This window comes from Malania oleifera, chromosome 5 (genome assembly GCF_029873635.1).
Source record: "Malania oleifera isolate guangnan ecotype guangnan chromosome 5, ASM2987363v1, whole genome shotgun sequence".
Taxonomy (NCBI): domain Eukaryota; kingdom Viridiplantae; phylum Streptophyta; class Magnoliopsida; order Santalales; family Ximeniaceae; genus Malania; species Malania oleifera.
In genome coordinates, this window is record NC_080421.1 from 32,104,926 (window position 1) to 32,177,014 (window position 72,089).

Here is a 72,089-nt window from a genome sequence, read left to right on the forward strand (position 1 = left end):
TTGTGACCATTGTGAAACTTTGGGGTTTTCCCCAAGTTATTATTTGTGACCAAGATTTAATGTTCACTGACAACTTCTTAACAGAGTTTTTCAGGATATTCAGGTCACACCTTGACATCTCTTCGAGTTATCATCGACAGACAGACGAACAGATGAAGAGATTCAGAGAGCTGCTAGATGAGTACTTGTGCCATTTTGTCAACGACAACCAGAAGAATGGCGTGCAACTACTTGATGTGGCTCCATTCTGTGGCAACGCCCAAAGGTGCTCAACAACCAAAAAGAGCCCTTTTGAGCTTGTTATAGACCAGCTGCCGCTGTTACCTCACACAGTGGGCGAGCCGTACAGACGAAAGAGTCCTAAGGCGTACATCTTCACCAGTGAAGGGAGAAAGAATGCAGAGTTTGCCCAAACCTATCTGGAGAAAGCTTTTGAGCAGATGAAGAAGTGGGCAGATCAAGAGAGAAGACCGCAGTCTCATGTCAACTGCCTCAAGCCATTCAATGCCAATACTAACGATCTGAGCAGAAGTCAGTCAAACAGCGCAAAGTTGAAGACAGTGCAACCTGACAGACATGATGTTGAAGAGATCCTTGCAGACAGAAAGTTCATATCCTCAAGGAAGAAGCGGCAGAAGTTCCTAGTGGAGTGGAAATGCCTTAATGACAACGAAATCAGCTGGATTTCTGCGGAAGATATTCAACTGTTCGTGGACAAATTTGAAGTGTACCTATCGCCAAAAGTCTACGAGGACGTCGACCGCATAAGTGGGGGAGAATGTCACGGGCTAAGCTTGTTCAGGGCATTATGCTTGCCTATGACCGCTTATTTCGTGTGTTTGGGATGGGTTTCCATCATGTAAATACTAGTGTAGGGTTATTTTCTAGTATTTCTTTCATTGTAAGCCAAATAAGGCAGTATGACTCCTCGGTCACTTTGATGTTTCCTAGTGCTAGAGTGAGAATGGCCTAGAAAGCTCTTTAGGGGAGGGTGAGTGTTCATCAATCATTGTAAAACTCACTAGCAATTGTCAACGTGCTTAGCCTACTTGCCTCCCTCGCTAAGTACAACATGTCAACGGAGGATTTATTAATGAATTACGTTTGCTTCAATATTTACTGCTTGGTTGCCACGGCTTTCATGAATTGATTATAATTTCCGCTGCTATCTGATTGAATGTTAATGAAAGTGCTTCGTGGATGAATGTTGGTAAACAAAAGGCTGGCTAGTTAAGCAAGAGTGCTTTAGCTAGCGCCGCACGGCCCTTCACAACGGTGTGAAAAAGGCGGACAATGTCACGGTCCGCCTTTTTCACACCGTTGTGAAGGGCCGTGCGGCGCTAGCTAAAGCACTCTTGCTTAACTAGCCAGCCTTTTGTTTACCAACATTCATCCATGAAGCACTTTCATTAACATTCAATCAGATAGCAGCGGAAATTATAATCAATTCATGAAAGCCGTGGCAACCAAGCAGTAAATATTGAAGCAAACGTAATTCATTAACAAATCCTCCGTTGACATGTTGTACTTAGCGAGGGAGGCAAGTAGGCTAAGCACGTTGACAATTGCTAGTGAGTTTTACAATGATTGATGAACACTCACCCTCCCCTAAAGAGCTTTCTGGGCCATTCTCACTCTGGCACTAGGAAACATCAATGTGACCGAGGAGTCATACTGCCTTATTTGGCTTACAATGAAGTAAATACTGGAAAATAACCCTACACTAGTATTTACATGATGGAAACCCATCCCAAACACACGAGATAAGCGGTCACAGGCAAGCATAATGCCCTGAACAAGCTTAGCTCGTGACATTCTCCCCCACTTATGCAGTCGACGTCCCCGTAGACTTTGACGCTAGGTACACTTCAACTTCATCTACGAACGGTTGCATGTCTTCCGCCGAAACCCAGCTAATTTCTTCGTCACCAAGGCCTTTCCACTTTACTAAGAATTCCTGCCGCTTCTTCCTTGAGGATTTGAACTCTCTGTCTGCAAGGATTTCTTCAACTTCACGTCTGTCAGGTTGCCCTGTACTGATTTCTGCTCTGGCTGACTGATTTCTGCTTAGATCGTCAATGTCGGCGTTGTACGGCTTGAGGCAGCTGACGTGAAACACAGGATGCACTTTCATCCAAGTCGGAGGGTTGATTTTGTAGGAGACCTTCCCGACTTTGGCCAAGATGGGGACTGGTCCTTCATATTTGCGAAGTAGTCTCCTATCTCGTCCTCGTAGTGACCTGACTTGTTCAGGATTGAGCTTAACAAGCACCAAGTCACCTACGTTGAAGTGTTGGGGTCTTCTCCCCTGATCTGCCCACTTCTTCATCCGCTTAGTAGCTTTCTCGAGGTAGGCTCGGGCAATCTCAGCATTTCGTTTCCATTCTTTGGTAAAGACGTACGCCCTGGGACTCTTTCCTCTGTACGGCTCATCCACTGTGTGAGGTAACAGTGGCTGCTGGCCTGTAACAAGCTCAAAAGGACTCTTGTTGGTTGTGGAGCACTTTTGGGCATTGAAACAGAACTGAGCCACATCGAGTAGCTGCACCCAATTCTTCTGGTTGGCGTTGACAAAGTGGCGCAAGTACTCTTCAAGTAGCCCATTGAATCTCTTCGGCTGGTTCCCTATGCCTGATGGGAGATCACCCGTGCATGGTGCAAGCTATTGCAACGAAAGGAGATGATGGGAAGTTCCTTTCAGCCATGCAACTCAAGAAAGGTCTGAGGAAGGGAGAGCAGACATATCTAGCCACGATGGTGGTAGATAACGAAGTAGGCAAAGAGCTGGTGCCTACTACTAGGCCACTTCAAATGCTACGCTTAGACTTATTTGGACCAAACCCAATTCAGAGTTTAGGAGGAAAATCATACGCTTTTGTCATAGTTGATGATTTTTCAAGATACACATGGGTACTCTTCTTAGGTCACAAAGATGAAGCATGTGAAAAATTTATAAACCTATGCAAGAAAGTCCAAAATGAAAAGGGAAACACAATTACTAAAAATCGAAGTGATAGGGGTAGAAAATTTAAAAATCAAGGCATGGAAGACTATTGTAATTCATTAGGAATTGCCCATAATTTTTTAGCTCCTAGAACACCACAACAGAATGGTGTAGTTGAAAGGAAGAATAGGTCTATACAAGAAATGGCCAGAACCATGCTTAATGAACATAAATTACCTAAATGCTTTTGGGCTGAGGCAGTGAATACCGCTTGCTATGTGCTAAATAGAGTTCGGATTAGACCATCACTTAATAAGACTCCTTACGAATTATGGAATGGCCATAGACCAAATATATCATATTTTCATGTCTTTGGCTGTAAGTGTTTTGTACTTAGAGACAATGAGCATCTAGGAAAGTTTAATGTGAAATCAGATGAAGGTATCTTCCTAAGGTATGCTTTAGATAGTAAAGCCTATAGAGTATATAACAAACGAACATTGACGGTCATAGAATCTATTCATGTAGTATTCGATGAGTGAAATCCCTTCTCCGAAAGAACTGATGAAGATGAAATTGAATCAAACAAGGAAGTAGAAGAACTATCAATTGAGAATGATTCAAAAAAGAAAAATGAACTTAAAGAACCATCAATTGAAATTGATCAAACTACAAATGAGGTTAATGAACAACCTAGAGAATGGAAATACATAAAGAATCATCCCATAGATCAAATAATAGGTGAACCATTACGTGGAGTAGCCACTCGCTCCTCTCTTAGGAACATGGTTAGTCATTTTGTATTTCTATCTCAAGAAGAACCTAAGAATGTGAGTGAAGTTATAGATGATGAATCTTGGGTGCTGTCCATGCAAGAAGAATTAAATCAATTTGAAAGAAACAAAGTATGGATTTTAGTTCCCAGACCTGAGGATAAGTCAATCATAGGGACCAACTGGATATATAAGAATAAGAAAGATGAACACGGAGTAATTGTGAGAAATAAGGCTAGATTAGTAGCTCAGGGATATAATCAAGAAGAAGGTATAGATTTTGAAGAAACATTCACCGCCATAGATAGGATGGAAGCCATACGAATGCTTTTAGCATATGCAACTTTTAAGGATTTCAAGCTATATCAAATGGACATCAAAAGCGTATTTTTAAATGGCTACATAAATGAAGAAGTGTATGTAGAACAACCCCCAGGCTTTGAAAACCATAAGAATCCAGATCATGTGTATAGACTGATGAAAGCCTTGTATGGTTTAAAGCAAGCTCCTAGAGCTTGGTATGAAAGGCTAAGCGGTTTTCTATTAGAAAATGGATTTATAAGAGGAAAAACAGTTACAACCCTGTTCATAAAGTCTAAGAAAGATGATATTCTCCTAGTGCAAGAATATGTAAATGACATCATATTTGGCGCTACAGATAAAGAATTGTGTAATGAATTTGCCAATACCATGCAAAATGAATTTGAGATGAGCATGATGGGTGAACTAAATTTCTTCCTAGGACTTCAGATCAAACAAGCAAATCATGGAATATTCATAAATCAATCAAAGTATGTTAGAGACTTACTCAAAAATTTTAGTATGGAAGACAGAAAAATACTAGGTACACCTATGAGCGCTTCATTGAAATTAGACAAAAATGAACAAGGTATACCAGTAGACGTCAAGCTATATCGTGGAATGATAGGTAGCTTGCTATACCTGACTTCCAGTAGACCGGATATAATGTTTAGCGTATGTTTGTATGCAAGATTTCAGTCTGCACCAAAAGAGTCTCATTTGCTAGCTGTTAAACGGATACTTAGATATCTGATAGGAACCGTGGACATTGGGTTATGGTATCCTGAGTATACATCCTTTGAGATTCTTAGTTATTCAGATGCTGATTTTGCAGGTAGCAAAGTGGATAGGAAGAGCACTAATGGTACTTATCATTTCTTAGGACACTCCTTGGTCTCTTGGTTTTCCAAGAAAAAAAATTCAGTTGCTCTTTCCACAACTGAGGTTGAAAACATAGCGGTAGGTAGTTGTTGTGCTCAAACGCTTTATATGAAGCAACAACTGAAGGATTTTGGATTAAGTTATGAAACAATCCTTATAATATGCGATAATACGAGTGCAATAAATATCTCAAAGAATCCCATATTACATTCACAAACTAAGCACATAGAAATACGACATCACTTTCTTCGTGACCATGTACAAAAAGGGGATGTAACACTAGAGTTTGTATGCACGGATGAACAATGGGTAGATATATTCACGAAACCATTTGCGGAAGATATGTTTATTCAAATTAGGCGTGAATTAGGTATCATGCATAGTCGAGAGGTTTCAGGGGGAGCAACATCACTTACGATATAATCATTTGGTATTGCGTTGATCAACAATTGGACACATTCAAAACCTTAATGTTGACCTTATAGGTCACACCCTGGTTTTGATAATGACAAACTCAATTGTATTTAATAAATATCCAGTTCATGTGCAGGTTTATACTAACATACATTCAAGGGCACGTGAAAGCTTGAAGACAATTTCATATTCCCAATTGTAATATCTCTAAGTGAATTTTGTCTGTAATAGTAATTAGGCTGTCTGTAATAGTAATTAGGGTACTGGTTTGTAATAAGCTCACACACATCACATGAATGATTTACTTTGTAAGCTCAAACCGAACCATAGAAAGACCTTAGAGTGTAAATTGGACCCCAAGTGGCCTTAGGACACACACATATGCACATATGTTTATTAGGCACTTAAAATTGATTGAGTTGGGTCAATTCGGGACCGAAATGCACACTTGGTGCACTTTCGGTCGACCGAGCCAAACAGTTCAAATTGGCCCGGTCGATCGAAACCGGTCCGGGTCAACTATTTGACCCGGTCACGGTCGACCGACCCTTTACAGGTCATTTGACCTCGGTCGACCGAACCACCTGGGAGTCAACTATTTGACCCCCCGGTCGACCGACCACTTTTGTACTCCAACAACTCGGTCGACCGAAGCGCCTCGGGAGAATTCCCAACAACTCGGTCGACCGAGCCGTGCAGTTCAAAAAGGCCTCGGTCGACCGAAACTCGGAGATTTCAAAAATCGCCCTTACCCGGTCGACCGACCCCTTAGTTCAAAATGCCCTCGGTCGACCGAGCTACTTGAGTCCCGGTCGACCGAGCTACTTTTGGTCGACCGGACCTCTCGGGTTGCCCTGATTTTTTTACCGCGATTAAATTTTTTAAACAGGGTTAAATTTTCTTAAGTGTCATTAATCTTTTCTGAAAATTCCTAATAAGTCCCCAACGGTCAAAATTCTTGGTATGTCTATATATACTCCTTCATTTGGTGGATTAAGCACGGATTAGCAAATAAATTAAGAAAAATTTTCTCTCAAGCCAAATACTCATATTTGCCTCCTACTACTTACATTACTTTGAAAATCTACTCAAGTTTACACTCTTCATCTATCCAAATCATTTGTAAGTGTATTGAGTCTTTTATTTTTGGTTAGCTCTTCATATTGCTGTGTATTTGAATCGATTTTTGAGAGCATAACCTAAGTTTTCTTAGGAGGCTTTGCCAATAAGCCTGCCCTAAGAAAGACTCTTTGTGACATCCCAAGTATTGCACTCTAGTTGCAATATCTTAGGAAGTTCATTTTTGTTTGGAGATTGCAAGAATACTTTCAAACATATTTGAATATCTTGTGGTGTTCATATTGATATATTTGGGAAAGGATATTCGTGTGTGTGTGATATATAAATCTTTGTGGTATTGTTTGTACAAGTTTTATAAATATATATCATTTACCGAAAACAAAGATTATCTACTTTGCAATGCAAGCACATACGCATTCTATTGATTGATAATATTGAGGCTTGCTTGGTATTCTGTGTGAACACTCTTGACTGAATATTTTGAAGTGCACAGATTATTATTGACACTCTCACGTACGTGTTACACTGATAGAAAACATAGTTGAGAGATTGACATATTTAGACCACACAGAGCTTACATTTTAAATCACTTGTGGTGTTTGTGTTTGTGCGCATTTGTGGTACATATCTGCTTTACTTGAAAGCACAATTGTATTGTACCTTTGATTGTATATCTGAGAGATTCCAGGCGTGGCCTGAGGGGGCGGTAATCCAGCCCGGTAAGGATTGGTGTAAAGGTTGAGGTCAGCCCCGCTAATTGACCTGGTTAAGGTTGAGGTCAGCCCTGTGGTAATTTGACCTGGTTTGTATAGGTGACGCTCCACCCGTTTAAGTGAGTAAGGTATTGTGATAATCCTTGTGCTGGTTAGCCAAGGCGGGGACGTAGGCGGTTGGCCGAACCTCGATAACATATCCGCGTGTCATCTTCTCTTTACTGCTTTCTGATACTTGTGTGATTGTTTAAACTGCTTCATCTGATCTCTGGCACATTTATATCATTTGCACTAGATTGACCCTAGGCTTGTGAACATACTGCTGCTAGGAGGAATACTTAGAAGGTAAAATTTAAAAATACCAATTCACCCCCCCTCTTGGGATCACGGTAAAGCTAACAATTGGTATCAGAGCGCCAGGTTGCATAGACTGATTGTTATTTTGCACAAAGTTCACATATGGCTCATAGCTCCGTGACCCCTTTCCCTGAGGGACCATCTTCCACACGACCTCCTGTTTTTAGCGGTGTTAATTACACCTTCTGGAAACAGAGGATGCGCATCTACCTTCAGAATACTGATTGGAAGGTGTGGAGGATTGTCTCTAAGGGAAACTATGTCCCTATGAGAATTGAGGGTGCAGCTAGGGTTCCTAAGACTGAGGATGAATATGATGATGATGATATGAAAGCCGTTAGTCTTAATGCCACTGCTATGAATATTTTATATTGTAGTCTTGATGTGAATGAATTTAACAGGATTATGGCATGTTCAACTGCAAAAGAAATATGGGATAAATTAGAGGTCACATATGAGGGTACTAGAGATGTGAAAGACAGTAGGATAGATATGTTGACCAGTGAGTATGAGGCCTTTAGGATGAATGTAGGTGAGTCCATTCAGAGCATGTACACTAGATTCACACACATCATAAACTCACTGCATGCATTAGGAAAGACATATCCCACATATGAAATGATCAGGAAGATCCTTAGAGGCTTGCCTCCTGCTTGGGAAGCTAAGGCTACGGCCATTGCTGAGGGTAGAGACCTTAAGGCCATAAGCTTAGACGAATTGATAGGTTCCTTAATCACTTATGAACTGTCCATAAATGAAAGACTCAATGAGCATAACAGGGCTAAGAAGGTGACTGCACTAAAAGCATCTAACGACACTTTTAGTGAGTATAGTGAGTCTGACACTGATGAGGAAATGGCTATGCTAACTAAAAAGTTTAGTAGATTCTTCAGGAAGAACAGGAAGCCATTTAAAAAATATAGAGACTCCACTAATGAGAAGGGAGAGTCCAGCAAAAGAAAGGAAAAATCAAATGCTCCTACATGCTACAACTGCAACAAAGTGGGGCACATCAAACCCGACTGCCCACTTCTGAAAAAGGAGGCTAAGAAAAATAAAAGAGCCATGAAGGCTGGGACTTCATGGGATCAATTCAGCAGCAGCAACTCAGACTCGGATCATAGTGACACGGAGGTCGCTAACTGGTGCTTAATGGCACACGGGGATGAGGTATCGTCTTCTAGTTCTTCATCTTCTTATTGTTCATCTGATGATTGTGATTCTGACAGCATGCCTACATTTAGACAATTGCAATTTGAATATATCCGTGTTTCAAAATTATTGGGCAAAATGACCAAAGAGAATGAAAATTTGAAAAGAAATGTGACAATTGATCTAAATTGTTTAATATGGCAAAAACCTCTCATGCATCTATTTTAAAAGAAAAGGATACTACTATTGTTGAGCTTGAGAGGAAAGTGGATGATAGCTCCACAATCATTTTTAAATTCACAAAGGGCAAAGAAAATTTTGAAAAACTACTTGGTGCCCAAAGAAATTCTTTAAGTAAAGAGGGTCTTGGTTTTAATGGCATTGAAAATATTAGACGACCTAATCTTTACTTAGGACATTTTACACGAGAATCAAAATCTCATATCCCTCCTAAAGAACCTAAGTGTAGACTGAAATGTTTTAAATGCAAACAGATTGGTCACATTCAATTTGATTGTCCACTTAGGAATAAGCATGCTAAAATCAGAAAGGTATGGGTAGTTAAAGGAGACCCTGCTACTAACCCCCATGGACCCAATAAAATTTGGGGACCAGCATCAGTCACTTAGCTTATTTTGCAGGTATGTCTAAAATCATCCCCATCCAAGGACCGGTGGTACTTAGACAGTGGGTGCTCACGACACATGACCGGTGACAAGGGAAAATTCACTTCAATTGTTCCCAAGGATGGAGGCTACGTGACATTTGGTGACAATGCCAAAGGACGCATCGTCGGGGTAGGTAAGGTTGGTAAGGATTCCTCTCCTACTATCGATAATGTTCTGTTGGTTGATGGATTGAAACATAATCTACTTAGCATAAGTCAATTGTGTGATATAGGATATAAAGTATCATTTGAGAATGACAAATGCATAGTAGAAAATAAAACAGACCACAAAGTACTCTTTACTGCTGAGAGACATGAAAATGTTTACACTACATCTCTTGATAATTTAGCTTCGCAACAAGTAACATGTTTTTCTGCTATAAATGAAGCTAGTTGGTTGTGGCATAGGCGTTTGGGGCATGCTAGCATGGACTTGTTGTCTAAACTTGTTAGAAAAGAATTGGTTAAAGGTTTGCCTAAAATGTCTTTTGTAAAGGACAAAATTTGTGATGCATGTCAAATGGGTAAGCAAACAAAATCTAGTTTTAAGAAAAAGAAATTCATATCTACTACTAGACCATTGGAGTTGCTTCACCTAGATTTATTTGGGCCTAATTCTGTGCAAAGTCTTGGTGGAAAATCTTATGCTTTTGTAATTGTGGACGATTTTTCTAGATTCACATGGGTGTTATTTTTTGCACATAAAAATGAATCATGTGAACATTTCACCAAACTTTGCAGGAGAATTCAGAATGAAAAAGGATATAAAATCACTCACATAAGAAGTGACAGAGGCACGGAATTCAAAAATGAAAGCATAGAAAAATATTGTGACTTAGAAGGTATATCTCATAATTTTTCTGCACCTAGGACACCTCAACAAAATGGTGTAGTTGAAAGAAAGAATAGGTCACTACAAGAAATGGGAAGAACTATGTTGAATGAGCATAACTTACCTAAATATTTTTGGGCCGAGGCCATTAATACCGCATGCTATGTTATGAATAGGGTGTTGATTAGACCATCAATTAATAAAACTCCTTATGAATTGTGGAACAACCATAAGCCTAATATTTCCTATTTTCATGTATTTGGTTGTAAATGCTTTGTGCTTAGAGATAACGAGCATCTAGGAAAATTTGACTCTAAATCTGATGAAGGCATCTTCCTAGGCTATGCACTTAATAGTAAAGCATATAGAGTTTTCAATAAAAGAACTTTAGCTGTAATTGAATCCATTCATGTTGTATTTGATGAGTCTAATCCATTCTCTAACAAAGATGATGAAGATGATATTGATATTAGAAAATGTTTAGAGAAAATGTCCATTGAAAATAATGCAAGTGAAAATCAAGAAGCAAACGAAAAATCACTTGAGGATAATGAGAATGGAAATCAAGAATTGCCTAAAGATTGGAAATACATTAGAAGTCATCCTATAGATCAAATCATAGGCGAACCATCCCGCGGAGTAGCCACCAGATCATCATTGAGAAATATAGTAAACCACTCCGCTTTCTTATCCCAAGAAGAACCTAAAAATATTAAAGAAGCCATAGAAGATGAATCTTGGGTAATGTCCATGCAAGAAGAACTTAATCAATTTGAAAGAAGCAAAGTGTGGACCTTAGTTCCTAGGCCAAATGAGCACACCTATGAACTCTTCCATAAAACTTGATAAAGATGAACAAGGGATCCCTGTTGATGTAAAATTATACCGTGGCATGATTGGAAGTCTCCTATACCTCACTGCTAGTAGGCCTGATATTATGTTTAGTGTGTGCATGTGTGCTAGATTTCAGGCTAACCCTAAGGAATCTCATCTGAAAGCTGTTAAACGAATCCTTAGGTATCTAGTTGGAACTATAGAGTTAGGACTTTGGTACCCTAAGCATACTACTTTTGAGATTGTCAGTTACACTGATGCTGACTTTGCCGGTAGTAAGGTTGATAGAAAAAGCACTAGCGGCACTTGCCATTACTTAGGACAATCTCTTGTTTCTTGGTTCTCCAAGAAACAAAACTCAGTTGCCTTATCCACCGCCGAAGCTGAATATATTGCAGCTGGAAGTTGTTGTGCCCAAACTCTTTATATGAAACAACAACTTGTGGATTTTGGATTGCACTATGAAACAATACCGATTAAATGTGATAATACTAGTGCAATCAACATCTCTAAAAATCCTATCTCACATTCACGAACTAAACACATTGAGATTAGACATCATTTCCTTCGTGATCATGTGCAAAAAGGGGATGTGGCTCTTGAGTTTGTATGCACAAATGAACAGTGGGCCGATATATTCACTAAGCCACTACCTGAGGATAGATTTATACAAATTAGACGGGAGTTAGGCTTAATGCATAATAGAGAAGCTTCATAATCTAATATATTCTATAACTTGCACAAATTTAGGGGGAGCTGCTTTATATTGTGAAAGTTGGTTGTTGACTGAGTGCTTATGTCATACGTTCACTTATTGCATGTTCATATTGACTATTGCCTATGATTGCATTATTTGTCCAATTCATGGCCATTTTGAAAGTTTATTTGCTATAATTGGCTTATACTGAACTGTTTGAGTAGTTGTGGATAAACTGTTAGGAAATATAAACTCAAACAGGTTACACTTACACAGGTTTATTTTTGGAAAGTCCTATTTACAAACGGCACTCTGCCGAAATTTTTCAAAACGGCACTCTACCAACATTAGTCTTGTGTAAATGTACCTAATCCAAGCCTGTTCCTTTAATTCCGATGACCCTTTTTGCTGTTGCCAAAAGGGGGAGATGGACAGAAAGGCAAAATTGGATGCATTTTGTGAGGGGGAGCCTTCTCAAGGCTTAACCCTAACCCTATAGTTTTGCCAATCGAGTTTGTCATCATCAAAAAGGGGGAGAATGTTGACCTTATAGGTCACACCCTGGTTTTGATAATGACAAACTCAATTGTATTTAATAAATATCCAGTTCATGTGTAGGTTTATACTAACATACATTCAAGGGCACGTGAAAGCTTGAAGACAATTTCATATTCCCAATTGTAATATCTCTAAGTGAATTTTGTCTGTAATAGTAATTAGGTTGTCTGTAATAGTAATTAGGGTACTGGTTTGTAATAAGCTCACACACATCACATGAATGATTTACTTTGTAAGCTCAAACCGAACCATAGAAAGACCTTAGAGTGTAAATTGGACCCCAAGTGGCCTTAGGACACACACATATGCACATATGTTTATTAGGCACTTAAAATTGATTGAGTTGGGTCAATTCGGGATCGAAATGCACACTTGGTGCACTTTCGGTCGACCGAGCCAAACAGTTCAAATTGGCCCGGTCGACCGAAACCGGTCCGGGTCAACTATTTGACCCGGTCACGGTCGACCGACCCCTTACAGGTCATTTGACCTCGGTCGACCGAACCACCTGGGAGTCAACTATTTGACCCCCCGGTCGACCGACCACTTTTGTACTCCAACAACTCGGTCGACCGAAGCGCCTCGGGAGAATTCCCAACAACTCGGTCGACCGAGCCGTGCAGTTCAAAAAGGCCTCGGTCGACCGAAACTCGGAGATTTCAAAAATCGCCCTTACCCGGTCGACCGACCCCTTAGTTCAAAATGCCCTCGGTCGACCGAGCTACTTGAGTCCCGGTCGACCGAGCTACTTTTGGTCGACCGGACCTCTCGGGTTGCCCTGATTTTTTTACCGCGATTAAATTTTTTAAACAGGGTTAAATTTTCTTAAGTGTCATTAATCTTTTCTGAAAATTCGTAATAAGTCCCCAACGGTCAAAATTCTTGGTATGTCTATATATACTCCTTCATTTGGTGGATTAAGCACGGATTAGCAAATAAATTAAGAAAAATTTTCTCTCAAGCCAAATACTCATATTTGCCTCCTACTACTTACATTACTTTGAAAATCTACTCAAGCTTACACTCTTCATCTATCCAAATCATTTGTAAGTGTATTGAGTCTTTTATTTTTGGTTAGCTTTTCATATTGCTGTGTATTTGAATCGATTTTTGAGAGCATAACCTAAGTTTTCTTAGGAGGCTTTGCCAATAAGCCTGCCCTAAGAAAGACTCTTTGTGACATCCCAAGTATTGCACTCTAGTTGCAATATCTTAGGAAGTTCATTTTTGTTTGGAGATTGCAAGAATACTTTCAAACATATTTGAATATCTTGTGGTGTTCATATTGATATATTTGGGAAAGGATATTCGTGTGTGTGTGATATATAAATCTTTGTGGTATTGTTTGTACAAGTTTTATAAATATATATCATTTACCGAAAACAAAGATTATCTACTTTGCAATGCAAGCACATACGCATTCTATTGATTGATAATATTGAGGCTTGCTTGGTATTCTGTGTGAACACTCTTGACTGAATATTTTGAAGTGCACAGATTATTATTGACACTCTCACGTACGTGTTACACTGATAGAAAACATAGTTGAGAGATTGACATATTTAGACCACACAGAGCTTACATTTTAAATCACTTGTGGTGTTTGTGTTTGTGCGCATTTGTGGTACATATCTGCTTTACTTGAAAGCACAATTGTATTGTACCTTTGATTGTATATCTGAGAGATTCCAGGCGTGGCCTGAGGGGGCGGTAATCCAGCCCGGTAAGGATTGGTGTAAAGGTTGAGGTCAGCCCCGCTAATTGACCTGGTTAAGGTTGAGGTCAGCCCTGTGGTAATTTGACCTGGTTTGTATAGGTGATGCTCCACCCGTTTAAGTGAGCAAGGTATTGTGATAATCCTTGTGCTGGTTAGCCAAGGCGGGGACGTAGGCGGTTGGCCGAACCTCGATAACATATCCGCGTGTCATCTTCTCTTTACTGCTTTTTGATACTTGTGTGATTGTTTAAACTGCTTCATCTGATCTCTGGCACATTTATATCATTTGCACTAGATTGACCCTAGGCTTGTGAACATACTGCTGCTAGGAGGAATACTTAGAAGGTAAAATTTAAAAATACCAATTCACCCCCCCTCTTGGGATCACGGTAAAGCTAACACTTAAGATCTCTAAGGGGAGAAGAACATAAGGGTACGTCTACTCATGCTTTATTAGTTTACACCTTTTTGTTGATGTCAAAAGGGGGAGAAAATTTGGATAAAAAATAATAAAATGGAAGCAAAGAATGTTGGTAAAACTAACTGCAAGAGGGAAATATGCAAAGGGGAAAAACAGTTGGTGTTGGTTGATGTCATGGTTAAAACATCATGAACATATTTATTATGAGTATATTTCATATTTCATTTGGATTTAGGCTAAACACTTTGTGTATGAAGCCTTGTTAGGTGTAACCCATTATATATTTTTGCTCGTGCATTTGTCATCATCAAAAAGGGGGAGATTGTTGACTCTAAGAGTCCAATCCGTTTTTGATAATGACAAATCACTTGGTATTTAATCTGTGTGTTGAGTTTGTGAAAAGGAACTATATTAAGCATGCATAGAAGGATATCGAGTCATGGAAGTCACAAAGTAAAGATAACAAATCTTAGCAAGATCCATGGAACTCAAAGAGTATGAGAATCAAGATGCAAGCGGCAAAGTTTAAGATCATCTTGGGAATGGGTATTTAGAACTCATGTACTTACATTTTCGTATGATTTAATTTGAGGCTCAATGTAATTTAGAATGATTTTAGGATTCATGCATTTCATGTACATCATTAGAAAACTTCCATGGACTTAGAAATGTTTTAAAATCATGGAAAATTTGTTTTATAAAAGACCCAAGAAAAGGAGCAAAGCAAAATTTTAAACTAGAAAAGAAAAATTGAGAAAAAGGGGACTTCCATAGCCTGAACTCAACCTTAGTCACCTGAATAATTTCTTCAGGAACCTGAAGATTAAGTTCGGTAGCCTGAAGAATTAATGGGAAACATAGCAAGTTGGCAAAGGCTCTTCGATCGCCTGACCTTGGAACCTTAGGCGCCTGAACCCACTTCAGGAACTTGAAATTCCCTCTTTAGGTGCCTGACCTTGTATTCCAACTTGATTTTTCAAAGGCTTAAGGAACTTCGGTCACCTGGGCTTTCGTCCTCAGGCGCCTGAACTTGCGGGAAACTTAAAAACTTGTTTTTTATTAAAAGAACCCACGAGCTATTTAATTGATCCTACGACTGAGATCAATCCTAAGGGTAAGGCACTATATATATTGAATATCTATACCCTAAAAAAATAAAAAGAGGGAAGACACATAACAAGAGAAGAACCCATCATATTGCAAGATTGTAGAGAAACTTGAGTTGATTGTCTGCACTTCATTCTACTTTCATTATATTTGGGCAAATCTATTTTGAAAATCAAAGAGCATTCATTCATTCAACTGTACTTCAATCCATTATTGAGGTTTGATCTTTCAAGTTATTATTGTTAAGAACTTCTCACCTCATTATGTGTTCTTAATTATCCTTAGAAAAGTTTTGATCTTGAGTGTACACATACGTATAAAAATAGACTTTTGAAAAGATCATTACTTGAGAAAACTTGTTTAGCTTGGCTGATTGGTTTTTGATTCAAGAGTATATAAATATACATATGTATTGTTCATAGAGCTTATTATTGAAAAACCTATTTTGATTAAAAGATTGATCTTAAAAGTGCCTATACATATATATAGTTATTCTAAAGAAGATCATTACTTGATTTAGGTTGTGTGATTAATTGAAAGGTTTGATTCAAGTGTGTGTTTGCTAAAGGATCTATATTTTAGATATTTTAATGCTTGATTAAATATCCTTGATACTTATAACTATACATTTTATTGAGGGATATTTTCTGAAAAACAATATACTTAGTTTGTGTTTGAATACTTGAAAGAAAAACTTTGTGATTTTGATTGATTTAATATTCAAGATAAAGTTTCTATTAATAAGTTCACATCTAATATATTTGTGCATTTTTTTGCAAAGTGAACCAAGAACCCTAGTATACTCCAAAACATTTTTAAATATATCTTAACTTTGGAGTTTTGGTTAAATAGGGATTTGTGTGTTGAAGCATATCATACATAAAACGATTGTATCGTTTTCATACATTAATGAGTTTCAAGTTATATCATATGTTAATGTATTAGGAAATTGAATTGTACTCACAAGCTTTTTCTAGAAGCATTGTTTTGAGTGTTATTTTTTCAGATTCTATTATATACACGGTTCGGTGTGTGAACCGTTGTGTGAGGAGAGAGCTGTATCTCTTGTAACTAGTGGAGTAGGAGGGAGTTGTGCCTCTTGTAAGCAACGGATTGTAAGGGAAGCTCCATCCCAATTTAAGGAGTAGTGATTTAGTGAAATCCTTGAGTGGTTGCTCAAGACGAGGATGTAGGCGAAGTCGGCTGAACCTCGTAAAAACCGTGTTTGTCTTCTCGTTTTCCTGTACTCTTTATTTTTAGCACTGCATTTAATTTATGTATATTGCATATATAGGTTGGATAACCTTACACCTAAGTAATTAAGTAACAAGAATTCACTGGTAAATATATAAGAAGGGTTTAAGAGGTAAATAAATGTCAAAGAATTTTTTAAATACCCAATTCAACCCCTCCCCCCTTGGGATTACACCTGATTCAACAAATATACTCATAAAAGAAAAGTTCTCCCAAAACTAACACACTACCTACCCTATAATCTAAAATACAACTATACATTCATCACTTTGTACTGAATAAAATAAAACTGTTGTTATCTGAACCATACTGACTATTAGTATATTCCACTAAACAGGTGTGAAAATTTCGGTCTAATTTCCTCCTCAAGCTCCCACGAAGCTTCCTCTATGGCATGATTCCTCCACATGACTTTTACCAATTGAATTTTCTTAGTACGCAATTCCTGTTCTTTCCTATCTAAGATCTGCACCAAAGCTCCCTCATATGTCAGTGAATCCCTGAGCTCTATCTCTGCATAACTAATCACGTGGGAAGGGTTTGAGACGTATTTCCTCAACATGGAAACATGAAATACGTCATGAATTCTAGATAAAGCTGGTGGTAGAGTTAGCCTATAGGCAACTGACCCCACTCTCTCAAGTATCTCAAATGGGCCAATGTATCTAGGGCTTAGCTTACCCTTCTTTCCAAATCTCATAATTCTTCTCAATGAAGCTACTTTCAAGAACACTCGATCTCCCATGTCAAATTCTAACTCCTAGCAGTGCATATCTGCCTAACTTTTCTGCCCTCTCTAAGCTGCACTGACTCTATTTTTAATAAGCCAGACTTTATTGCACACCTATTGCACCAAATATAGTTACAAAACTCGCCTTTCTCCCACTTCATCCCAGTATAATGGAAAACGACACCTCCTACCATATGAAGCCTCGTAAGGTGCCATCCCAATGCTGGCTTGATAACTATTATTATAGGTAAACTCAGCTAGCAGCAAATTCTGGGTCCAACTACCCCTAAAATCCAACACACATCCTCGTAGCATGTCCTCAATTATCTGGATCGTCCTCTCTGTCTGCCCATCTGTCTCAGGATGAAAATTTGTGCTGAATGCTAACTGTGACCCCATAGCCTTTTGAAAGCTTTTCCAAAATCAAGACCTTAATCGAGGGTCACGATCTGAGACTATAGATACCAGCACACCATGATCGTGAACTGTCTCCTGAATGCACAACTTTGCTAGTCTGTCCAAAGAATATCTGGTTTTGATAGGGATAAAATGAGTGGTCTTTGTCAACCGATCTACAACCACCCATATGGCATTTTGACCCTATCACGCAAGCGGTAGCCCTATCAAAAAATCCAGGGAGACGTGATCCCATTTCCACATAGGGATGTAAAGTGGCTGCAATCATCATTCGGGTCTCTGGTGCTCAGCCTTTATCTGTTGGCACATCAAGCACTGCTTCACGAACTTAGCATTATCCCTCTTCATGCCGCTCCACTAGAATAATTCTCGTAGATCCCAATACATTTTAATACTACATGGATGCATGGTGTATAGAGATCTATGAGCCTCCTCTAAAATCGTCCTCCTGATCTTGGCATTCGTAGGAACGCACAGTCTAGCATGGAATCTAAGAGCCCCTTCATCTGAAATATTGAATTCTTCCCCCTGTCCATCCTATACATTCTCTATTAGCTCTACTAATTCTGGATCATTCCTTTGGGCGGCTTTAATTCTTTATTGCAATGTAGGTTGTACCAGTAGGTCAGCAATGAATGCCTGGTGATCGACCTCTATCAACTCCATGCCTAATCTCTCTAAATCCATTTGGATAGGGTGCTGAATCTTCATTACTGACACCGTTGCTTCTGCTGTTTTCCTATTCAGTGTATCAACCACCACATTTTCTTTCCTAGGGTGGTAGCTGATAGTGTAGTAATAATATTTCATAAGCTCTAGCCACCTTCTCCGCCTCATATTCAACTCTCTCTGGGTAAAGAAATACTTCAAAATTTTTTGGTCCATGAAGATTTCGTATTTCTCACCATATAGATAATGCCTATAGATTTTTAAAGCATATACCACTGTAGCTAACTCTAGATCATGCCCCAAGTAGTTCTTCTCATATTCTTTAAGCTGCCTTGAAGCATATGCAATAACTCTGTCATGCTGCATCAACATGCACCTGAGTCTATTCTGGGATGCATCATTGTATATAATGAATCCATCTTCTCTCAATGGAATAGCTAACAATGGGGCAGTGATTAACCGCTACTTCAACTTCTAGAAGCTCTGCTCACACTCATTAGACCATTCAAACCTCGCATTCTTCTTGGTGAGCCATGTCAAAGAACCTAATAATATGGAAAAACCATCTACAAAGCGTCGGTAATACCATGCCAGACCTAGAAAACTCTTGATCTCTTGAACATTCCTCGGCCTCAACCAATCAACTAATGCTTCTATTTTGCTTGGGTCAACTAATATACCATCCTCGGAGATCACATGCCCTAAAAAGGTGAATTGCCTCAACCAGAATTCACATTTCTTAAATTTCGCATACAACTCTGTTTCCCTCAATACCTGTAACACCAGCCTTAGATGATGCTCATGTTCCTCAAAGCTCTTTGAGTACACCAGTATATCATCTATAAAAACCACAACAAACTGGTCCAGATACTAATGAAACTCTCAATTCATCAGGTCCATAAATGCTTCTAGTGCATTCATCGGACCAAACGGTATAACGAGGAACTTATAATGCCTATATCTGGTCTTGAAAGTTGTCTTCAAAACGTCCTTTGCTTTAACTTTCATAGTGATAACCGGAGATCAATCTTGGAATTGACCTAAGTCCCCTAGAACTGATCAAATAGATCATCGATTTTAGGAAAAGGATACTTATTCTTTATCGTCACTTTGTTTATTTATCTATAATCAATACACTTCCTCATGGTCCCATATTTCTTCTTCACGAATAAAACTGGTGCTCCCCAAGGTGACACATTGGGCCTGATAAAACCTCTATCTAACAACTTTTGCAATTGATCTTTTAACTCTTTCAATTCTACTGGATCCATTCTGTAAGGCGCTTTAGATATTGGTGCCGTCCCTGGTAGCAAATCAATTGCAAATTCTATCTCCCAATCTGGTGGTACGCCAGGTAACTCCTCTGGAAAAACATCTGGGAATTATCTAACCACTGAAATGTCTGCCAATTTCATTTCTTCCTTTGGCACCTCCTTTATATAGGCAACGTGTCCTTGGAAACCACCTAGAAGTAATCTCCTCGCTTGAATAGCTGACACTAGCTATGGCGAGGCATACATATGTGTACCCATAAATCTATATTCTTGCTCACCTGGGGGTCTAAAAATCACTTCTTTTTTATAGCAGTCTATGTTGGCATGATTAGTTGCCAGCCAATCCATACCCAATATTACATCAAAACCCTGCATATCTAGTAACACAAGATTAGTTGGTAGAACTTTCCCCTAAATGCACACTAGAAAGTTCCTAAGTACCTTCTTACACCTCACAGTAGATCCAATCGGTGTGGCAACATACAACTCAACATCTAACAACTGTGCCTCTAGCCTAGCCACTTTAACATACCCCGATGATACAAAGGAATGGGTGGCACCTGTTTTAAACAAAATAATAACTTTATATGATAATATAGTAAGTGTACCCGTGACAACGTCTCCAGAAGTCTTGGCATCTCCTGGAATCAATGCATAGACCCTCGCCGGCACCGTGTTCCTCTACTAACCTTCACGAGGCACCTGATGACCACCTCGGTATGGTTTGGGAGCTGGTGTTTGAATCAGCAGTCCCTGACATGATCAAGCCATATGGCTGGGTCTCCCACAATGGTAGCAGACATTCTCCCCTAACTAGCACTCAACTGGATGTCTCCGTCCACATCTGGGGCAGGTGGGATAAGACCACCCACCCTGAAATCCACTGTGCCCTGTCCTCTACCTCTCACCCCCACTGGATCTACTTCCTCTCCAAGGGCCTCGGCTACAACCTGCTGAAAAACCTAAAGGTGCAGGCCTCTTCCTCTGGATCTGTATCTCAGTCTCTCTTGGAAAATCCTCCTTTACTATTATGGCCCTATCAACCAGCTCTGAGAAATCCTGTATCTTTAGTACTGCCACCTATCTATAAATGTCCCGCTTCAAATTCCTCTCAAACATCCTGTGCTTTTTAGCTTCATCTGGGACAATATAAGGGCAAAATCATGACAACTCGATGAATTTCGCCGCGTACTGTTGGTCTGTCATCGATCCCTAAGACAAGCTCAGAAACTCCAGTACTTTAGCCTCTCCGACCGAGGTAGGATAGTATCTGTCAAAGAATATGTGCCTGAATCGGGCCCAAGTCATCGACACTAGAATGGATCTTTGCTCCTCTAGTAACGTCATAGCCGTTCACCATCTCTCAGCCTCTCCTACCAACTTATACGTGGCATAGAGGAATCTCTACTCATCAGTGCAATAAAGAACCATCAGTATCTTCTCTATCTCCTGCATCCAGTTCTCAACAATTGCAGGATCAGTTGCTCTTGAAAATGCTGAAGGGTTCATCTTTGTAAATTTCTTTATCATGAAACCTTGTGCTGTAAACATACCACCCTACTCCCTGGAGCTCCATGCTATCTCAGCCATGACCTATTGAGCTACACTATGCAATACCTCATCTGAATCCCCACCTCCCGTGCTCGAAGGTCCTATTCCATCATCTCCACTAGAGTGGGCGCTACTGCCTCACAATGCTATTCTAATTAAATATCTCTATACCTCCTATTTCTAATTTAAGGTCTAGTTCTACCATATAGAAATAAAAATCGATGATAGTTTACTATGGTTTTCCTGGAATCGTCACCCCAAGAAAAACACATAAACCACCCTGAAGTTCCTACTTCCAGACTATAGAACAGAACCCTAAATTTCATCTTAATTCCTTAACATTAACTCATTGATCTATTCTATTATCCTCAAAATTCAATTCCTAACTTTTGGTATTGTTTTCTGCTGTACTTTAGAATCTACATAACCTAGTAACCTAGGTCCTGATACCAAATTGTAACGACCTGATTTTTCATGCCATTTTTTAAAGAATAATAATAATAATAATAATAATAATAATAATAATAATAATAATAATAATAATAAACATAATACTGACTCGTAAATATATCATGCTCTCTGATACCTAAAAACACATTCATACCTAGGCAATAGAAAACATAAAGTGTACAACTAGAAACACAATACCAGAATTTCCACCACTTACGTACATCACTTTAATTTAAAAGTCCAGATACCCTAGGATCTATACAAAAATACATCTCTTCCAAAAACTACTTACCCTATAAACATGGCAAAATTGATATCTTCTCTATCTATGAGGTCTGCCTGTCCAACTGGATCACCTGAAAATATTAAATTACTGGGATGAAGCAAACGCTCAGTAAGACGAAATATGCTATTACTAGTGTGTGGCATATGGGTTTCTTCAAACTATATACACAAACTATAATTAACTGAATCTAAAATAACATGTAATAATAATATACAGTGTAACTCACACCTGTGTTTCTTAAAATACATTTGTTATTGAACTTTCTATTTGAATATACGTTTAATAACTATAAGTAAACCTGCTGATTCCTATACATATATAATAGCTGCGAAAACTTCCCTGGATGGATAACTGTATGTCATGATTCAAATCCCCTCATGATAGGGTTGTGTGGCTCGAAGGTGAGACTTGATCCGGGTCGACCCTCCAAGATAAGTCAACTATAACTTCACTAAGGTACAAGATTGGCCCCTCAACCTGGGTCTATCTAGGGAGCATTGCAATCGCTCCCCTCCACCTAGATCAGATTACCAAGGAGTCTGCAATCTCTCCAACGACACAATTGACCATAAAATGCCACACTCTAACTAAAATGTGTGCTTGCACTCTCTCCACTGTATAGCTACGGTATTGTGCTCTATAATCTGATATGTAATGGTCCATCAGGGTCTGATACTATATATATATATATATATATATATATATAATACTGTAGTATATACATGTATTTTATTGTTCACCATGATTCTCTTTCTACTGTAATAGTCATAACACTGTAATAATTGTTCTGTATTAACTGTACTATCTATTTTAAACATTAACTGTAAAACTATATAACTATTTGTTATAGCTATGAGATCTATATATAACATTTGCACAGTAAAACTATATTTTATGCTTTCTATTAAACCATGTTAAACTATGTAAATACATGATTCTGTAAAATATTGGATAACCATAGCTTTGAAATAAATACTATATAATATGCTCTGTAAATAACTGTATATTTTGTTTATCATAGTTCTATAACTATTGTATACCTATTCATGATTTTGTAAAAGTTGTATAAATTCAGTACTGTGCTCATATTACTCATGCCACACAATAGCTAATAACTCATTAAATATATTTTGCATAATTGTATAATATCTATTCTGAAAATACCCATAATCTTATACTATCTTTACTGGTAAAAAAAAATTCTAATTTATCTGGCATAGCATATTTCCCTTACAAAATTGGCTAGGAGGCTCGCCTCCAACTCCTTGCGCTTATTGTGTACTATCCCCAAAATCCTAAAATAATACATATATACATATTTCCAATAAATCAACTCTATTTCTTTGAACCTACATACTCATAATTTTCTAAACTATAATTTACCTAGGCTCCTAGAAATATTCACTGGGGTCCTCAACCCATGCCTACAGGGTCCCAAAAACACCCTAGTCCTAAAATCATAACATCCTAATTCATTCCACAAAACACCAATATATTTCCATACAACACAAAATCTAAACTCAAGTAAGCCTGGTAATACTGAAAATACGCCAATAATCTACTTACCTTGGTTTTGGGATGGTGACCAAGTTGGTCAAACCAACAATCTACTCCAACAGACTTGTAGAGAATCTCCCCAGGATCAACATAGCAACTTATGATCGTCGAAACGGGGAAAAATAGGGTGAGAAATCTAGAGAGAAGGGGAGAGAAACAGAGCAGAAGAGAGAAAAACAAAAAAAATTGAATTTCTTTCGTTGAATCTCGATTTTTTTTGCTATTTATAAACCTTTGGCCACATAGCCTCGTTGACGAACCACGTCATCTCATTGACGAAGGCAAGAAGGGAGTTCGTTGTGAACTCATACCCTTATCGACGAATTTCTGTGTGTGTGTGTGTGTGTGACTATGTATGTGTGTATGATTTGGTATTTTTTAAAAAATTATTTTTGGAGAATAAAGATTAGAATTAAGCTTCTATTACTTGCTTTACTATGTCTAATATATTTTTTGTCTTTGATTTGGTCTTTGAAATGTGTAATTGTAGTTTGTTTTCTTGAAATTCTTTTTTTTTTTTTTTTTTAGTTGTAGCTGAAATTGAAGTGTTATATATTATTTTTGTGATATTGGAGTAGTGTTTGTATTTATTGAGAATATATTGTTGTCTTAACAAATCCTTTTTTCCATTGAAAATAAAGATTATTGTGAGAAGTATATGGATGATAGCTTTTAAACTTTTTAAATTTTAAGTAAAAATGAAATTTGAGATGTTAGACATAACATTTTATTGGACGTCTTATGTCTAAATTAATTGTAGTTGTATAATGACTAATACTCAACTGATTTGTGAATTTCATTGATATTAATTGAATATGAATATTTAATATGACTAGTATATTATAGTAAAACCTTGGTTTTGTAAAAAATCATGAAGCCATATTAAATTATCAACATTCAAACTTGAGCACACACCAAAGATTGTATAGAACCAAAGAAAATATGAAACACTAGAGAAATTCTAGAGTGAATGGGTGAATATTTTCTCGTAATGTTATTGTTAAGTATGCCCCTCTGAAAAAAATTTTGTTTTCAACATAAATCTTAGGGTTTCGTCTTTCCTGGCCAATGCCTTCGCGAACGAAGCCTTAGGCTACCTCAAAGCATGGTCACTCGCCACGAATTACTGCCAAGCGGTAGAGAGTCCAGAACCCTCCAAAGGAAGAGTCTTCTTCTAGGGGTCGAGCGGCCTTGAGTGAGCACAGACAGATTTCGAATGAGATGAGAGCACCAAGGGTGATTTTTGAGGATGTGCAGTTGCCCCAACACATTCTGTTGCGCCACCCATTATAGAGCAGTCACTGAATGTTACCCCAGGGCTTACAGAGGACATGCCTACTCATTCGGTGCTGTTCCATATGATTAGGCCGACCATGCCACATGATTTTGTCATGGGGCCTCCGACAGACATTCTTAACGAGCTGGTGCCACACCATAACCTTAGGCCACGTGGACCACCACCCTCCCCTCTTACCCCTAACTTGCGTCGTATTCTGGAGGAAATGGCACGGGACCAAGATGCCGCTAAAGTAGTAGCAACCTCGCCGTGCTCGGCCAATTCTGATTCTGATTATGACTCTGATTAGGATAGATTGAATGCTTGGGATCTTTTGATGCACTTTCTCTTTTGCTTATGTACTGCACTCATGCACCCTTTGCTTTTATTTTATTTTATTTATTTTTTCTTTTATTCTATTTTACCATGCTTTTGAATGGATGTACGCATACTTCGATGTTTCCATGTACATTGTATTGCCTCTAAAATTAATGAAAATACATGGTCCTTTTGGTTTCTACTTGTATTTTGTACTTCACTATATCATTACGTTTTTCTAGCAATAGTGTGTTTTCTTGGACTGGTGGGAAACGCAAATGTTTGAGATTGTGCATGGTTATAAAATGTTCAGAACAAAAATGTATAAAATATAGTGAAAGACCAAGAACTAAATGCCAAATGAAGTAAACTGCCAAATTAATTACTCTCATTTCTTGTGTTTATTGAAGCTTAGACCCGTTCAAGAATGGCTACTATACATTCATGCCTCATCGTACATGTGAGATAAAACAATTATTGAAATTCAATTGATTATTAGTCATACTTTGTTGACTAATATTCAATTGAACATGTTAATTATTATTTCAATTATGATTAGTAATATTTTTATTTCAACTATTCTTGGATTGTCCAATGTGGACAGTTCAGGAAGTTGTTGTCATCGTTCACCCTTTGTTCATTGTCATTATATATTTCGAGCGCATCTCTACTTGTGTTCTTAAGGTGCATAGTGCAGCGTCGTGACAATTTGTTAGTGATGGAAAACTAGCAACATGTTCATTTCCCCCATCTCGTGTACTTGGAGAGCCATATAAAGATGCTGCAAATAATTTTAATGACTATGATGAAGGAATTTGAGTGATTAATTGCAATGTAAATGCAACATACCTGAATGCGATAGGATTCGTACCCTTTAGACGGAAGGTTGTTGATTTTAGGATTTATGATGCATGCGTCATAAACATTATGAAAATATAATCATCACCATTTACTTGAACATGTTATAGGGTTATTAATGAACATGGATAAGAGTTGGATGAAAACTCGAGTTGGGTTTTTTTTAGAATACGTGAAAGGGGTACATGATTTCATAGAGTTCGTGCATTCTCGTGTAAACAAAGTCACTAGAATAAGGTGCCCTTGTAAGAAATTCCAAAACATAACATTCAAACAAATTGATCTGGTCCATTCACATTTATTAGATTTTGGAATGGAGAAAACGTACACAACATGGGTGTTCCATAGTAAAGATTACCCAGTTCAGAGTGATGATGGTGATGATGAAGATGAGGGGAAAATATAATAGGTGGTGATACACATTTGGAAGAGTTAATCGAAATGTTAGGTGACTTGCAAAGGGGGATTATAGTGGACACGGGCGATGTTAGTGTGGCACGTACTGGTGATGGATCTAGTTCAGAAGGTACCATACCTTGAGATCCTAGTACGTTAAATCGACTCAGTAAACCATTTGCTAGTCTCATGAGGGATGCACGAGTGCCCCTATATCCAAACTGTACAAAGTTCTCAAAATTAGAGTTCCTGATAAAGTTGCTTCATGAAAGGACAATGCATGAGTCATCTCAGAGCGCATTCAACATGTACTTAAGCCTTATTAGGGTGGCACTACCTGATGGTGAAACACTTTCAAAGTCTTTTTATGAGGCGAAGACATACATACATGAATTGGGTTTTGGTTACACTCCAATACACGCGTGTAGGTATGATTGTGCACTCTTTTATGGTGAACATGAAAATGCGAATGAGTGCCCAGAATGCGGTGAATCAAGGTATAAAACTAATCAGAAGAAGGGTAAAAAGATTCCCCAAAACGTTTTACAATATTGTCTATTAATACTGCGTTTACAACGATTGTACATGTGCAAAAAGACTACTGCAGATATGAGATGACATCAAGAGAAACGTTTTCAAGATGGAAACACCCTTAGCCATCCAGCGAACTCCGAATCTTGAGTTGATTTTAAAAAAAAGCATCCGCAGTTTGCTAATGATACTTGTAACATTAGGCTTGACCTTGTTTCAGATGGGTTCAATCCTTTCAGTAACATAAACAACTCGTATAGCATATGGCAAGTTATGATGATGCCATACAATATGCCGCCATGGCGATGTATGAAAGAACCCCTCATTTATATGTCTCTGCTTATTCCTGGACCGAGGGCACCTAGCAATGATATTGATGTTTACTTGTGTCTGTTAATTGACGAGTTGGAAGAACTATGGGAAAAAGGAGATGAGACATTTGATGTGGAAACCACAACAACATTTCGGATTCATGTTGTAGTGTTGTGGACAATTAATGATTTCCCCGCTTACAACAACCTGTTGAGTTGGAGTACAAAAGGTTACTTAACATGCCCAGTCTGTAATAAGAATGCGGGGTCCTTATCCTTGAAGCACAAATGCAAGTTATGTTTTATGTGTCATCATTATTTTCTAAGACATGGACATCCTTGGAGGACTCATGGCGTCAAAAGCTTTAATGGAAAACCTGAACAAAGGTTGCAACCAAACTAACTAAGTGGGAAAGAGATATTAAACCAGCTCAGGTTGATCGGAGATGTGAAATTTGGGAAACCACCGACCAGTAGAAAAAGAAAACATGCTGAGTGGGAGATGAATTGGACAAAGAGAAGCATCTTCTATGAGTTGCCATATTGGAGGATCGGTGCAATATTATTGGATGTATCCTATTGAGAGGTAAATTATAAAGTCTTTCTACAATGTTTGCATGATTTCCTCACTTTCTTTGTGCATAGAAGTCACTAATGCTATGTAAAATGCATAGATTCTTGTCCACTTTGAAGGGGTATGTGCACAATAAGGCATAACCGAAAGGTTCAATCATTGAGGCATACATTGACAATGAATGTCTTGCATTTTGCTCGATGTATGTACATGATATTGAGACAAGGTTCACTCATGATGAGCGAAATGTAGAAATTCATGCTATTAATTCCAAAGATGAAGAACCTAGCATCTCTATATTTTGAGGAAGTGTTCGGCCGTTCGATGCACAGATTTATGATTTCGTTAATATGGACGACTTACGAAAGGCGCATTTTTACATCCTCAATATTTGTGAGGAAATTGTTCCATATATGGAGTACGTGGTTTCAAACTCTTTACTTTGCATTGTATTTACATATGCATGTATATATATATATATATATATATATATATATATGTGTGTGTGTGTGTGTGTGTGTGTGTGTGTGTGTGTGTTTGTGTGTGTGTGTGTGTGTGTGTGTATGTATGTATGTATGTATATATACTTAGTTGACATTAACATGTAATATTATTGTATATAGTGAACATAAAGCTGAACTTCTAGCCCAAAATGAAAGGAATATTGACAAAAGACATAAGAAGGAATTTGTCAATTAGTGTGGGAGTCGTGTAAGTAACAAATTTTATGTGATTTGTAAGCAATGTATATTTTCAATATTGATGGTTTACTTATCTAAACTTATTTTTAATTAATAGATGAAAGTCATGTATTAAAATAAAGAACCAATGGCGAGTAAAGATTTGTACGCGTTGGCATGCGGCCCCGATCAATGAGTGAACCCCTACAGCGGTTGTATTGTCTATGGCTTACATTTTCATATGAAATCTCTTCAACTACATAGAAGAACCCATAATTGTGGGGTTACGGTCTTTGGCACAGAAGGAGATGAAGAAATTGACTACTTTAGTGTCTTGGATGACATTATAGAGCTTCAGTATGGAGCTAACAAACTTGTCCACATGTTCAAGTGTACATGGTGGTACATTAGCAATAAAAAAAGTGGGATAAACACAGATGCCTACTTTATTAGTACCAATTTTAGCAAAACGTGGTATCAAAATGACCCTTTTGTGCTAACAACGCAGGCAGAATAAGTGTTCTACCTTAAGGACATGAAATTGAAGGGTGAATGACATGTGGCCCAAAAAATTCATTCTTGAAGTTTGTATGATATTAAAGAAATCGTAGATGGGGAGAAAAGTGTCGGCGACGAGGCTTACCAAGAAGAGCAGCCATCTCTTAGTGCAGCAATGTAATCTGCTTTCAATGTTGCCGAGGAAGGAGCCGATCCTATACCATTGAATAGGGTTGGTGCTACGGTAGAACATATAGGGACCGCTGACATTAGAATTGAACAATATGTACACGTTGACTTCATCGACGAAGATGAAACTAATGGGGAAGATGAAACTATGGTTGAGTGCTGTAGTGAAGAGGAAGACACTTTAGAAAGTGACGATGATATCGATATTGAGAACATATAGGTTTAGGTACGCATGTTATGTTGTCACCATGTATATGACATGTGTATTCTACTGAAAATACATTTATATGGATCCATATAATATCCAATCTTCTTATATTTACTTGTGTAATATTTTTCAGACATGGCATCAAGAGATCGTTAAGGCCGATTTCAGTCCAGACTTTCTACTACATCATCGCCGGCAGATGTTCCAACATCCGTGGGACTGGTGGAGGACGTCGGTCCTTATGTGGCACCATCACCATCTCAGCCCTTGGGATCCCAACCAAACATGGATCCATTGGCTAGGGATCAAACCCAGGGTAAGTTGCACGCCATAGTGAGCAACGTTGGTAAGGTTACGAGAAATTGAGTTAGGATAAATTATACTATTGATGGTTGTTCACATGTATGAATTCATATTTTATTTTTTAACTTTTCTTTTAGCATCGACCTCTACAATACAGATGATGAGGTCTGGCCGTGATGTAGCAAACAATGTTGAGTTACAAAAAAACCTACACAGAATTGGGGAGCGAATTCGGATTGACATTCCTCCATGCTTCACGGCCTTGCGTGGCAGCATTTGGTACAAAGCTTGAACTCAGCAGCTTGGCATCATATGCCGACACTATGCTCCAGTTACCGCATTCAGTTGGCCGCAGGTGATAGAGGCTCAGCGCATACTCTTGTACAGACGCATATTGGTAAGTAATTCTAAACTTTTTTTTTTTTTACTTTTAATATGCTAGCCAAATAATTATCTAATATTCTAACTGTATTTCATATGCAAAAGGAGTTCGATATAGACTTTCTCCATGCCGACCATGTAAAAAGGGTGGTCGATATGCAGCTCTCCAACAAATTTAAGACCTATCGCGCGAAATTGGGTGAACATTTTAGGGGAATGGGTGATCAGGAAGAAGTGCACGCATACGATAAGATAACCCAAGAGGATTGGGAGGTGGTGCGTCGCCATTTCTGCGACCCACACTATCAGGTGATGTGTTTGTAGTACAATAACTAGTTTTTCATATTGATGTGGCTAATAAAAAATCATTGCATATTTTTTGTAGAGTATATGTGAAAAAAATACTGAGAACCGCAGCGAATTCCCTACAACGCATTGCGGTGGGTCGAGGTTATTCAACAATCATAGAATGGTAATTATTATAAAATTATCTAACCATTACCTAACGAGTGTTATTTATGTTTATACTTCCAAATTAATATTAATGATGTTTTATATGATAATGTAGTGTGATCCTGAGACTAGCGTAGACGAGCCAATTCCGGATCTTTATCAGAGAACACACCAAAGGCGATCGGGGGAGTGGTGCCAGGGTGTGCAAGGCATGCATGTAAGTCAAATATACCATTTGGTTCATTACTTTTTTTTAAAACATTGACGTTGTATTCTTATTTCTTCATTTTTATCATTTTCATGATTGAAAATAGGAGAAGATGCTTGAGCTGAGGGATGCACCTGTTCCAGAGGGGAGTTAGCCATTGATGGATTATGAGATCTCCACTTAGGTGCTTAGGGAACGAGCGGGTGGCTGGATGAAAGGTCTTGGGAGTGGATACATCATCCCAACAACATCATCTTCTATGAGTGTGGCATCTCGTGCTAAGTTTGAATGAGCGCGTCAAGATGCCAAGTATCGAGTGAATCAGATGGTTCACTGTATACAAATGATAGAAATGGAGAACCATAAAATGAAAGATACGGTGTCCAGCTATGGCCTAGAGAACCAGTAGCTAAAAGAGAAGGTGTCCAACTTTGAAGCCAAGTTGGAGTTCCTTATGAACAGGCAAGCGCAGCTCGAACAAATGATGCACCAATCTCGTCCAGGTGATGTAGGTGGCTCCTCCTCTCATTAGAAGGTATGTAAAAGTTAGTTTGAGTTTGCAACATATTTGCCATTATGGGGCTTCGTAGTAATAATATGAAATCAATACATTCTGTATTCTGAATTTAATATTACTTGGTATAATTAGAACTTATGTGGGTCTTGGAAAGTATGAGCCCATGAGGGAAAGATGAAGCTCAAAATACTAACAATGCAAATTAATTTTTGAAAAATTTAAGTCTTTTTGAACCTCCTTATATTCCTTGCTTCTAAAGTTTGAAATCCAAGCAAACTTACAATTTACAATTTACAACCTTATGCATATGAAGAAGATAACACATTGAAAAAGACTATTACTTTATTTATTGCATTCTAGTCACAACTATTGCATGTTTATTGAATATCTTGTGAATATATTGGATTGAGTTGATACTAATAGTATAAATGTCATCTGCATGGGTGATGCAGATTTGTGTATTGCATGCTAGTAGTAAATCTAGAGGATCCTCATCGAAGCTGCCCATTCATATATTATTGTAATATATATATATATATATGAATATTGCAGGAAAACATGTGGGAAATGTTCAAAATTATAGTGGCATGCTCGCCCAAACATCTTTGTTTAAAACTTTCTCAAAAGTGAAATCAGAAAATGATTGCTTAAAACTATTTTTGAAAGGATGAGTGATTGAATTCCCTTATCAGAATGTAGCATGCTTGAAATGACATACTTTCTATACATCCTTATATTTGATATATATTGATTTATTATTTGATTTTTGAAACTCATCTCCCAGAATTGACGCTTAAGACTTATTATATTGCCTGCCCGTCAAAACTATTGAGTGCTAAGTGGAATTATATGTGACATATAACTGGATACTTAAGTGATACTGGTATGTATAAAGTGTCACATGTATGCCTGGTGATGTAGAAGTTGCGTTATTGCATGCTGGTAGTGAAACTAGGATTCTCGATGCTCTATATTAATATATGAAAACTCCCTTTTAGGTCAAATATCTTTTAGTATTATTCAAAATCCGGTCAGCATGCGGCGAAATTTTGTAAACTTTCTAAAAATGAACAATAGAAATGATTTTGTTAAATGTTTTTGAAGGATGAGTAAATTGTCTTCATAGCATTGTTGCATACTTGTAATCGAAATACGATATGACAATCTTATTATAAAAAATTGTTTCCGTTTTATTACACTTCGTCTCTAATAAACTCGTCGCGTTAACCACTTATTATAATGCATGATTAGTCAAAACTGCACGTGTGTCTTGAAAACTACTTGACATATTCCATATGGCTTTCCAAATTGATATTGGCATTTGGTAGGTTTTCTGTGTGTTATCTATGCGACTCGTTACAATTATTTGAGTTTTGATTCTAACTTTGCTTCTTATTTTTCAGGCTGCTAGATGATGAGACGGCCGCTCAACGCCCTTCTGATATTATAAAGATTTTGTAAAGTTCTTCTGTACTGTTCATTTTTTTAGTTATCTCTGAGTAATTTGAAACCATATATTCGAGTGTTGTCGTGGACCGGAATTTCTGAGGACAACAACATGCCGACATGCTTAACAATGGATGAAGCTTTGAGTTGATTTTTGTATTTTTTTTCATCGAACAGATTAAAATTTCTATACTTTGGAATTTAAATTGTACTAATGTATTTGAATCATGGAATTTGGGATTGTTATGAAAATGACCATTGATATATTGAATTTGTAGGTAATGAGGTTTAACGTATGTATAGGAAATGTAATTACGATTGATACCGAGAACTTAATTTAATTAAAAAAACCATCATAGTTAGACTCATAGTAACGAATTAAAAATCATCATATTACTAGAGTAGTATTAGTAACGAAATCCAAACTTCAATAAGATGTACAATATTAGTGACGAATTTCAAAACGTCACTACAAAACCAAAGTACTAATGAAGATCTAATTCGTCAGTACTTTATTACTATTAGTGCGGTTTTAAAACCTTCACTAAGAGTAGACTAATAGTGACGAATTAACAACATCTCACTCTAGTATACGTAGTAGTCATAAATTTATAAATATTCCCTAATAGTTACAGTTATTAGTCTGACATAATTCGAAAACGTCATTTTACAGCCCCAAGTCCAAGTATTTAAGTGAATGGTTTAAATCTCGTTCATCTACTCACGTATCTAGTGATAGTTTTCCAACACAATTCACTAATAATAAATTTTAGTTTGGCAGTTTCCAAATTCATCACTATTAGTATACCAACAATGACAAATTTAAGTCGAGCCATCAAGTATCATTTTATATTGAGAGATGATTAGGGGTTCTAGTGATGTGATAATATTTCACAATACTTCTAATCGTATAAGTATGCTTAAAATTATCACTAATAATTATTAGTAACGGCAAGGGGTTTTTTTTTAGTTTCAGTAGTAGTTTAAGTCTAGGCCGACTATTTAAAAACTGTCACTATTACTTATAAAATATCAATAATAGCTTAGTGACGATTTTTATTAAACAGTTTTTGACGGTTTTTGATCCTTCAAAATATATCTATTTTTTGTAGTATGTTAAACCATCTTCTTCATTGTCCTTTGTCCACATGGTATAGTTCTGTTATTTGCGTTCCCCTCTCTAGTGGGACCTCATTCTGTGTATGCTGACTTAGGCCAGATACAAAAGTTCCAAAAATTAATCCACGAGGATCCTTGACTCTCGTACCCTTCCTAGTCCCCCTTGTGAGTCCCCCCATTTTTCGAAACCCATCTTATAGTGAGGGGACAACTTCATTGGGAACAGCCTATGCTCTAGTGACCTTATATTCACCCCTCTTGAATTTTGATCAATAGGATTGGAGTGAGCCACAAGTTCTTATATGGACATTGGTTTCAGAATTTGTTTTCACTGGTATTAAGCATATAATCAAATTAGGATCTAAAGATCGCCAAAATTTCTCACAAAATTCTCTCGTCATTAAGAGTATCTTTCCAGTCTTTCTCAATTGATTTGATAATATCATAACGCGGGTATGTAATACAACAATAGATTAAGTATGATTCATGATAAGGATTCAAAAATCACCTTAAATATTTGAGAAAAATCTTCTTTACTTGATCTGCACATTGAGTGTTCAATGGACCGGAGAGTCCCAAAACTTATTTGGATGTTCTTGGCTTAGAGATAAATGATTTAAGAACGTGGCATCTACATCAAGGCCTTGGTAGATTATGGACTTGCCTTGCAACTCTTTCCTTTGATATGGTCTTGCACGCATACGTTCTCCGTGCAGACGGTCAGACATAGATAATTCCTTTCTTCTTTCCGATGGGGGCTATCTCTATACCAATCTTAACGATCGTGTCCACGAAATCTAAGCAACCTACGTAGGCTCCTTATTTGAATAGCGACCTTGTACATAGTCTATCCTATGTCAGCTTGGATCACACGTTTGTAGTCTACCCCTTTCTCCCCCCCTCTTGCCTTCGCCTCCCTTCTCGTCCCCCTCCTTTCTTTTCTTCCCCCTTATCCCCCCTTCCCCCCCTTCCTTTCTCTCTTTTTTTCTTCCCGTTTTTTTTTTTTAGTACGTCTGGCATCGACGTTTGGCATATATACAAACAATAGATTCGCCAATCGATTAGAGATTCTATTTTCTGGCAAAATCTGTGATCGTGTTCTGGGGGGGGGGAGACACCAATTATTCAAAAGGTAAAAAAAACTTTAAGAACAGGTTGGGTTGACGGAATACGATCAAAATGACACTAAACCAGCTATTACAAGAAAATTTCTGAATTCTAGTGGACTTATGGACCCAAAAGCACGTCGTCAATAAATGCCATTAGATGGCCACCGTGGCAATTTTGGGTCTATCGAGCACCTGCTCCTCGTTTTTCATTGATGTTCAGCGACGGATGGGGTCAGGTTCGATAGTAGGATTGTAATATGCGGGTAGAGAGCAGGCGTTGGGCCTACTTGGTCTGCCAGATAGGATTATAGTTGTATTCCAGGCCGGAATTTTCACCAGTCGGGCAAAGAAGAAGCGTTCAAGTGTGTGAGGGGTGTGACGTCGGTGGTCAGTATCGTCGCCGGCGCATGCAGCGCGTGTGGAGGGCGTTGCTTCATCTATCGGACCTCTGTGAGAGACGTGTGGGAGGCCCACCAACACTCCGTCGGACTTTCTTTTATGCACGAAATTTTTTTCATACGTTGAACATGTCTCAATGCCAATGTCTAACGATCAGTTGGATCAAGTTTGGATTAGACGTAACTTAAAAATCAAGATTCAAAATTTTGAAATTTACCCTCATCGTAGCCTCTGTTGTGCAATTTTCGGCCAAAACCTTAAACTCTGACAACAATGATGGTGTGGAGGGGGACTCACTCAATTACTGGTTATAATTGAAAAATTGGTGATGGAATGCCACTCAATGGCAAAAATTACTAATTTCACTTTATCGTTAATATTGGAAATAAAATCTACAGAGGAAAATATCAAATTCAAATCTCTTGCACCGGTTTACCCTCTCTACACCAGTAGTACATTACAAAAACACATACAACATATCTATTATAGACCAAAGATCTAACGATAGTGAGATTACAATACAACAAGGGTGCTGGAGCTGGTTTATGATGAGGTTTGGTGAGTTGCTACCAACTCCAGCCTAAATTCAACAGAGGTGGGTGCTTGTTGGCATCCTGAACATCCAATGTTTAATTCTCAAAATTATATAGAATAGCAGAAGATTGAGGAGGACTCCATCCTTCCAATGTGGGACATGGGCTATTAAAAATTTAAAGTGGGGGACTAACGAGAGGAGAAGAAAAGAGTAGGAAAGTGGGGATATCATCCCACATAAAAATAGATGACAAATTTGCTTTATATAATATATTTGCTTATAAAAGCCATTCGTCACAAAGAACCTACTTGATCTTTTAAACCCCTTATGGTTTGTGTTAGTTGGCCTTGGCCCGGGAAATTACTTGGTTTAAGCATTAGAAATGGGCTTAGGGAGAGTTACAAAATTTGATTGCACATAAATAAAAGAAATCTGGAGTTTTGATTTCATTAAAAAACTCAAACCAAACTCGTTAGGAATGTGAAAATCTAATGGTGTTGGCATTTGGTTACTGGATCTTCCAATTTGACCAACTGAAAAATTGATCGGTTTGGTTCAGTTCTTGGTTTAGCTAAAATTCAACAAAGCCAATATATATAATTACATCCCTCTTATTAATGAGAAATTCCCAAATTAGCTTATATTTTGTTATTTAAACTTAATGAAACGTTATCAATCTCCGAATTCACCCCAAGGCATACTATTACAGTAGTAAATAATTTTGCTAAATATAATTTATTATGAAAAAATCAATTCTTTCTACATTGCTCTAAGTTTTTTTACCTGGAATCAAAAATTTAGCTGAAGCAAATGCCGCCTGAGTGGTATATTATGAGTTTTACTTCTTTCCCTTGTTGTCGTTGCTTGATTTCGTAGGGAAGATAGCAATTGTTTTTTAAATTTCACTAAATTCAATATGTCATTTTATTCTTTCTGATAGCGTTAAATCGCTCGTTCATTTTTGTGATAAAAGAAGAAGTTTTAGAGAATTAGTGGGGATCATGACATTTGGGATGTCAAAAGGTTTTGGACGTCCCGATAAGTGAGGTCCCATGTTGGGGTCCTACACAACGCATTCAATTATACAATTTGAAAGGAGCCTGATTCAGATGCTACATCAATGCTGTATATAAGCATTTATTCCATCATAATCTCATAGGGTTAGGTTAATTTCATGAAGGAGTTAGGAACGTTTCAATTAAGCACTAGTCAAGAGTTAATGTGTCCTGAGTTAATTGGGGAAGTTGAGTGCTTTGACATGTTTTAATGACTCATGAAATGAAAGGGGTTAAGTTTTGTGGTTTGGGTTATTGTTTTTTTGTTGAGTTGGGCATGTTTATGATTGTGTGAATTTGGAGTTGAATCTCGAGCGACTTGTAGAGGTACTGAGTTGTGACATGACTAGATAGACAAGAGCTTGAAGCTGAAATTGAGGATTTTATATTATGGATGTGAAGTTTAATATTTAAGAAGGTGGGATGTAATGCATGCAATAGTGAATAAACCCTTTTTTCACTTTGCTTGTGCAGAAAATGGAGGAAAAGAGACAATAAGGGTGTAGCGGATATCAAAAGAAAATTGCCAAGAGAGAATACTACCAAATGTGCCTGAACAACACTGTTAATATATGCGGCCCCAAAAGAAGCATATGGAGCGGTGACGAAGTAGAGGTAGAGCGCGATAGCACAAGGTTTCCCCTACAAGCGATAGAAGACCTTCCGATGGCACAACCTTATCTTTGCAATTCTTTTTTTAAAATATTGCTCTTTAACTCACATAAACAACATAATTTTAAATTTGAGGAAAATGAAAAACGCCCTGAGACCTGAACACTTTATTTTTGATAAAAAAAATATTGTAAAAACCAAGACAACATATAAATATTTGATTTTCCAACCACAATTTCATGGCAAATAAAATTATGTGCCCTATAAAAAATACGTTACGTTATCATTTGATAAATCTTAAACATTTAAACAATCAAATGAGTTTGATTAAATGAGATTATATAGGAATTTTATTGAAGGCTCTAAACTAAGCATAACCATTATTGTACAATACTGAGCGCTCCTTCATTTATAATCAAGACATAACACAATTATGTTTTAACAATACAGATCGAAATCAACCATAGCCAACAATAAACAGCAATTCCAACTGGAGTTTTGAAGGTAATTAAAACAATTGTTCCCATAACCAGGGGAAATGTGAGAAAGAAAAAACTAGTGGCGGGGAGGTAGACAGGGGCTGGGTTTGATGGGATAAAAGGACTGGGGGAAGGGGGAAAGAAGGGAAGGGTGGGAACTCGGATCTTGCTAATGGTGGTATAAATGGAAGTGAGACCAAGGCAGTTGTAAAGGCGCACCAATAGACTTTCCTCTCTAAGCTAGTCATCCCTGCAACTGCTCTGCTCCATCTTCTCCTTCTGTCATTTTCTATGCTTTCCCTATTATTTTCTCAAACAGTTTATCCAACGTAGTTGTGATTTGAGTTGGCGAGCATACTACCTGCATAAGATGAGTGCTACGATTAATCAAGTCACCATTATAACCCATTTATGGACATCCTATACTAGCTTTTTTTCGAAGCCATTTCAAATCCAAATTGTACAAAGAGTTGCAATTCGGGATTATCTCGAAAACCAAAGGAAATTTTGGGGTATATAAACATCTCGTCTATCTCTCTCGTTCTAATCAAACACCAAACACCCACAAAACACACACAACACACCAAACTAATGTTGGGTTTATGAATACTTATGGAAACGTTTGTGGAGATGCCGACCACTAAACTATAATGCAACCACAAAATGTTTGGCATGCCTAGCCATAATAACCTCGCGCGTTGTCCACTTGGCCTAACAATGCTTGCCCCATAAGCAATATGTTTCAAAGGGTAATAAGGAAACATATTTAAAGTTTAATATTTTAACTAAATGGATCTTCTCTCTACTCTCTCCCTCTCCTCTCTCTCTCTCTCTCTTTTTGTCTATTATACATGCAGATGCAAAGTGTGAGTACATGTTATATCTATGATAAAGCCGTAACCGTGGACCACTTACTCAGATTGCTGTCTCTCCTCTATCTCGTTCGTCTATGTATACATTCAGCTGCACAAGTGTTAGACATGCTATCTAGGATAATGAGATGTTACAACTATGCCATATTATTCTATTGTGTGCTCGCTCTCTCGCTCTCTAGTTTATGTATAATGCAGCTACATAAGTGTTAGACATGATATCTTATGTTTATTGAGTTGCTTACCCGTGGCACCGACTACCTACTGTTCTCCCATTATAGAATTATTCAAAGTTAAATACAAGACAATTTTTAATCTACTTGACACTAATGGGCCTAATAGGGCAATTAAAGAGAAATGGTAACAATATTAATATCCAATATTGATATTCTCATAAAGGTTTTGTTGTCATTCTTCCACAAAAGCAAGCGATAGTGAATTTGGTCATTCTAAATCCATCACTAAGTACTTATAAACAGTCAGCACTAATAGTATATGTGACGGAATTTCTATCAGTACTAGTGACGATTTTAAATTAGTTGTAGATATGCCGTTAATATAACTATTGGATGAATTTTAAATTCATCACAATAAAAGTATAGAGACAGATTATAAACCATCCATAAACACTCTAATATATCAACGAAAAATCCATAAGCGCTTACTCAATAATCACTAATAGTAGGGTTCTAGTAGTGATAATGATTATTTAAAAATGTCTTTTAATAGTAGCCCGGTAGTATTGCTGACGAATTACAATTCGCAGTCCTAGTCAGACGTATTATGAATGATCTAAAATCGTCACATACGTATAGTATGGCTTGTACATGGATGTAAATTGCTCCTAAGCCCTACTATTAGTGCGAATTTTAATCCTTCATTAAAAAATGAAAAATTTTGAAATTTTTTTAATATAATTTGTTAAATTATCATTCCTGTAAAAATCAGTCGTTACCATTTTGGCATTGATAACCTGAAACATAATTACTACAAAATTCATAAATTATTCAAAATTTTGGTAATCTAAAAATAAATCCATTACAATAAAAAAAAACACATGTAACAATACAAAAAAATTTCAAAAATTCAAAAATTCAAATAAAAATAGATATACAAATGTCAAATTCAAAAGATAAACATTAATTTGTCTAAAATAAAAATAAAGATTTTATCAAGAAAAAGTATAATCAACGTTGCATTGATGACTGTGAGTCGCTGCATGACATGGCTGACTGATGTTTATACCGGCCAAGAACCCTACAAATTAAGACATCCAGAAAATAAAAATTAGTATACAATGGAGGCATAATCGAGAGCTGAAGCTTGTATAATAGAGGAACAATATAGAGCGTACACACTACAATAATTCTACCTTAAACGAATAACTGCATGAAGGTGAATGCAAATACGTTGTTTATCTGATACTTATATCCATCTTGCATGCATCAACCACAAACGTACAAACACTTTAACGTCATTCATAAAATAGAATTCCCTAGTGGTGGACAAAATTATATCATAGCTTTATCCATAATTAAAATCAAATGATCTAGCATGCATCTATCGAGCAAAATTAGGGCGATATGGAAATGACTTCGTTTTAACTTTCACTCATCATCAAAAATATTTATCAATCTTTTATATATATATCCTTTCTACATGTGGTCGGTTTTTTTTTTTTTGGAAATTAAATTTAATTGAAATTTTGGTCAGCATGCACCTGTAACATGAACATTTTCTCAACAAAAATGTACCTGAAACTAAGGTGTTTTCACAAAATAAACTTTTCTTTCAAACATGCAACAACCTTAATTACACTTACACCATGCAATTCACAGATATTGCATCATGCCATGCAGATTGGCGTTCCAACACAACCATTGATTTCAGTAGTGCAATTTACCATTTATTATAAACATATACCATCAATCAAAGCATTTGTCTTCAATTATTTCAATTTAAATTTTCAAAAGATGTACGTTAACCCACAATTATAACCTACAATAACATGGTCACTTTGATCCAATGCATTAAAGGCATGGGTCGAAAATGTCTTAATTCCAATAGAAGTTACCAAAACAAAATATCCAAATTAAAGTTCAACAAATTGTCAAGTTAGTGCGGGTTTTAGGTCTTAAGGTATATTTTTGGGATTTTTTATGAAGGAACATGATGTTGGAATCATGACATACAGACTGGGCATTCTAAAGAACGTAAATTCTGTGGACAAATACACAATATAGAAAAGTTTTTATCTCAAACGTCTCGAAGACACAACCCTAAGATACTAGCTGAAAACAAATTTTTTGTTCCTTTTTCAGACGGGGTCAATACCTAAATCAATAACATACGAGAATTATATTCACCCATGACTCTAGAATTTCTCTAGTGTTTCATATTGTCTTTGTCAGTCTTCTTACAATTGGTGTGTGCTTCATTTAGTAGAAGTTGCTAATTTAATATGACTTACAGATTTTTACAAAACCAAGGTTTACTTATTCAATATACTAGTCATATAAAATCCTGTACTATTTACATTAATATCAGGAAATTCATTACAATCAGTGAGATTAGTCATTATACAAATATAATAATTAGACATAAAGACTGTACCAATAATAATGTGTGTCTACATCTCAAAGTTCAATTTTACTTAAAATTCAAAAGTTTAAAGCGTCATCCATTTATTATCACAATTAATACATTATCAAGGGAGGAAAAGGGCATTTGTTAAGATGACAATATATTCTCAATAAATACAAGCACTACTCCAACATCACAAAAATAATATATGACACTTCGTCACACACACATTATTAAATTATCAACATTCAAACTTGAGCGCGCGTGCGCGCGCACACACACACACACGCATGCACACACACACACACACACACATATATATATATATATATATGTGTGTGTGTGTGTGTGTGTGTGCGTGTGTAAGTAGACTATTAGTGGCCAATAGATTTCGTCACTAATAACTGAAAAATTGTTGCTAATATATTGACGTCATCATTAGAGCCGGAAAATGTTTGTTTAGTAACGAAAGTTTTAGTGATGAATTAGAAACCGTCACTAAAAGTACATTATTAGTGATGATTTTTAGTTTGCTATTAATACTTTAATAACATTGTTTGTAGTGATAAATGGAGGATGGGCTTTTTGGGTTCTTTTAGTGTGAAATTTAAGTTTGAACATGATGGTATAACTACTATTCATAAGGTATGAAATACAACTCGCATACTGGAGTTTATAATCTAATTTTCTAGAAGCATTTTATCAAATTGATAACTACATCTTTTAAGCTTATCCATTATAGAGTCTCATTATGAATAATAAACATTTTAAGAATTATGAAGCATGGTTTGAAAAAATGAATCAACAAACAAATCTTGAATCCAGTAACAATAATTCTGGTGATGAATATGATGACACCTAGGGCACTTTTGTAATGCCTATTTGTAGAGTACTAAGTTGTATGCGTGCGATTGTGCCATACTTTTTGTTATGTTAAACAAGAAAAAGAAAAAGAAGTTGTCTCCATCAATTCCAAAGAGGGAGGTAGCGGTACACCAAGGGATTAGTTTTAGCCCTAATGATTAGAACGAGCTTGAAAAGCTAACCCTCAAATAATTATTAATGGGGCAAACGCGTTGAAGGACACTAATCTCGGACATCATGCTAGGAATTGAGACACAAACCATACTCATTGAACACTTTATTACAACTCTAATATCTCACCTCAGTTCAGGAAAAAAATAATTTTATCTCCTCAGTTGATAGACTAGAGAATTCATATGGATCAATATAACGGATATTGCATATATATGAATCATATGTACAAATATTTTTTTGCACGCACACTACCACACACACACATAGGCACACTGTCACACGCGCGCGTGCACACCCACACTGTCACACACACACACACACACAATCGTACGCACACAGGCACATGCACATGCAATCCTTTGTGGAAGAAGAAGAAGAAAAGGAGGAGGTTGCCTAAGAACAAGGAAGGCGGTGGTGGCAGGAGGGGAAGACAGTGGAAACGTACAAGTGGCGACGTGGTGGCGGCGGCTCGAGACTCAGTGGTGGGAGGATGCCGCTGCGCGCAAAGAGGATGAGCGAGGAGCAGGAGGGAGGAGCAGGCTGAGAGGAGGATGGAGGAGATGGCAGGAAAGAGGGAGGAGTAGGCCAGAAGGAGGATGGGCGAGGAGCAGGCCGAGAGGGAGAAGGGAGGATGAGCGAGGAGGGAATTTGGGGGGAGTTAAGGGATTTAGGGTTTTGAGTATTAATGACGGTTTCAAAACCGTCACTATTACTCTTAAATAAATTTTTTAAAAAAAAAACAAAGAAGTATTAATGATGGTTCCTAAATCCGTTACTAATAAGGAGCTAATAGTGACGAAATTACAAATTCATCACTAATATTGTGAAATAATTTTTTTATTTTTTTTTTCAATAAAAGAAGTATTAATGACGGCTCCAAAATCCGTCACTAATAAGGGAATAATAGTGACGAATCTTCAAATTCGTCACTAATATTGTGAAATATTTTTTTATTTCTTTTAAATAAAAAAGTATTAGTGATGGTTCCCAAATCTGTCACTAATAAGGGACTAATAGTAACAAATCTACAAATTCATCACTAATATTGTGAAATAAATTTTTTTTTATTTTTTAATAAAAGAAGTATCAGTGACAACTCCTAAATCCGTCACTAATAAGGGTCTAATAGTGATGAATTTGAAGATCCATCACTAATATTGTGAAATAATTTTTTTATTTGTTTTAAAATAATAGTAGTGATGGTTATTTATTCGTCACTAATAAGTGTCTTTTAGTGACGGATTTAATTCATCACTAATATCACAAAAATCGTCACTAATATTTTCCTGGGATAATTTCTGCGCGAAAAATGTTTTCCTGCGATATTTTCCGATTTTTAGTGACGAAACTATTAGTAACATTTTCAAATTTGTCACTAATAGTGTTGTATTAGTGACAGTTGCTAAAACCGTCACTAATACCCACTTTTAGTGACGAAATTGAATCTGTCACTAATAGTTTCATTACTAAAAACAAGTTTTCTTGTAGTATGTTTAATCTTGTAAGTAGTCAATATGACATTTAATTACCAATAATGTTGTGCGTTCTCTTTTGTTGTAGCCACTTATAGTGACATTTTAAAGAATTTAAAAATGAGGCTAAAAAGTAATTGTGAAAATGAATATCCCCTTTATAATACTAGTCAATACCCTTGTGACGCACGTGTTGTTTGACTATCTGACTTTATAAGCATTGTGCAATATGTATGTTTACTCATTTTTATTAGTAAAATAATTTATGTTCATGATAACCCGTGTTCTTTTTTCAGTAAGTTATGCTTCTGCATGTTTATTTTATTGGCTATAAGCCAAAAAGCTGAGTGCACTCGTTGAGCTTTAGTTACAAGAAGGTTATAACTAAAAACTTTTGGTCAAATCAGTTATCCATGGCATCATATAGCAAAAATTAGACCTTCTTTATTGTTTCATAATTTTAAAATTTTCAAAAAAAGTTATTAGTTTTTAAAAGTCCAAGTGTTTTTGAATTTTTGTTTTGGAGTTAATTAAATTTCATCTTTTGCAAAAGTAAAAACAAGCTCTTGTGGATCCCTCTTTCTCTCTCTCTTTCTCACCTAACCACTCTTGCTCCTCACCGAGCTCTCAAGCATTCTTTGGGGCATTACATGAGCATACCTCTCTCGATTTCATTTTTCCACCTCTCTTGCTCACTGTAAACACCCCAATTTTAACCAGACCTCTCTTTTCTCGATAAGGGGACCCATTGTAACAATCTAGTAATTTACATGAAGAGGGATTTAACTTTATATTCCGGAAATTTGAGTCTTTAGTCTTTGTGATTGAGTTCATATTATTTTAAAATTGAGTCTCTAATATTTTAAATTTGAACCCCTATTATTTTAAAATTAAGTCTTTTTTTTATTAAGTTCTTTTCTTATTTTAAAATTGGGTCCCGTTTGAAATAAAAATTGAGTCCTTAAAATTGGGTCCATTTAAAATTGAGTCCTTTTGTTGTCCGAAATTAAGTTCATCATTTTTTTGTAAACGGATATTTGTTTTTGGATGATTAAAATTGGGCAACCAAAAAATGAAATCTTATGGGCCAAAGCCATGCTAATAAATATATGCATAGAGAGAGAGAGAGCACTGCATCGGACATGCAGAGTTTGGCCCATAAACATGCACTCAAAAGGTCATGTGGAATAAGAAAGAAGGCTAAGGCAACATTTAGGGACTTGGCAGGGGCATGCAAGGACAAATAGAGCTGAGAAAGAAGGAGGGGCAGACACACATGGCCGCAAGGTAAAAATAAAAATAAAAAAAATAAAGAGAGGGGAAAACAAAAGAAAAAGAGAGGAAGGAGGGCACCACACAGGGAAGACACTACCGCAAAGAAGGAACGGTAGCTGTGCACAAAACACCATAGCCTCACCCTCTCCACACACCACCACAGCCTCACCTTCTCCCTCCACCATAGCCTTACCTTCTCCTTCTCCACGCTCACACAGTGCACAACCCCTCTCCAACCCCTCTTCAAGTCCTCACGCACACACTCAACCACACAGTAGCCTCCCTCTCAGCCTCACACCAGTCCAGCACTCATCCCCTCACGATCACCTTCCTCACCCGCTCTCAGCCATGGGCCAGCCCCTCTCCAACCTCCCTCACGGCCTCTTCTCCTTTTCCTTCTCCAAAGGTGACATTTTTTTATTTATTTTTATTTTTTATTTTTTTTATGGTATTTATGTTTCTTGTTGTCTTTGTTATGTTGTTATTGTCATGTATATATTTTATTATTTATTATTATATTGTTATTATCATGTATATATTTATGTAATATTATTGTTTATCATGTTATATTGTTATTATTATCATGTAGATATTTTATTATTGTTTATTATGTTATATTGTTGTCATTATCATATTTGTATTTATGTGATATTATTGTTCATTATTTTATATTGTTGTCGTTACCATGTTTATTTTTAGGTGATATTATTGGTTATGATTTGATATTTTTATTATTGTTATATTTATATGATATTAATATTGGGTTTTGATTATTGTAATGTTGTTATTGTATTATTTGTAGTGTTTTGATTATCATCATGTTATTTTGTCACGTCGTTTTTGTATTATTTTTAGGGTTTTAATTATTTTCATGTTATTATTGTTTATGTGTTTTTAGGGTTTGATTATTTCATGTTATTATTGTTTATGTATTTTTAGGGTTTTGATTATTGTCTTATTTTAGAGTTTCGATTATTTTCATGTTATTGTATTTATGTAATATTATGTTTAGGGTTTGGATTATTGTCATATTTATGTAATATTTTTAGGGTTGTGATTATTTGCATGTTATTTTTATTGTATTTATTGTAATATTATTTTTAGGGTTTTGTTTATTGTGATATTATGGTGTTATTATCTATGTGATATTTTTACGGTTTTGATTATTGTGTATTATTATTAGGGTTTTGATTATTGCTTATTATTATTAGGGTGTTGAATATTGCATATTTTATATTAGGGTTTTGATCATTGTATATTATTAATATGGTGAGTTGGAAGATGAGGTTGCTGTCTCAGGGAGGTCATCTTATCCTTATTCGACATATTTTATCATGCATGGCGATACATACGCTAGCGGTTCTCTCAATTCCTTTGGTGGTGATTAGAAATATTAATTCCATTCTCTTTTCTTTTCTCTGGGGGAAGAGTAATGGTAGGACAAAAATGAAATGGTGTTCTTGGTCAAAGGTTTGTAAAACCCTAGATGAAGGGGGTGTTGGTGTGAGGGACCTTCATGACGTTGAAAGATCTTTTCACATGAAGTTTGCTTGGAAATTGTTGACCTTAGATAATCTTTGGACCCGTTTATTTAAGGTTAAATACATTAAATCAGGTCACATGACTTTAATCAATTATACTTCTACGAGCTCTCAGTTTTGGAAGATAATCTTAAAGGTCTTTCCAGATGTATATGAGAATGTTTATGTAAATGTTAGAGAAGGAAAAGTTTCTTTTTGGTTTGATAAGTGGTTAAGCAGTAGCCCCCTCATGGAGTGTTCTTACACAGTCCATCATCCTTAGCTTAAGATTCAATACTATTGGGAGTCTGAAAATTGGGATACTGATATGCTAAAAGAATTAGTAGGGGTCCCCAAAACGAATGAGATTTTGTTGTCGTCTATAAAGCACAAATTGGGATCTAATGTGTTTATTTGGAAGCCTTCCATAAATGAAAAATTTTCAACTTCCTTGGCTTGGGAGGTGATAAGAATTAAAGGGGAGCAGTACCCATGGATGGAGTGGGTCTGGCATAAACTACTACCTAAGAAAGTATCGATGTGTATGTGGAAAGCCATGTTCCAATGTCTTCCTGTTGATGAGAGAGTGCGGAAACTGGGAGTTGATATAGTCTTATGTTGCAACAGCTACGAGGATAAAAAAAAGGAATCTCTCAACCATGTTCTAAGTATGGGATCCATCGCAAGTATGCTTTGGAAGAGAACAACGTTTGTTTTGGGAATTCAAAACTTTGATGATGAACCTTGGAGGGTGAAAATCAATATATGGTTAAGATTTGACAAAAAATCAACCCAAAAAGGTATGATCATCGGTTTGTTACCTACTATAATTTCTTGGAGACTATGACTCAGATGTTGTAAAGCCCACATGGAAGATAAGTATGAGTCGGGGAATGCAGTTTGGTTATCAGTAAGGTTTTGGCTCGCAAAACCTCCTCTAAGTCCATTCTCGGCTACATTGCTCATGCTCCATCCATCTCATTCTCTTCATTTTCAATACTTACCCTTACTATTTTCTTAACCTTTTCTCCATATGTTGATTCTTTGAGTTGGCAAGCATTATTATATTGCAAAAGATGAGTGACTATGATTACCAAGCTCACCATTATAACCCTTTTATGGACCATCCTATTATAGCTTTTTGAATCCATTTTCAAAATCCAAATTGCTAAAGAGAGCTTAGTAAATGATTTATCTTGGAAAACCAATGACCTTTTGGGGTTTATATAAACCTCTCTCTCTCTCTCTCTCTCTCTCTCTCTCTCACACACACACTCATGTTGGGCTTTATGCCATATATTGATGGAAACGTGTGTGGATGTCGACACACATATACATGCAACCACTCAAATGTTTGGCATGCATAGCCATAATAATTGGCACTTATACAGACCTCTCTCTCTCTCTCTCTCTCTCTCTCTCTCTCTCTTCTCATCCTCTCTCTCTCTGTTTAATGTATTCATGCCAGCTGCACAATGTGTTAGACATGCCATATGCTATGATAATGAGTTGTACCCTGTACCTTGATTTGACTGATGCAATATATTGTGAATTGCATGCTGGTAGCGGATTTAGGTTGTTGCATGCTTGAAATGTTTTATTTTGTGAAAACAACCATGTTTCAGGTACAGGTTTTATGAGAAATTGTTCAATTTACAAACGGCATGCTGCCAAAATTTTATTAAATTTTTTCAAAAAAAAAAATCATGTGCAAAGATAATTATGATAAAATGAATGTTAATTTTTGTTTTAAATGATGAGTGAAAGTTAAACGAAAAGTCATTCCATTAAGCCCTATATTTGCATCTATTAACATACATGGCATATCATTTTCTTTCAACTATGGATAAACGTTATCATTTGTCCACCACCAGGGATATTCTGCTTTGAGAACGAGTTAAAGTGTTTACGTGCGTGATTTGATGCATGCAAGTGTATATATTTATGCGTACATCATTCACATTCATTTCAATTATTCATTTAGGATAGAAAATTATTGTACAGTGTACTCTCTATATTTTTCCTGCTGATTATACTAAGCGTCAGCTCTTTATTATGCTCTCCATTTGTATACTAATTTTTATTTTATGATTCTTAATTTGTAGGGTTCGCAGCTGTTATAACATCAGCGCAATGTCATACATGCACTATAGTCGCCAGATGCAACTGTTGATTATTTCTTTATAATTTTTATTGTTATGTAAACAAATGGAATTTTTATATTTTAAATTGAATTTGTATAATCTATTTGTATTTGAATTTTGAATTTTTTTTTAAAAAAATTTGTTATCTAAACAGATGTTATATCTTTATTTTAATTGAATTTGTTTTTGAATTTGAAATTTTGAATAATTTATGAATTTTGTAGTAATTATGGTTTCAGGTTATGTATGCAAAAATGTAATTACAGATTTTTACATGAACTCATGATTAAAAAAATTAGTATTAAAAAAAATTTAAAATTTTTAATTATTAATGAAGGATTAAAATTTGTCACTAATAGTAGGGTATTAGTGAAGGATTAAAATTCATCACTAATAGTAGGCTATTAGTGACGAATTTAAATCCTTCACCAATACTGCACTATTAGTGACGAATTTTAATCCTTCACTAATACTGACTATTAGTGACGAATTTGTAATTCGTCGCTAATACCCTACTATTAATGACGATTTTTAATCCTTCACTAATACCCTACTATTAGTGACGAATTTGAGCAGACCCGATGTAGAATTTATAGTGACGGTATTAGGGTTTTAGTGATGGTTATAATCTGTCACTAATACTGTATTATTATGACGAATTTAAAATTCCTCACTAATAGTTAGTAATAATGACAGATATAGCAACTAATTTAAACCCATCACTAATACTTATAAATTCGTCACTAATACTATTAGTGACGAATTTATAAGTATTAGTGATGGATTTGATCCTTCACTAATACCTTGATTTTTTGTAGTGACAACAAAACTTTTAATAGAGAAATATCAATAGTTGATATTAATTAATTATTTACCATTTCTCTTTATTGCACTATTAAGTGCCCATTAGTGTCAAAGTAATTAAAAATTGTCCTTATTTAAACTTTGAACAGATTGCTTAATGGAGAACAGTAGGTGGTAGGGCCACTGGGTACAACTCATTATCATAGATATGCATGTCTAACACTTGTGCAGCTGCATGTATACATAAACAAGAGAGAGAGAGAGAGAGAGAGAGAGAGAGAGAGAGAGAGAGAGAGCCACAATAGGTGGTAGGGCCACAGGGTACAGCTCATTATCATAGATATGCATGTCTAACACTTGTGCAGCTGCATGTATACATAGACGAGAGAGAGAGAGAGAGAGAGAGAGAGAGAGAGAGAGAGAGAGAGAGAGAGAGAGAGAGATCCTTTAGTAACATATTAGTTGAAATATTTTTTCCTTATTTACCCTTTGAAACATATTGCTTAATGGAGAACAACAGTTGGTAGGGCCGAGGAGGCAACTCGCTTATTATTGTTATGCATGCCAAACATTTGTGTGGTTGCGTGTATATATATTGTTAGAATCTCCACACGTTTCCATCAATGTATGGCATAAAGCCCAACATGAGTGTGTGTGTGTGTGTGTGTGTATGAGTGTGTGTGTGTGTGTGTGTGTGTGAGAGAGAGAGAGAGAGAGAGAGAGAGAGAGGTTTATATAAACCCCAAAAGGTCTTTGGTTTTCCAAAATAAATCCCTTATCAAGCTCTCTTTAGCAATTTGGATTGTGAAAATGGATTCAAAAAGCTATAATAGGATGGTCCATAAATGGGTTATAATGGTGAGCTTGGTAATCATAGTCACTCATCTTCTGCAATATAATAATGCCCGCCAACTCAAAGCATCAACATATGGAGAAAAGGTTGAGAAAATAGTAAGGAAAAGTATTGAAAATAAAGAGAAGGAGAAGGATGGAACAAGAGCAATGCAAGGAAGACTGGACTTAGACGAGGTGAAAAGTCTATTGCTGCCTTTTCCGCCTTTGTCGCCACTTCCATTTATACCACCATTGCAAAGATCCGAGTTCCCACCCTTACGTTACTTCCCCCATCCCCCTCCTCTTACCCCATCACCTCCCCCACCATAGTTTCTCACTTTTCCCTCATGTTATGGGACTTGTTTTACCTTCTAAAACTCCAGTTGGTTGTTTTTATTGTTGCTATGTTGTTATTTCTATGTGTTTGTTACCTTGTGTTATGTCTTTTCCGAATGAAACCTCAGTATTGTAGAAAATAATGGTTATGCTTAGTTTAGCCTTCAAAATAAATTTCCTTATATAATCTAATATTATCCCATTTTATTATTATTTAAAGTTTAAGATTTATCAAATGATACGTACGTATTTTTTATAGGCACATAATTTTATTTGGACATCATATAGCAAAATCAAATATTGATATGAGTTGTCTTGATTTTTAATATTTCTTTTTTCAAAAAAAGAGTTTCAAGAGTCTCAATTCATTTTTCATTTTCCTCAAAAATATTTAAAATTATGTTTTTAGGGGAGTTAGCAATTTTTTTTAAAAAAAAAAATTGCAAGAACAAGGTTGTGCCATCAGAGGTCTTCCATGTCGCTTGTAGGGTACCTTATGCTATCCCTCTACTCTTACCTCCACGGGTTTCTTTTACCTCCTATCTTAACGGGTTGTTCAAGGGCAAATATTGGTAGGTATTCTCTCATTGGGCATATTTTCCTTTTGATTCCATACCCCTTATCGCTCTTTTCCTCCCATTTCTTCACAAATAAAATTGAAAAAAGGGGTTCATTCACTATGTGCATGCATTACATCTCCACCTTCTTAAATATGAACTTCACATCCATAATAATAAAATCCTCGAATTTCATCTTCAAGCTCTTGTCTTCCTAGCATGTCACCTGTAGCACATACACAAGTCCATTGGATTCAAAACTCCAATTTCACACGAAACATAAAAACATGCACAATTCACAAAAACATTAAACCCAAACCACAAAACTTAACCCACTTTCATTTCATGAGCCATTAAAACAAGTCACAAGCAACTCAACTTTCCCAATTAAGACTCAATTGAACATTAACTTCTTGAATATTGGTTAATTGACCCTAAACTCTTCATTAAATTAAACCTAACCCTATGAGATTATGATGGAATGTCCTTATATAAATCATTGATGTAGCATATGAATCAGGGCTCCTTTCAAATTGTATAAATTTGAATGTGGTTTGTGTAGGACCCCACATGGGACCCACTTATGTGGGGACATGCCAAAAACTTTTGACATCCCAAATTCATGATCCCCACTAATTCCCTAAAACATTATTTTATTATCACAAAAATGAAAGATGATTTAATCTAGCAGAAAAAATAAAGGACATATGAATTAAGGAAATTTGCATCACTATCTGCCCTGCAAAGTAAACAACAAAAAAGGAAAAAAAAAAAAAAAAACTCATATATACCACTGGCAGTTGCTTCAGCTAAGATTTTGATTCCTAGAAGAAAACTCATACAAAGTAGAGAAGGATTGTTTTCATCAATAAAATTATATTTATAAAAATTTATTTGCTACATGTAACAGTATGCCATTTAGTGAATTCAGAGATGGATAAAGTGTCATTAAGTTTAATAAAAAAAAATGAGACCAAATTTGGGAATTCTCATTTAGTAGGGATGTAATATATTTAGCTAGGTTTGATTTTAGGCTAAACAAAGAACTGAACCAAACACGTCGATTTTTCAAAGTAGCAAACTAAGACTGAACCAAGCCAACACCATTGATTTTTCACATTCAACTAAACAATTTGGTTCATTTTTTAATGAAATCAAACCCAGTTTTTGATTCTTTTATTTATATGCAATCAAAATTTTGTAACTTCGACTAAGCCCATTTCTAATGCATAAAACAAGTAATCCAACTAAGGCCACTAACAAACAAGCCCACAAGGGGGTTTAAGAAGAGTAGGTAGGTTCTTTGGGGAAAAGGCTTTTATAAGCAAACTTGGGGAGCAAATTTATCTTGCATTTTTTTTGTGGGATGAATGTCTCCCAACCAATTCCTACTCCTTGTCTTCTTCTCTCTTCAGTCCCCCACTTTAACTTTCCAATTCCCATGTCCCACATTGGAAGATGGAAGTCTTCCTTAGTCTTCTTGCTTTCTACATAATGTTGAAAATTAAACTTGACTGGAGATGACCGGCAACCCACCTCTGTTGAATTTAGGCTAGAGTCGGCAGCAATCTCACCAAAACCTCGCCAACTAGCCCACCATTGTTGATTATAATCTTCACTTGTCATTAGATGCTTTGTTATAAATAGATGTGTGTTATAATCTTCACTTTTCATTAGATGCTTTGTTATAAATAGATGTGTGTGTAATGTAATACGTCGTATACAGAGAGTGAATAACTAGTAAGAGATTTTGTATTGAGATTTTCCTCTATAATTTATTTCTAGTTTACTATTAAAATTAATTGTTTTGCAATTGAGTGCAATCCTCACTGAGTTTCAATTATAACCAGTGATTGCGTGAGTCCCCTCCACCCATCAGTGGTAACAGAGCTTTAGGCCTGTTGGAATTTGCCAAAAAGAAGTGAATAGAGGGGAAATTCAATTTTTTCCCAGATTTGAAGTTACTCGAAATCCAAAATTGAGCCAACTATTGTGAAATTCACGTCGAGACAAGTTCAACGGTGAAAACCATGCTTCAAACGGAGTTCAGGAGCCCCAATACGTGCCAACAGACGAAACAATGCCTTCCACACATGCCGCACGCATTAGCGAGGATACTGACCGCCGACATCACACCCCTCACGTGCATGTGCGCGTCTTCTTCACCCAGTTGATGAGATCTGAACCAGAGACAAGGAAACCTGATTCGCAACTCGGCCCAAAAACCTGGCTCTAGACCCGCAATTACGATCCGACCTGGAAGATTGACCCACATCTAGTCGTCGACAAGCCTCAGGCCCAAAAAATGCCACGTGGCTCAAATGGCTTTTATTGATGCCGTCTTTCGGCCGTTAAGTCAAACCAGTTCATAAATTTTCTTTTAGCTAGTTCAGTGTCATTTTGACTAGTTCCATGCAACCCAAAACCGGTTTATAAGGTTTTTTTGACCTTTTGAATACATTGGTGGCATCAGATTTGCCAAAATCAATCTCTATCACTCTATTTTTTGATATATTCAACCCGATGGCGAACAGTACTACCCAAGCGGTGATTGCAAAGCTGACACGAGAGAACTACGACAAGTGGTCTATTCAAATGAGAGCCCTACTAGGTGCTCAGGATGTCATGGACATCGTTGAAGATGGGTATAGAGAAGCCCCATCAAAACAAGATGAAGCAACTATGTCTAACGCTCAAAGAACGATCTTGCGAGCTGATCAAAAGAAGGATGGCAAGGCGAAGTCCATAATCTGCCAAGGCCTTGATAAAGCCATGTTCGAAATCATTGCCTCCGCCAAGACATCCAAAGAAGTTTGGAACTCTCTCCATTGAACACACAAAGGTGCATACAAAGTAAAGAAGATTCGTCTTCAAACATTGTGAGGTGATTTTGAATCCTTAAGAATGAAATCTACTAAATCTATTGCTGATTACTATACACGAGTTATGGTAATATCAAATCAATTGAGAAGAAATTGAGAGACTCTCAATGACGAGAGAATTTATGAGAAAATTTTGCGATCTTTGGATCCAAAATTTGATTATATAGCTGTGACCATGGAAGAAACAAAAGATCTAGAAACCATGTTCGTAAAAGAACTTGTGGGCACACTCCAAGCCTATGAGCAAAAATTCAATAGAAGGAGTGAAGATAAAACACTGGAGCAAACCCTCCAGATGAAGTTGTCCCTCACTATAGATAGATACTACAAAGGGGGGACGTCATAGCAAGGAAGAGGACAAGGTCGAGGATGGAAGAAATTTTGGAAATTTTGAATACAGAGAAGGCGGCAGAGGCGAAAGAGGTCCCATTAGAGAATGACGCAATCAACAGAACTATGTCCCACGAGGTAGAGGACAAGGAAGAAGAGGGGGATACACACTACAAAAAATGAGGTTATTAGTGAAGGATCAAAACCGCCACTATTAATCAAAAAATCGTCACTAATAGTATTAGGGATGGTTTTATAAGTATTAGTGACGATTTTAAAGCAGTAGCCATAACTGCCATTACTAATAATTATTAGTGACGAATTTTAAAAGCATCACTAATACTAGAGTATTAGTGACTGATTATTATTGTCACTAAAATCCTAATACCGTCTCTATAAATTATACATTGGCTCGGCTTAAATTCATCATTAATAGTAGACTTATAGTGATGGATTTGGAAATTGTCACTGAAAGTTTAGTATTAGTGAAGGTTTGAAAACCGTCACAAATAGTGGAGTTGTAGTGACGAATTTAAACCTTCACTAATACTTGGGCTTTAGTGACGGTTTCGAAATTTGTCACTAATACTGTACTATTAGTGAAAATTTTAAATTCATGACTACTACTCTACTAGTACTGACAGTTTTTAAATTCGTCACTATTAGTCTATTACTAGTGAAGGTTTTAAAATCGTCAATAATAGTAGAGTAATAGTAACGAATTTAGAATTTTAACTAATACTTTGGTTTTAGTGACAATTTTGAAATTCATCACTAATATTGTACTATTCATGAAGGTTTTGAAACCTTCACTAATACTCTACTCGTAGTGACGGTTTTTAAATTCGTCACTATTAGTCTACTATTAAATTTTTTTAAAAATAATTAATTCTCGTATAAGTCTATAATTACATTTTCCTATACATAACATTAAACCACAATTACTAAAAAATTCATATATTATTCAAATTCATAAATAATCCAAAATTCATATTCAAATACATTATACAAATTTAAATTCAAATATAGAAATTCCATCTGTTTTGATAAAAAAATACAAAAAAAAAAAAAAAACTTAAAAGCTGCATTCGATTGTAGCATGTCATTAAGAAAATTCTCGGAACACAGGACAACACTCGAATTATATAGTTTCAAATCGAAGGAGTTAACTAAAAAATAAAGCAATCAAGAGAACATACAAAAGTTTTAAATGCAGGGCGATGAGCGGCCATCTTATACATATAGCAACCTGAAAAATAAGAAACAAATTAAACTGAAAAGTCAAATAATTGTAACTATCATAGATACACCACAGAAAACACATACCAAGTGACCAAATATCAGATTTGAAACCATATGGAATCTTTGCAAGCAGTTCAGGACACATGCATGTTTGACTAGCATGCAATATAATAAGTTCTTAAGCATTAGTTTATTAGAGATGAAGTTCAAAAGTAAACCAATAAAACAATATGTTAGAATAAGAGGTGTATAGCAAGTATGTCATTACAAGCATGCAACATTCTATAAAGAAATTTCACTCATCCTTTCAAAAATAGTTTTATCAAAATCATTTCTGATTTAATTTTTTAGAAAGGTTTAACAAAATTTCGGCAGCATACTGACTGTAATTTGAACAATTTCTCAAAAATATTTTACCTGAAAAGGAGTTCATATATATATATATACAGAAGGGCATGCGAGGATCCTAGATTCGCTACTAGCATGCAATACATAAATCTGCATCACCCATGCAGATGACATTTATACTACTAGTATCAACTCAATCCAGTATATTCACAAGATATGCAATGAACACGCAATAGTTGTGACTAGGATGCAATAAATAAAATAATAGTCTTTTTCAATGTGTTATCTTCTTCACATGCATAAGGTTGTAAACTATAAATTGTAAGTTTGCTTGGATTTCACACTTTTGAAGCAACGAATATAAGGAGGTTCAAAAAGACTTAAATTTTTCAAATATTGATTTGCATTGCTAGTGTTTTGTGCGTCAATTTTCCCTCATAGGCTCATACTTTCCAAGACCCACATAAAGGCTAATTATACCAAGTAATATTAAATTCGGAATACAGAATGTATAGATTTCATATTATTACAACAAAACCGCATAATGGCAAATATGTTGCAAACTCAAACTACCTTTTACATACCTTCTAATGAGAGGAGGAGCCACCTACATCATCTGGACGAGATTGGTGCATCACTTGTTTAAGCTGTGCTTGCCTGTTCATAAGGAACTCCAGCTTGGCTTCAAAGTTAAACACCTTCTCTTTTAGTTGTTGGTTCTCTAGGTCATAGCTGGACACCGTATCTTTCAATTGCTGATTCTCCATTTCTATCTTCTGTATACGGTGAACCATCTGATCCACTTGATACTTAGCGTCTCGACGCGCTTGTTCAAACTTAGCATGAGACGCCGCACTCGTAGAAGATGATGTTGTTGGGGTGACGTATCCACTCCCAAGACCTCTCACCCAGCCCCCCGCTCGTTCCCCAAGCACCTATGTAGAGATCTCATAATCCGTCAATAGCTAACTCCCCTTTGGAATGGGTGCATCCCTCAGCTCGAGCATCTTCTCCTATTTTCAATCATGAAAATGATAAAAATGAAGAAATAAGAATACAACGTCGACTTTTTGAAAAAAAAAAATAACGAACTAAATAATATATTTGAGTTACATGTATGCCCTGTGCACCCTGGCACCACTCCCCCAATCACCTTTGGTGTGTTCTCTGATAAAGATCTAGAATTGGCTCCTCTGCGCCAGTCTCAAGATCACGCTACATTATCATATAAAACATCATTAATATTAATTCGACACTGTAAACATAAATAACACTCGTCAGGTAATGGTCAGATAGTTTTATAGCAATTACCCTTCAATGATTGATGAATAATCTCGACCCACCGCAATGCAGCATAGGGAGTTCGTTGCAGTTCTCAGCATTTTTTTCATATACTCTACAAAAAATTTGTAATGACTCTTTATTAGCCACATCAATATGAAAAAGTAGTTATTATAATTCAAAAACATCACCTGATAATGTGGGTCGCAGAAATGGCAACACTCCACCTCCTAATCCTCTTGGGATATCTTATCGTATGGGTGCGCTTCTACCTAATCACCCATTGCCCTAAAATGTTCACGCATTTTCGCACGATAGGTCTTAAATTTGCTGCAGAGCTGCATGTTGACCACCCTTTTTACATGGTCAGCATGGGGAATGTCTATATTGAACTGCTCCTGCATATGAAATACAGTTAGAAAATTAGACAATTATTTGGCTAGTATATTAAAAGTAAAAAATAAAAAGAAAATTTTGGAATTACTTACCAATATACGTCTGTACAGGACCACGCGCTGAGCCTCTGTCACTTGCGGCCAATTGAATGTAGTGACTGGAGCATATTGTCGGCATATAATGCCGAGCTCCCAAGTCCAAGCTTTGTGCCAAATTCTACCACACAAGGCCGTGAAGCATGGAGGAATGTCGATCCATATCCGCTCCCCATTCCTGTATAGGTGTTTTTGTAACTCGGCATTATTTTCTACACCATGACCTGACCTCATTGTCTGTACTATAGAGGTTGATGCTAAAAGAAGAGTTAAAAAAAAAAATATGAATTCATACACATGAACAACCATCAATAGTTTAATTTATCCTAACTCAATTACTCGTAACCTTACCAACGTTGCTCACTATGGTGTGCAACTCACCTTGGGTTTGATCCCCAGCTGATGGATCCATGTTTAGCCGGGGTCCGAAGGGCTGAGATGGTGATGGTGCACAAGAGAACCGACATCTTTTGCCAATCCCAAGGATGTCGTAACATCCGCCAGTGACGATGTAGTAGAAAGTTTGGACTGAACTCGGCCTCGACGATCTCCTAGCACCATGTCTACAAAATATTACACAAGTAAATATAAGAAGATTGGATATTATATGGATTCATAATAAATATATTTTCAGTAGAATACACATGTCAAATACATGATGAAAACATAACATGCGTACCTAAACCTATACTTTCTCAATATCGACATCATCCTCACTTTCTAGAGTGTCTTCCTTTTCACTGTAGTACACGACCATAATTTCATCTTCCCCATCAGTTTCATCTTCGTCGATGAAGTCAACATGTACAGATTGTTCAATTCTAATGTCAGCAGTCCCTATGTGTTCTACCGTAGCACCAACCCTATTCAATGGTATAGGATCGACTCCTTCCTCGACAACATTGAAAGCAGATTGGGTTGTTGCACTAACAGATGACTTCTGTTCTTGGTAAGCCTCATCTCTAACACTTTTCTCCCCATTTGCAACTTCTTTAATATCAAATGAACTTCAAGAAGGAATTTTTTGGGCCACATGTCATTCACCCTTCAATTTCATGTCTTTAAGGTCAAACACTTATTCTGCCTGCGTTGCTAGCACAAAAGGGTCATTTTGATACCATGTTTTGTTAAAATTAATACTAGTAAAGTAGGTATCCATGTTTGTCCCACTCTTTTTATTGCTAATGTTCGACCATGTACACTTAAATATGTGGACAAGTCTGTTAGCTCCATACTGAAGCTTTATAATGTCATCCAAGACACCAAAGTAGTCAATTTCTTCATCACCTTCTGTATCAAAGACTGCAACCCCAAAATTTTGGGTTCTTCTATGTATTTCGAGAGATTTCGTATGAAATTGTAAGCCATTGACAATACAACCGCTGTAACAATTCACTCGTTGATCGGGGCCACATGCCAACGCATATAAATCTTTACTCATCGTTGGTTCTTTATTATAATAAATGAATTTCACTTATTAATTAGAAATAAGTTTAGATGTGTAAACCATCAGTATTGAAAATATACATTGGTTACAAATCATATCAAATTTGTTACTTACACGACTCACAAACCAATTGACAAGTTCCTTCTTATGTCTTTCGTTAATATTCCTTTCATTTTGGGCCAGAAGTTCGGCTTTATGTTCGCTATATGCAATTATATTGCATGTTAATGTCAACTAAGTATATATACATACATACATACATATATATATATATATGTATGTATGTATGTATATATACTTAGTTGACATTAACATGCAATATAATTGCATATGCATATGTAAATATAATGCAAAGTAAGGAGTTTGGAACCATATACTCAATATATGGAACAATTTTCTCACAATTATTGAGGACGTAAAAATGCTCCTTTTGTAGGTCGTCCATATCAAAGAAATCGTAAATTCATGCATCGAATGTTCGAACATTTCCTCGAAATATAGAGATGCTGGGTTCTTCATCTTCAAAATTAATAGCATGAATGTTTGCATATATATATATATATATATATGCATATGTAAATACAATGCAAAGTAAGGAGTTTGGAACCATGTACTCAATATATGGAACAATTTTATCACAATTATTAAGGACGTAAAAATGCGCCTTTCATAGGTCGTCCATATCAATGAAATCGTAAATTCGTGCATCAAATGGCCGAACATTTCCTCAAAATATAGAGATGCTAGGTTCTTCATCTTCGGAATTAATAGCATGCATGTCTGCATTTTGCTCATCACAAGTGAACCTTGTCTCAATATCATGTAGATACATTAAGAAAAATGCAAGACATTCACTGCCAATGTATACCTCAATGATTGAACCTTCCGGTCGTGCCTTATTACGCACATATCCCTTCAAAGTGGAGAAGAACCTGTGTATTTTACATAGCATTAGTGACTTCTATGTACAAAGAAAGTCAGGAACACGTGAACATTGTAGAAGGACTTTATAATTTACCCCTCAACAGAATGCATCCAACGATATTGCACTAGTCCTCTAATAATGGCCTCCCTTAGTAAATGGACAGCTAGGTAGACCATCACATCCAAGAATGATGGCGAAAATAATTTCTCCATCTTGCATAGTATGATCACGATGTCCTCCTCTAACCGTTCAAGTACATTTACGCTCAATTTCTTGGACCACAACTGTCAAAAGAAGATCCCCAACTCAATTAACACTGAGCAAACATCATCAGTCAGTGTCCACAAAGGAAAATAGGTAGAACCCATTGCAGAAGGACATGATAGTCATGACTTTTCATTCCTACAATCTTCCTTTCCTTTGTGCTTATGCATCGAACTATGTTTGATGCATATCCATTAGGGAACTTCACTGATTTCAACCATTTGAAGAAATTATTCTTCTCATCCTTCGAAAATGTGTAATAGGCTAATGGCATGAGAAGTTTGTCCCCATCACATATCAAATGCAACTGAGGTTGTATTCCCATATCTTCCATATCCGGGCGAGCATTTGTAGTGTCTTTTGTCTTCCCATTTATATCCAGTAATGTACAAATGACATTCTCACAAATGTTCTTTTCGATGTGCATGACATCCAAGTTGTGGCGTAGTGGAAGATCTTTCCAGTATGGCAACTCGAAGAAGATGCTTCTCTTTGTCTAATTCAACTCCCACTCAACACGTTTTCTTTTTCTACGGTCGATGGTTTCCCGAATTTCACATCTCCGACCAACCAGAACTGGTTTAATATCTCTTCCCCACTTAGTCGATTTGACTATAACCTTCGTTCAGGTTTTCCATTAAAGCTTTTGACGCTACGAGTCCTCCAAGTATGTCCACGTCATTGAAAACGATGATGATACATAAAGCATAACTTGCATCCATGCTTCAAGGATAAGGGCCTAGCATCCTTATTATAGTCTGGGCATGCTAAGTAACCTTTTGTGCTCCAACCTGACAGGTTGCCGTAAGCGGGGAAATTATTAATTATTCCACAACACTATAACATGCATCTGAAATGTTGTCCCGGTTTCCATATCGAATGTATCCACTCCTTTTTCCCATAGTTCTCTTAACTCGTCAATTAACGAATGCAGGTAAACATCAATATCATTACCAGGTGCTCTCGGTCCGGGAATAAGTAGAGACATATAAATGAAGGGTTCTTTTATACATCACCATGGCGGCATATTGTATGGCATCAACATAACTGGCCACACATGCTATACGGGTTGTTCATGTTACTGAAAGGATTGAACCCATCTGGAATAAGGCCAAGTCTGATGTTGCAAGGATCACTAGCAAACCATAGATGCATTTTATCAAAATCAGCTCAAGCTTCGGAGTTCGCTAGATGGCTAAGGGTGTTTCCATCTTGAAGACGTTTCTCTTGATGTCATCTTATATCTGCAGCAGTCTTGTTGCACATGTACAATCGTTGTTGACGTGGAATTAATAGACATTATTGAAAAACTTTTTAGGGGATCATTTTACCCTTCTTCTGATTAGTTTTATACATTGGTTCACCACATTCTGGGCACTCGTTCGCATTTTCATGTTCACCATAAAAGAGTGCACAATCATACCTACACGGATTGTATTGGCGTGTAACCGAGACCCAATTCACACATGTATGTCTTTGCCTCATAAAAAGACTTCGAAAGTGTTTCACCATCCGGTAGTGCCGCCTTAATGAGGCTCAAATACATGTTGTGTAATGCCGCGAATGTTTAATCTCGAGTCCGATGCATTATACCTTATAAAATCCTGATAATCCATAAACCAAAACATACGCAGTGGAAAACATAAACATAATCTCTATAAATATAATACCAGAGTTTACTATTTCTATATATAAATCCATATTATCCATTCATCCACCTATATTCACAAATCTACATACTTACAAAACTCAATCCACAAAACCAGTATTCACAATCATTCTTTTCTCAACAAACTTAAAACATAAAACATAAGATTAAACTTTATATAATCCATCAGTATTATCAATGTAGACACCCCATTTTTACCCAAACCCAATATTATTATTATTATTATTATTATTATTATTATTATTATTATTATTATTATTATTATTATTATTATTATTATTATTATTATTATTATTATTATTTTTACTATTATTATTATTTTTATTACTATTATTATTATTATTATTATTATTTTATTATTATTATTATTATTATTATTATTATTAGTGTTTTTATTATCTTTATTTTATTATTATTATTATTACTATCAATTTACTATAATTATTCTGGATTATTATTACAATTATTTTTATTTATTTATTTATTTATTACCTTATTATTATTATAATTATTATTTTTTATTATTTTATTATTATTATTATTATTATTATTATTATTATTATTATTATTATTATTATTATTATTATTATTAGCATTAGTATCTTATTTTGGCTATTATTATTTTTATTATCTTTATTTTTATTAGTAATGTTATCATTATTATTATTATTATTATTAATTATTACTTTTAATATTTGTATTATTACCTTATTTTTATTATTATTATTATTATTATTATTATTATTATTATTATTATTATTATTATTATTATTATTTTACTGATAATATCTTTATTATTTTTATTTTTACTATAATTATTTATTATTATTTACTATTATTATTATTATTATTTCCTTATTGATCCTTATATTATTATTATAATTATTATTATTAGTATTACTATTTTCATTATTACCATAATAGTAAAAGCAGAAAAATAAAAATAAAATCGAAAAAATAGTTTTTTTTAGAGTTTTTAGAATTTTTTTTATATAAGGGGGGGCAGCGGAGGCCAAACACAGGGGCGCAGGCCAGGAAAGAAAATAAAAAAAAAAAAAAAAAAACTTTCTTCTTCTTCTTCTTCTTCCCGGAGACACGCACAGAGGCACCTCTCCGTCCATCTCATTCCTCCTTCCCTCCCATCCACTCACGCTTCATCCCGCTTTGTCTTCACAATCATCTTCACCCCCATATTCTCATCCACGCCCCCACGCACATAGCCGCAACCAGAATCGGAGCAGCAGTCATTGTTGCCGGTGGAGAAGTGCAGCACACACAGCACCGCAGCCTCACCCAGTTCCAGCTGGAACCCGTGAACACCAGACCACGCAGCAGGCCAGCGGCCAGCCACCCACGGATTCACCAGCAGCACCCGAAGCCAGAAAACCTCCCCTGCTTTTCTGCACGACCTCCTCCAACAACTGCCGTGTCTGCTGCCAGCTGAGACCCGAGCCACCAGTCCCTGCTGAACCCCCCTGCTCTGACCGGACGTGCTCTCTGCCGCTGCACAGCTGAGAGCCCCGACAGCAACCGACCCAAACTCCGGCCATTCCTCCTGCTGAATCTGCTGCAACACCATCATCCGCCATCTTCTCTGCTCCGCGGACCTCCGGCCAGTCTCACCAGCCGAGCACCACTCCGACGGACCTCCAACGAGACACCCGCCGAGCATCTCTACTTTGCTGCACAGCAGTTCACGACCACGACTCCACGCACAGCTCTGTTGCAACCACGCCAGTGGTTCCTCTCTACAGCAGCCGAGAACCAACCACAACAGAGCCGAAGGCCCTCCTCTGCTCCAGCCAAAGCCCACGGCCAAGCCATCCACCTCCAGCGGTTTCCTTTTTATTTGTCGGGGTTGGTTTCAATTTTTAAAATTTATTTGTGGGGGCTGATTTAATTTTTAAATTTTGAATTGTACATATGTTACATAGCTAACATTGTGTTGATTGAATATTATTGTTAAAGCTTTAATTTTCTTATTGTCATACATTTATTTAACAAATAGTATATTACTATTTAGGGTTATAATTATGTTTTATTATTTAAGCATGTTTAGTGTTTCGATTGGTTTCTGCGTCTAAGATTTAATATATTTCTATATGGCTTGTATACTAACTTTAGAGATTACATGTATATTGATCTTAAGTGTTTTCATAATTTCATTATCTTGGTGTCATCTTCATAATCGTGTAAGTACCTACTAATTTTAGAATTGATTTGTCTTCTTATTGTATAGCTTGCACATTAATTGTAGGATTGGATTGTTTCCCAATTTCATTAGTGGTTTTGCATATTGGTTTTAGGGTTGATTTGTTTCCTTAATTGCATTAGTTGCTCCCAACTTATTATTGTATTTGGTATATTAATTTTAGGATTGATTTGTTTCCCTATGTAGTATTGTATATTTACATATAAAGTTTAGGGTTTTACGTGTTTCCATGCATATATATTTTAGGATTTTGATCAGTTTACATTGTTTTAGGTATTTTTAGGGTTTCCTTTATTATATGTAGTCATTATGGTATTATAGTTATGTATTGTGATATTTTTTGTTTTATCTTAAAATATTTAGTACTAATTATTTTTGGTATCTTAATATATTTAGTATTAATTATTTTTAATATCTTAATACATTTAATATTAATTATTTTTGGTATCTTAATGTGTTTAATATTAATTATTTTCAGCATCTCAATATATTTAGTATTAATTATTTTTTAGTATCTTAATACATTTGTGTTAATTATTTTTGGTATCTTAATATATTTAGTATTAATTACTTTAAGTATCTCGATATATTTAGCATTAATTATTATTATTAATTTTTTTTATAGTGTCTTTAGTGTCTTAATATATATAGTATCATGGTATTTCATTACTTACTTTGATATTTGTAATCTTTTAGCATATATGTATCCCTATTATTATTACATGTATTATGGTAATTTAATTTCTTAGTTTATTATCTTATTAATATATATTAAAACCTCTCATACTAGTATTTTCCTATAAAAATTTTATTTACAATTTCAAAATTTGGGAGTGTATTTTCTTAATTATTATCCCTATGATTTTAATGCTGGGGTATGAGCCTTCGGGCTTCACATACCTTTAAGCTCTGAGGGAATATATATGTATATATTATATATATATATATATATTACATTTATTTATTTATTTATTTTTTATGTGTATTTATAAATCCATAAAAGGAGTAATTTAAAGACTTTTTAGATTAACTTAGGGATAATTCTAAAATAATTAGGTACCATTCGTAAAAACGGGCGCGTAGGGGGTGCTCGTACCTTCCCCTCACGTAATCGAACTCCCGACCCCAGCTCTAGTAATGTAGACCCATTCTACCCCTAACGGAGTAGTAATCATGTGTTCTAACCACACTAAAAGGTACGTGGTGACTCCAACATTCCCCATTTTTCCTTGAAAATTAAACCATTGATTTTTATTTCGCCACCCGGGGCACACGCGCTCCGGGATGTCGCGACAATCAAAATATACCCTTTCTCCTTATAATCCTCAAAATGCTATGAACCCTTACGCTTTCAACGCCTGACCTCGAGGATGTCTTGAAAAGGAAATATTCATATTCGGGTGAGATACATCTCAGTAAAGGAAGAAACAATATATTAAAAACAGCTTGTGGCTAACATGAGATTTAAAGATATCATTTTAATAACATTTGCAAAGCATTATCATAACGCTGAAACCATTCTTTGAACCTAATCAATCACATGCAAAGATTTAACCCACGAGATTACCCAAGGATAGGGGTGATTACCCGCCCATACAAGTAGCATCCCTCTGCTCTAATACTTAGGTAACCCTAGGGTCGCTTTTGAAGCATACCAGGGCACTCACCTTACTCAGTAAGTCCTCAAGTATTAAATTAATATCATACTCATGTATTTCAAACAAAGGTTTTCCAACGAAGGCTCCCAAAAATAGGGATATCTACCCACCCATACAAGTAGTTTCCCTTTTCTCTAACACGTTATGTATCCTATTGCTACACCTGATACAACTAGGGCACTCGCCTTTCTTAGCAAGCCCTCAGGTGAAGAGTTTGTCTCGCCCAAACGTAACATGTTCTACAAGTATAGATACTTCTAATATCATAATACATTATTCTTTCTATCATTATTCAACCATTCACATTTATTCATGTTCATAGCTTTAACATTACATTACATTTCACTTTAAGTGACTCTTTCCTATTTTCATCGTTCACATTTTACATTTCATTCCATTGTCATTTCAATCCGTTTTCATTTCATTCATTCGTCGTACAGCTGGTCTTTAGCCGTTATTAGTTAGTCTGTAAAGACCCGAAAAATTTAAACGATTAAAATAATTAGGAAAAAATAATAAATAAAATTAATTAGTTAATTAAAATTATTAATCAATTAATTAGTTAAATATTATTAATTTGATGAATTAAATAAATAAATAAATAAAGAGAATTAATAGGAAGAAAAAAAGAAAAAAAACTAATTGAAATAATATATATATATATATATATAAAATATCTATAAGTTAAATATATATATATATATATATATATATATATATATAAAGTAACTGAAGAAGAAGAAGAAGAAGTTAATTTTTTTTTAAGGACAGAAGGTTCACGCCCCCTCCCCTCTCTGCTCTCCTGCTGTGCGCATCATGCCTTTTGGTCTCCGTCTCTCTCTCTCTCTCTCTCTCTCTCTCTCTCTCTCTCTCTCTCTCTCTCTCTCTTAATTTCTCAATGGATTTGCGACGGATCGGGAAACGGAAAGTGTCGTTGGATTCCTGGTTCCGCTGCTGACATTTCTATTTGAGGAGATTTGTCGTGGGAACGGCTTAGGCACTGCTTCTGAGGAAAGGTAATTTTTCCCCATTTTTCCAATTTATTTTTAAATATGTTGTTAAATCGATGATCGGGTACCACCACGTGGTCCTAGTTGCGATTTTTGTCATTTTGACGTAGGTAAACTTCCAATTGGGGTTTTCTAGGCCCCACTCCAAAGCGAGAGTAGGATTTAGGAAAATTGAAAAATTGATTATATTTGCGGGCACAACTGTTAATTTGAAAATTATGGCCCTAGAAAATATTTAAATAGTATTTTATTTAGGGTTAATTTAATGGAACTAGGAATTTAATTTCAAGATCCGGGAAAGCACCGTAGGCATCTTTTCGGGGTCCCTATTGGCGTAGTGCAAGAAATCAAATAAGGGGAAAAATATATATTAAATTAGAATTTTTTAAAAAATTTAATAAAAAATAAATTGTGTTATAAGTACGTGTAAATGTTTCGGTATGAGTTTAAAATGCCAACTATTTAAATTATGTTTTTTCGAGTTTAGGGCTATTTATTAGATACGTATATGTGAAAATGAACTGATAAAAGTGGAAAAATATTTTCAGGATAATTATGTAAGAAATGAAAGGTATATTTTCAGAATATAAATGTTAAATGTAGGTTAGCTTATTTTATAAGAAATACATGTGTATGAATTTTACTAATAAATTGTGTGGTATGAGTAAAATAGAATTTTGTGTGGAATTATGTTATATATACGAGATGCAAGATATACAGAAAATGAGATAAATATGAAAATGATATATGAAATATGCTGCATGTGAGTGTTAATACAATCATGGAAACAACCACGGCTAAAAAGATGCTGACCACGACTGAAAGGATGCCAAAGCTAACCAATCACGGCTAAAAAGATGCCGACCACGACTGAAAGGATGCCGAAGCTAACCAATCACGGCTAAAAAGATGTCAACCACAGCTGAAAGGACGTCGAAGCTAACCAACCACAACTGAAAAGATGCCGACCATGGATGAAAGGATGCCGAAGCTAACCAACCACGGCTGAAAAGATGATGAGTATTTATGAATTAAAATAAAAATGAGTATGAAATGAAAATGAAATGTGAAATGTGAAATGTGAACAATGCAAAATGGGAAAAATTCATATAAAGTGAGACGCTATGAAATGTCAAAGCCGAGAACATGAATAGATGTGTATGAATGAATAATGACAAAAAGAATAATGTATTATGATATTAGAAGTATTTATGCACGTAGAACATGTTACGTTTGGGTGGGGCGCACTCTTCGCTTGAGGGCTTGCTGAGAAAGGCGAATGCGCTGGTTGTATCAGGTGTAGCAGTAGGTTGCATAACGTGCTAGGGCAAAGGGAAACTACTTGTATGGGCAGGTAGATTTCCTTATTCTTGGGAGCCTTTGCCAGTAAAATTTTGTATGAAATGTGTGAGTACGAGATCAATTTATCACTTGAGGGCTTACTAAGTAAGGTGAGTGCCCTTGTATGCTTTAGATGTGACCTTTGAGTTTCCAAATGTATCAGAGCAGAGGGGTGCTACTTGTATGGGCGGGTAATCACCCCTATCCTTGGGTAATCTCGTGGGTAAAATATCTTGCATGTGTTTGAATAGGATTAGAAAATGATTTCAAAAATTATGTTAAAGATTAGGAAATGTTAAATATTATGTTGATTTTAAACTCATGTTGGTCACACACTATTTTAATATATTGTTTCTTCCCTTACTGAGATGTGTCTCACCCGAATATGAACTAATTTTTTTCCAGGACCTCTATGAGATTGAGCTTAGAGAGCTCGAGCTGTTATAGCACCTTTGAGGAAAAGGGTATAATTTTGGTGTTTTTGGAAATATAAATATTTTATGTATTATGTTTAAATCTTCTAAGTAGTGGATGGTTGTGAAACATACTGATATTTGGGGATTATGTTTTGGAGATATGTATTTATGTGAATACAGGTGAATATTTGATGTATGTTAGAATGTAGATGGATGTAGAAAACTCTGGTGTTGTATTTGTTGAAAGATTTTAGTTATATTTTCTGCTGCATAAATGATATTAGAATGTGGATTATTAGGTAAATGAATTGATTAGTAGCACTTCGGGCCCACTTAGGGGGTCAAGACGTTATAGGTGGTATCAGAGCAGTGTCCAGCCAGACGTGTGATTAATTTCACATTGCCTGGATATGAAAATATTAGAGTATTAGGTTAGAGATGATTTATACCAGAGTATAGAAATGAGTTAGGATGAAAAATAGGAGATGAGTAGATTAGGCGTTGAGAAGTAGGTATAGTGCAGGGAAGTATAGTATTTTGTCTTATAGCTTGGAGGCAGAAAACCCTTAGCGGACTTTTGTGATTTTCTAATTCCGTTTGACGATTTCAGAAAACTACGGTAAATGCATCAATGGTGATGTTTCTTAGCCGTGAAACTAGTCTTTATGGGGAGAACTTTGATGTTTATTGGATTTAAATTTAATGATTGTGTTGATTAGGTTACGATGTGGAATTCTGATCTCTTTCTTGTCTTATTTTTAGGATGGATCCTAGAGATGAGGATGTGGAGGCAGAAGGAAAAGATGATTCAGAGACCTCTAGTGAAGAGGAAATTGATACCTTTGTGATGTTGAGAGGTATAGCCCGACAAGTTAGGGCAGAAATGAGAAAGGATTCTAGAGAACAAAATTGCCCAACTGGGGATAAGAGCTGTAGCATTAAGGAATTTATGAGGTTGAACCCTCCTACTTTCGAAGGGGGACCTGATCCAGTGATTGCAGAGAACTGGTTTCAACAAATAGAAGAGATATTGGAGGTACTTGACTACACGGACAAACAGAAGATCCGATATGTCACTTTCAAGATGACTGGAGAGGCGAAGCGCTGGTGGCTTTCTACGAAGCTGCTAGAGGATCGGAGGGTGGTAAAGATAGCTCTTACCTGGGAGAGATTCAAGGAGCTATTCTTTGACATGTATTTTCTTTCATCTGTCAGAGAGGAAAAGATTGAAGAATTTACTAATGTAACATAGGGAAATATGACGGTCGGTGAATATGCGGCTAAGTTTGTTAAATTGTCATGTTTTGCTCCGTTTCTGATCCCAAATGAAGTAAAGAAGGCCAGAAATTTTGAAAAAGGTCTGAGGCACAAAATTTTTGAGCTAGTGGTGGGATTTCAAGTTCAGAACTTTTCAAATTTAGTTGATAAGGTTTCGGTGTTGGAAAAGAGCATCCAGGGTAGTACAGAACCTGCAGAGCAAAGGAAGAGGCCTGCACCACCTAGTTTCCAGGCTGAGGTCAGTCAGGGGCCAGGGAAGAAAGGAAAAGATGCAATGGGTCTCGGTTATCAGGGTAATCAGTCTTACCCCGTATGTCAGACATGTAACAAAAGGCATAAGGGAGAATGTTGGTTTTGGATTCTTACTAGTTTCAAGTGCGGTAAACCAGGGCATGTTAGGAAGAATTGTTGGGAATCGTTACCTGTTGTGCCTGCACAGAATCAGGATCGGGGAAAACAATAGGTACCGCTTGGAAAAGGTGCCCCACCTCGGCTGTACACACTTCGAGCTGAGGAGGATGCCATCGAGAAGCAAGTACGAGATATATTTAAGATAGTGATGATTTAATTTAATGATGAATGATTGAATGATTAATATGATGATATGTATGTTGAGTTCTTATGATGGTAGTTAGTAAATGAATTTAAGTAATATGAAGGGATGATTAATTAGTAAAATTTAGAGGGCGAAATTTATTAAGGAGGGAAGAATGTAAAGACCCGAAAAATTAAAATGACTAAAATAATTAGGAAAAAATAATAAATAAAATTAATTAGTTAATTAAAATTATTAATCAATTAATTAGTTAAATATTATTAATTTGATGAATTAAATAAATAAATAAAGAGAAATAATAGGAAGAAAAAAAAAGAAAAAAAAATTGAAATTAGATATATATATATATAAAGTAACTAAAGAAGAAGAAGAAGAAGAAGAAGGTAATTTTTTTTAAGGAAAGAAGGTTCATGCCCCCCCCCCCCTCTCTGCTCTCCTGCTGTGCACGTCGTGCCTTTCTGTCTCTGTCTCTATCTCTCTCAATTTCTCGACGGATTTGTGATGGATCAGAAAACGAAAGGTGTCATTGGATTCTTGATACCGCTACTGACATTTCTACTATAGCAGATTTGTCGTGGGAACGACTTAGGCACTACTCCGGAGGAAAGGTAATTTTTCTCTATTTTTTTAATTTCTATTTAAATATGCATTTAAATCGACGATCGGGTACCACCACGCGGTCCTAGTCACGATTGTCGTCATTTTGACATAAGTAAACTTCTAATTGGGGTTTTCTATGCCCCACTCCAAAGCGAGAGTAGGATTTCGAAAAATTGGCAAATTGATTAAATTTGTGGGTACAACTGTTAATTTGAAAATTATGGCCCTAGAAAATATTTAAATAGTATTTTATTTAACTGTCATCAATTAGTCCATATAAAAATGTGCTAGAATCTACTAACACTGCTCTTTTCAGTTATCGTGCATTTGGATGGTTGCATTAACATACACAAGAACCATGGTTCATATCATACATAAGCACCATGGTTCATATCATTTAACATATATTTACACATAACTTACATGTACTCATGCCACATGATTTAGCAGTAAAATTCATACATATTCTTGTAAAATAGGCCGATCAACTTTTAGTGTTCATATACTGAAAATATATCTTTCATTTTTTACATAATTATCCTGAAAATATTATTCACTTTCATTGGTTCATTTTCACATATACATAGCTAAATAAGCAGCCTTAAGCTTAGAA

The 72,089-nt window shown here is 36.1% G+C and overlaps 1 protein-coding gene and 2 long non-coding RNA genes across 3 annotated transcripts in view; all 3 read right to left on the minus strand.

Annotated features, from left to right (window-relative positions):
• Nucleotides 1–18,992: 18,992 nt before the first annotated feature.
• Nucleotides 18,993–21,301, minus strand: LOC131155913 (uncharacterized). The gene is made up of 5 exons (XM_058109362.1): nucleotides 21,221–21,301; nucleotides 20,665–20,742; nucleotides 20,482–20,545; nucleotides 20,234–20,352; nucleotides 18,993–19,292 (listed from the first exon to the last, which is right to left on the minus strand). The coding sequence occupies exons 1-5, from the start codon at nucleotides 21,299–21,301 to the stop codon at nucleotides 18,993–18,995; spliced, it is 642 nt and encodes a 213-aa protein (XP_057965345.1).
• Nucleotides 21,302–55,685: 34,384 nt separating this feature from the next.
• LOC131154959 (uncharacterized) lies at nucleotides 55,686–57,537 on the minus strand. The gene is made up of 3 exons (XR_009136712.1): nucleotides 57,442–57,537; nucleotides 56,913–57,341; nucleotides 55,686–55,987 (listed from the first exon to the last, which is right to left on the minus strand). It is a non-coding gene; the product is annotated as an uncharacterized LOC131154959 (long non-coding RNA).
• A 10,463-nt stretch (nucleotides 57,538–68,000) lies between these two features.
• The window catches only part of LOC131154960 (uncharacterized), a 5,346-nt gene continuing 1,257 nt past the window's right edge, over nucleotides 68,001–72,089 (minus strand). The window contains exon 2 of the long non-coding RNA XR_009136713.1: nucleotides 68,001–68,290. This is a non-coding gene — a long non-coding RNA (uncharacterized LOC131154960). The remainder of the gene's footprint in view (nucleotides 68,291–72,089) is intronic.

Bases quoted from the DNA above. Each gene is read 5' to 3' on its own strand.
- LOC131155913 (XM_058109362.1), bottom strand. From the start codon at position 21,301: ATGAACCCTTCAGCATTTTCAAGAGCAACTGATCCTGCAATTGTTGAG. The intron at 20,743-21,220 runs GTTCTTTATTGC...GTTTTTCAGCAG, and splicing joins AGATAGAGAAGATACTGATG to GTTGTAGCCGAGGCCCTTGG. The intron at 19,293-20,233 runs GTACTTAGGAAC...CTGGTGTTACAG, and splicing joins CTACTGTGAGGTGTAAGAAG to GTATTGAGGGAAACAGAGTT.